This window comes from Elaeis guineensis, chromosome 4 (assembly GCF_000442705.2).
Source record: "Elaeis guineensis isolate ETL-2024a chromosome 4, EG11, whole genome shotgun sequence".
NCBI lineage: Eukaryota > Viridiplantae > Streptophyta > Magnoliopsida > Arecales > Arecaceae > Elaeis > Elaeis guineensis.
In genome coordinates this window covers 6,770,647-6,842,735 of record NC_025996.2, presented here as the reverse complement: position 1 = coordinate 6,842,735, position 72,089 = coordinate 6,770,647, and the positions used below count along the sequence as shown (strand labels likewise).

General features: G+C 40.3%; 1 protein-coding gene and 3 pseudogenes across 1 annotated transcript; 2 read left to right on the top strand and 2 right to left on the bottom strand.

Moving 5' to 3' along the window:
• The window catches only part of LOC105044129 (conserved oligomeric Golgi complex subunit 4-like), an 8,598-nt pseudogene extending 3,926 nt beyond the window's left edge, over positions 1–4,672 (top strand).
• A 19-nt stretch (positions 4,673–4,691) lies between these two features.
• Positions 4,692–6,788, bottom strand: LOC105044128 (transcription termination factor MTERF8, chloroplastic-like; annotated as a pseudogene).
• A 47,751-nt stretch (positions 6,789–54,539) lies between these two features.
• On the top strand, positions 54,540–58,878 carry LOC105044130 (uncharacterized). Its single transcript, XM_010921925.3, has 6 exons — positions 54,540–55,569; positions 55,659–55,818; positions 56,019–56,201; positions 56,295–56,378; positions 57,989–58,070; positions 58,189–58,878. The coding sequence occupies exons 1-6, from the start codon at positions 55,259–55,261 to the stop codon at positions 58,626–58,628; spliced, it is 1,260 nt and encodes a 419-aa protein (XP_010920227.1). The 5' UTR covers positions 54,540–55,258; the 3' UTR covers positions 58,629–58,878.
• Positions 58,879–65,554: 6,676 nt separating this feature from the next.
• On the bottom strand, positions 65,555–68,071 carry LOC114914119 (pyruvate dehydrogenase E1 component subunit alpha-3, chloroplastic-like; annotated as a pseudogene).
• Between the last annotated feature and the right edge of the window lie 4,018 nt (positions 68,072–72,089).

The window sequence follows — 72,089 nt, the reverse complement described above, 5'->3', positions numbered from 1 at the left end:
GCTTAAATGGCTGACCCTGTCAAAATTAGTTAGCTGAGCTGTATGGCACCCTTTTGCTCCTACTTACTTGGTATGGTCATGTTGCTTCTTTTAAGTTTTTGGACCCATGTCACAGCCAACTACTTATAGTAACATTCTTTCTTCGAGTGGATAGCTCCTCATGGTTCACATTTGAGTAATTATTATAGGTCCCTCGTTACTTCATGATAGGATGAAATCAATCATAAAATCGAGCCTCATAGAGATTGGACAAAGCTTGTTTATTATGATAGAAGTTGAAAACTTGATTCTGTAAAATAAAACCATAAATTGCAAAGAGAGATCATCAAATGCTCAATATTTATTATGACTTTGGTTTTCTTGAGAATGTAATTCCATTGCAATGTGTGGGTTTATTGTTACGTGATATAATGTGCATGTGAAGATTCATTGTTCCATAGGCATACCACATATGTGCCAATGCAGTGGAGTGCATGCAATCACTGACTTTTTATCATAAGACATAGGAATAGAGATCTAACAAAGTCAAGGAGCTAATGAAAGAGCTCTTAATTCAAGAATGGGTCTTACACACTGGAAGAAACAAAGTCAGAAAACAACCCTCAAAGGGGACAAATTAAATTTGCCAAACTGAGGAAGCTTTAATTGTCATTTATGGACATGAAAGCATGATGGTGAAACTCTGTTTCTTGTAACTGGACAATTCAAATTATACAATCACAGTTAAACTTGCAATTTCCATTGTCATCATTCAGGACTTTGTCCTGTCAAAATGGAGCCATTGGGAGCACAACTAAATTGGGACGCACCATGAAAGGATTCAGGTGATTTTAGTAAATAGCTATTAATTAACATCAACTCTCTAAGAATTGTTGTTGAACTACTGGCAACACTAATTTAGAAAAACAGTGTACTTGAAAAGCAAAGTTCGGCTCTTTGATTAATGCAGAAAGCCCATAAAGGGCATAAAACATTTCTTAACTGAAATATATCCGAATTTGTAGCATTGGATTTTCAGTAATTCCTGTAATATGGTTGTGTTCTACATGTTATTGTTTCCACTTATTTGGTTCTTTCTTTTTGTCCTTCAATCTTTCATATTTAGTCACATGAGAAACTAGGAAAATTCTGCTAATATTTTGTCAGTGAAAAATTTTCAATGAGAAGTAGGTTAATTTTCTTATCTATTTTTCTTTAGAAAAATCTTTGAGACAAAGATGTTTCTCTTCTTTGTTTGCCAACAGGAGGAAGAAATGTGATGCTCCATACATGTACTTGTAAGGGAGTGGATTTTAATATCACAGAGATTTAAAGGATAAAATAGTGACGTTTCACAACCATAACCAACAAGTTTTGTTCCATTGCTTTATAAATAGAATAGGAATCATCGGGGGCTTTCTGAATGTTAATAGAATGATTCTTAAGATTAAAAAGAAACAGGGCATTAAATGATCAACTGGTACATAGTATCCTTTCTTAAATTTTTACATACTTGTGCTGTGGTTGCTGCATATATCTTAGGGAACAGTTTTATGTGTTTTGTCAACAAAGTTTTGGTAGATCCCAAAGCTAGTAATGGTTAACAAATTCATGGTTGTCAAGTGGAAAGCTTATAATTTGACAGGAAATGTACGACCTCAAAAATTATGCTTTCAACATTGATATGAAAAGGCAGGATTGCTTAGATAAGTAGAATATTTTTTTTTCAGTGTTTGCTGATAGCTTCTCAGCCCTTCACCCTTTTACTTTTAGTGATTGATGAAACATTTTAAGGATTAATGAGGGAGTTGGAATTGGTAAGAATAAGTGACATGACTAATCAATTGCATCAAGCTCTCAAGAAAATCTCAGTGTTTAGTTTTGTCAGGTAAAGAATATGGTAGAGGAGTCTATGCAGGATGGCAGAAAGTAAAAGACTGTCCAGTTTAACAAAACATATTCCTGGAGCATACACAGACACAATGGTTCTGCTTGGGACAATTATAGAACAGAAAATTTCATTTCATTTTACGTTGAAGAATGGGACAAGAAATTGATATTGGTAGATGTCAGATACTTTAGGATAAGAAAATAATGGCAACCTTAGTAGCATTTCTCTTTCCAGACTATCCTTTCGCTAGGTGGGATGCCACATCGACCATAAAAAAGAAGGTGCCACTTAATGAGATTTGGTAAGTTTCTGCATCATTGATGCCTGACATTGATATCATAAAGGATTCAATCACTTCAGGGTTTGAGCTCGCTTTACAAGTTCGTTTTGTGGACCTGGAGATCAGATCACTGGGTCCAACTTTTGTAAAGAATTTTCAAGTGTTATGGGAGTTGAAGACTGTATGGCATGAAAGAATCAATATGAGATAATTTGAAGACTGTATCCTTCCATTTGAAGAGAGAGAGAGAGAGAGAGAGACAGAAAACTGCATCCTATAGTAGCCTTAAGGGTTCTTCTCTCAGAGTCCGTGACCCTCCTTCGCACCGACTGGTGGTAGCAATATGGGTATTCTTAGTTCTAATTTGGTATATATCTTGTTCTGCTCTAATTATCTTATTCAGGTTCGAGGTTCCCAAGCACAAGAATGGATTTCTGTTCTATGTCATTTGAGATATGAACTATTATTTAATGCCAGTATTTAAGGGAGCATAACAACTTAGAGCCTGTTTGGCAACAGCCCTGCTGGATTTGGTGGGACGAGTGGGAAGAGAGTGTGAAAGGGGGTAGAGAAGCAGGGAGTGGGAAAGGGAGAGGGAGATGTGAGGGGGTTACGGGTCTGATCCCAGCTGGACTAAAAAGGACCTCGAGACGTCCCTTTTTTAAAGTCCTGCTGGGATCGGCTCTGCAACCCCCACAGTATCATTTTCTCTTCTTCATCTAACTCCCTCTCACCCCCTTCCGTGCTCTTTTCCTGGCCAATCCTGTTGCATCTGCAGGGATGTTGCCTAACAGGCCCTTAAAGGGAGTATTTACATGCTCATCTAACTATCCATATAATAACTTCTGATGCGATATAAGTGTCAATTGAAACTTTGGGTTTTGCTGTGGAGAGACAGGAAGGGGAATGTAGGAGGGATGAAAGGGGCTGTTGATCGTGTACTGCCAAGGTTTCTTTCAAGTTAATAACCACATGGGTATCCCTCTGACATGCCATTGTGAGTGTATCTTCTCTCCACAAGTCCTGTGTATACCATGGGAGGGCATCCAAACACCTCTTCATATCATTAACCAATGTAAAAAGAACTAGATTAATAGTCAGTTCTGTAGGGAAATGATGAATGGAGTAGAACTATCATTGTAATCTCATACTGCAGTCTTCTTACTGGTATTCATCTTGCAATTAGGCCATAGGTTGTATGTTACTTGGAAATGTAAGCTTTGGACTGCATAAGAACATGCAAATCTCTGTATTTTACTTTTTGTTATTGGTACTTTCCTTTTCATTCAGTTGACAAAAAGAACTCTTTGTGTGCGTACGTGCATATATGCCTGTGCATACATACAATCTGCATGCTTGGGTGCATGAATGCGTTGCTTGGATTTTGCTCATCTTAATAAGAAAAATGATTATGCTGTCAACAACCTTTTCTTGCCAGAATTTCATAGGATTGAACTCGTATTTCTTGTATATGAAAATTTTTCGTGATTCAGAAGATTTAACAATCCTTATCTATTATATGGAAACAAGTCCTGGCTGATGCTTTAACCCTTTACTTGAATGGGCCAACAATACAATTGATCAAGCAAATTTGTCCCCTCTGCTATATCTTTTCAGAAGTTAATTCAAATCTTATATGCTAGCATTCTTCAGACCTAGTTTTTTTCTACGTGCATGTTGATAGCTATAATCTTGGCTTTTTACTCTCAGCTGTTCCCAGCACCAGCTGATAGAGAAAAGGTGAAAACCTGTTTATCAGAGCTAGGTGAGATAAGCAGTGTCTTTAAACAGGTCTTGAATGCTGGAATGGAGCAGCTGGTAGCAACCGTGTCACCCGAATCCGTCCGGTGTTGGATACTGTGGCAATCATCAGCTATGAACTTAATGATGCCGAGTATGAGGAAAATGAGGTCAATGACCCATGGGTGCAAACGCTTCTTCATTCTGTCGAGACCAATATTGTGTGGCTACAACCAGCGATGACATCCAATAACTATGACTCATTTGTGCACCTGATGATTGATTTCATAGTGAAGAGGCTTGAAGTCATCATGATGCGGAAAAGGTTTAGCCAGCTGGGTGGCCTTCAACTTGATAGGGATGTGAGGACATTGGTCAATTATTTCTCTGAGATGTCAAGGCGACCTGTGCGAGACAAATTTTCCCGGCTCTCTCAGATGACAACCATTCTAAACTTCGAAAGAGTGTCTGAGATTTTGGACTTCTGGGGAGAGAATGCAGGACACTTGACATGGTTACTCACTCCCGCCGAGGTAAGAAGGGTGCTGGGCCTTCGAATCGACTTCAGACCTGAGGCAATTGCTGCTCTGCGGTTGTAAATTCATAGTTCCATCTGCATGTTCTTTTAAATTTTCTTTCTTTTAATTTTATGTTCATTTATTTTACTCATTGAAAGAGTACTAGTATAGCAGGACCTCAGAATATTCTTTGAATCTATTTGTTTGATACGAAAAATCTATTTCCAGCTCATCATGTTATGATTTGATGAACAATACGACTATCAAATAAAAAAGATGCGACTCAGACTATAATCTTGATTGCTGAATCAAGATTACAGCAGGGGTCTATTTCTGCAGAGTTTTTGTAAAATCTCTTGGCAGACACACTCAGGAGCTTGTTGATTGACATCCCTTTCACCCTAATCTCTTTCTTCATTTCATACCGATGCTTGATCCGATCATCCAGCTTGTAGCCAAGAAAGGCAGGAACCACCAATAGCTCTCTGATCTCTCTTCCCATCCCCTCGATGAGGAATTTAATTTCTTCTCCACTGACTCATGGCTATACTGCAACAGTTGAGGATGTTTCATGCCCATGGCCAACACATCGCAAGAGAAGACATAGGTGAAGAAGAGATCGATCACCATCTGCAAGTTCTCGCAGCTTGTCCTTGTTACGGCACCCACCGCTAAAGCCATCCTCCCTGGTGCGGTGTCTGTATCCGATCTTCACAGGAAGGCCAACTTCTTTGAGAGGCTGTCTTCAAAGGAAAGACTAACAAAGACGGGCCTTGATCAAAAACTTGAAGATGTCCTCTGCATTCATCTTGCATTGGTCGAGGAACTCTTATCCTGGGCTTCAGCTTCCTCTCCTTGCTTACGCTGAAGATGTGGGGATACACCATGGCAATCCCGAAGACCTCTTCGTCGGCGAGGCCGAACTCCAAGTGGGATCGGAAGTGCTCTACGGTGCAGGATAAGATGGCGGGCCATTTGTTGATCACAACCCTGTGGCCTCCCTGTCTCCGCCGCCGAGCTCAGCAAGGTACTCGACCCTCGGGATGAGCTGGTTTTCGAGATCCAGATTCAGAAGCGAAGGGCGGCGGATGATTAACTCCGGCCAGCCGTATCCTTTCAGGAAAGCAATCATCTCCTCCAGCGCTGCGATGGGTCTCTCGCCGAAGACCTTCAAGATGCTCACATTGCTGAGGATTTGCCCCAGCTTGTCACCGCCGGGCATGCCATAATCCACAAGCAGCCTAACCTTTTGCGCGGAAGGCCGGAAAGAATTGAGGATGGGAGGAGACGAGCAGGCGCTCGAGTTTAGCGGGTTCGAGTCATCTTGAGCTCCTCGTGGAGGAACCGTCCAAGCTCTGGTGAGGTTAGGGTCTCGGGGCGTCGGGTCACGGTCCGATGGAGGGCTATGCCGGTGATTCCAACGGGATTGGAGGGAAGGCAAGCGGCGGTGGAGGGATTCTGAAGAGGCCAATTCCAGCTCTGGATGCTTCTGGAGGAGACATTCGACCTCCCTTTCATCAAGACCAAGTTCTTGCGAGAAAAGTAATGCTGAGAAATATGGTTTAAGAGAGGATAGGAGACAGTGGGAGCTGGGGTTGAGTATATATGTACCGGAGGTGGCGTTGGAGATCGACGGAGAGGTACTTGTCGCGCAGCGGGGGATGCGGGGACTCCGCTGGATTGGGAGGAGAGACGCGTGTTCCAGCCCAGTGATGTAGCCGCGGAGAGAAAGAGAGGCGGTGGGAAGGAGAGAAGGTTGTTTACGGCAGAATGGAGAGAGGAGGGAGTTGGTGAGATTAGGATTAAGCTGGGGGAAAGGGAGCGGGCACTGTGGCCGGTGCCATGGCACGCGGCCTGGCTTCTCGCCTGCGCGGAGGACGGGATCCGCATCCAGGTTTAGGGCCAATCACGAGGGCTTATCCGACCACCGCTAGGGCTTCTTAACGAGAAATTATAGCATGCACCAGGTGCAAGTGAACCGGCGCAAATCGCGGAGCACATGCACGGTGAACAGCGCGCAATTGGAAATCGGTGAAATACAAGGGGTCGCGTGGCGTGTCATCCACGGTGGGATTTGCGCATGCAATACGGAGGCCTTCTCAAGGGCCCTGATAGTTGATTACTGTCCACGTGGGATTAGGACGGGTACAGGATGGCAAGTGCTAATGCTGGTTTTGCCAAGCGCCTACGAACCAGACTCGTGATGGTAAATCCGGGTTCGATATAATGAGGTCTGGGACATAAATGGATGTTCCAATTGGTTTATTACATAAACAGGGTTTAGATTTATAGTTTTCATCCGTTTAACTTATTTACTACGTTTGTAAGTTTGAATTGATCGAGTATAACTCATTGAATAATTAATTGAATCAAATTGATTCAGATCTGTTTAGATTAAAACTTTATAATCTACGTCTCATATCAAAGATCTAAGTCGTTGGATATTATGGTTTACTATCTTAAAATTATTTGCATAAAAATTTTTGATCTATGCATCAAGTAGTTAAAAATTAGATAATTTAAATAAAATTAAATTAAATATATTTTTGATCATTTGATAAATAAATTAAATTTTTAAATCATATATTTTTTAGTATGTAATCGGTTTTGAGATATATATCACATCCAATGATTTGTATCATTGATGTAAGACTCCACATTAGATAATTTTAATCGGATTAATTTTGAGCTCAAGTATGATCAACTTTATCCAAATTATATATATATTATCGTCGTCGTCATCATTATTACAAGGATACTATGCACACAGATACAAAAAATAAGAAAGGGCACAAAATTTCCTCTACCTTCTGTTGTCCCCGATCTCTCAACAAAAAATAGATTTATCATTCTGTATGAAATGTTTATTTGCAATAATTTGTGGCAAGAAATATACATAGATTCATATAGAAGAATTTTTATTTTAGAAGCTACAAATTCCAAAACATTGAGAAACTCATGGGTGTGGGATGGATTAAGAAATACGTTTTAAAATGATGACTAATCAAATAGGATAGGTTCTGTACTGGGAAAGTGGAGGGTGTAGGAGATGGATGAGGAAGCGGTCTTCATATAAAATGATGACTAGTCAAGCAAGATAGCTGCAGCATTAAGAAAGTGGTGGGCATGAGAGATAGAATAAGCAGCAGTCTTTACCAATATTATTTGTAACATGAACTTCTGCCATGTACCTGGCCCAAGCATGTCTGCTATCTGCCTTTTCCACTGCACTTTCTTCCATCTTGCGCTTTTCTTCACCCTCTTCTATGTTATGTTTTTACCGCACCGTGAGAGATTCGAGCTCTTCTTCTAGTGTTTATTTATTATTTATTCATATATTTTTATTAAAAATAAGATAAAAGATCATATTTTTTTAATCTTTTATTATTTGTTATTTTTTATATGACTTCATTTTTTATTCAAAATAAAATAACACATGCATGGTACGTGTCATACTCTACCACAATGATGACTGGTTAAGCAAGAATGCAATTTTTGCATTAGCAACAAAGTACAAGAATAAGATATTAATTTTTTTCTTGTAAGGATGAGTTTAAGATGTTAGTTTTCTCAAAAACTACATGTTTGCCAAGTCTTGCACGATACAAAATTTTAGTTGGGTAGTTATCTAATCTAATATGTATACACACATATGTATGTGTGTGTATATCTATGGATATAAATACATAGACACTAAAATGGAGGCTATGCTTTGGTAGAGCTCTCTCATTTTCCACATATGTACCTATATTAATAACATTATTAATGTTATTAATGGAGTTCGTTATTTTAAATTATAAGCGCGGCCCTTATTTAATATAGTTCTTTTTCAAAATATAGTAATATAATTGAATAATAACTTATTACTTGTTAAACTATATTAAGTAAAAATTTTATTAAATTAATATAGAATTTAATATAGTAAATGGGGTTTAGCTTTATAGTTTTCATCCGTTTAGCTTGTTTAATAAGTTTGTTAAGTTTGAATTGATCCGGATACTACTCGTTGAATAGTTTAGTTGAAATTATTCTGATATATATATATATATATATATATATATATATATATATATATATATATATATATATATATATATATATATAACACTTATTAGTCATCATTATTACAAGGGTTTTATGCACATAGATTCAGTAAATAAGAAAGGTGACAAAATTCCTCTATTTTCTGTTGTTCCTGATCCCTTAACAAAAAATAGATTTATCTTTCTATATAAAATGTTTGTTTGCAATAATTTATGGCAAGAAATATACATAATTTCATATAGAAGAATTTTTCTTTTAGAAGCTACAAGTTCCAAAACATTGAGAAAGTCGTGGGTGTGGGATGGATTAAGAAATAGGTTTTACATAAAATGATGACTAATCAAATAAGATAGTTTCCATACAGGGAAAGTGGGCGGTGGAGAAGATGGATGAAGAAGCGATCTTATATAAAATGATGACCAATCAAGCAACATAGCTGCAGCATTAAGAAAGTGGTGGGGATGAGAGGTAGAATAAGCAGAAATCTTTATTAATGTTATTATGCAACTTGAACTTCTACCGTATATCTGGCCCAAGCACGTCTGGTTAGTCTCTCCTTGCTTTTTCCATTGCACTTTCTTCTATCCTGCGCTTTTGTCCCCCCTCTATTTTATCTTTTGCCACATTCTATTCTTTTTTTTTTTTTATTCATATATTTTATTAAAAATAAGATAAAAGATCATATTTTTTAATACTTTTATTATTATTTTTTTGTATAACTTTATTTTTTTAAAAAATAAAATAACGTATACATGGTATATGTCATATTCTACCCACCAGGGTGATTAGTTAAGCAAGAATGCAATTTTTGCATTAACATCGAAGTACAAGAGTAAAATATTAGTCTTGCAAGGATGAGTTTAAGATGTTAGTTTTCTCAAAAACTACATATTTACCGAGTCTTGCATGATATCAAATTTAGTTGGATGGTTATCTAATCTAATATATATACACATACATATGAATATGTATGTATGTATCTACATATGTGTGTGTATCTATGTATATATCTATAGATACATATACATAGACACTAAAATAGAGGCTATGCTTTGATAGAGCTCTCACATTTTCCATGTGTACCTATATTAATAACATTATTAATATTATTAATAGAGTTCTTTATTTTAATTTATAAGTAGGGCACCTATTTAATATAGTTCTTTTTCAAAACATAGTAATATAATTGAATAATAACTTATTAGCTGTTAAACCATATTAAGTAAAAAATTTTATTAAATTAATATAAATTTTAATGATATTATTAATAACTTTATTTGCTTGATATATGATGATACTAATAAAAAGTATTTTTCATTAGTACTATATATTGTCCATAGATTAAATAATGACCTTATTATTTTATAATAATATATTATTTTACTATAATGGTAGATGTACATATACTATTAATTATAATTTAATGATATTTTAATTATATAATATATCATTATTATAATATTTTAAAATATCTATTTATTTTTTTCTAATAATGATAGTGTGTCATCATATTAATATTAAAATCTATTTTAAAATTAATTAAATTTTGTATCTATTATATTATTTTTGTTATCACTTCCATTACATTTTGTTGGGGCAAATCAATCAATCCCGACTCAAATCAACCGACTCCCGACTTCGACTCAACAAAGGCCGACCGACCGAACATATAACTCCGACTATTATCGACTGACTGGACAAATTACACCAACTCAAGGTCGGCAAACTGATTAATACTCGGCTACTACCGATCAACAGCAGACAACTTGAACAATCTCCGACCTAAGACCATCGATATATCAGAACTACTAGTCGATGGTCACTCGGATATTCTACCGACATATCAATACTACCGACATATAGTTGGCCAATCTGTTCAACATGCTATAACAGCTATGAATGATTATCATTACGTGTCACGATAATTAGTGAGAATTAACGACCCACTAACTCCATAATTATGGTCCGATAATTTAGCATTATAAAAAATAGGACCACGTGCTCGACGTTACATCAAATCATTATAAAAGGAAGATAAGTGAACAATACCGGTAAGACACTTCTGAGCCAGAGCTCTGCTATTCTCGACATTCAAAATCTACTGTTCATCAATTTTCTCTCTGACTTAAGCATTGAAGGGTCCCGTCAATACAACTTCGATATGTGAGGATGTTTTTTGCAGGTACTCATCATCGATGATAGCGACAGGGAGTTGACCGCAATAGATTGACGCACCAAGTAGGGGGGCGATCTGTAGTTAATCATATCAAAAATAGAGCCAACATTCAACCGACTCGACGAGGTACTCTTTCCGTCGGAAAGATGCTTCTCCTCTACCTCGTAGTAGAGTCCATTTTTCGTATCCCGTGATCACCATGGATGCTCAGATCGCTGCACTTGTGCAACAAATGAATGTTCTGACGAAAACGATCAAAAGCCTCCAACAACAGCAAACCTAGCAGCAGCAGTCACCGACGGAGCAACCAGTGGCACAATCGGTGCCTTCTACGCATAGTCACCATCCTCCCGGTGATCACCTTCTTCCTCCCCAAAACGGTCTTGATATTCCCATCGAGACGGACAACCACACTCCGCATTCTCACTATGCCACCCATCACTTGCGGCGTTTCTCCTCTCCTTCCCATCTCCATAATATTAGGAAGGAGAAATAACCGCGGACACCTTCAACTTCTCCTTCAAGTTCGTCGGGAGGTTCCACCCTCAGAGTCTCCCAGCAACGACGGTTGAATGACTACGAATGCAAGTTTCGAAAGATTGACCACCGACTTGCCCAACTTCAGGTGGAAGGTCAGAATCCTCCAGTGACTATGATTTCACACCGTGCAGCCTCTCTCTCAATATATCTTGGACGAACCGATCCCATCTCGATTCAAGATACGCAATAGAGCCATACGACGACTCCACATACCCAATCGACCATCTGGAGAGCTATAAAGCTCTCATGATGATCTAGAAGGCAATCGAAGCCTTCTTATGCATCGACTTTCTGGCAACTCTTTGGAAAGCTGTTCGGGCATGGTACTCAGGCTTTATTCAGAAAGCATCGATTCCTTCGAGCAGCTCAAACATTCTTTCATGGCCACTTTAATACTAGCTGAAGGCCATCAAGAACATTCGACATCTCTTCTCGATCAAATAAAGAGAGACTGAAATATTGAGAGACTTTGTGGACTGCTTCAACATAGCCACACTTGAGATTAGAGACCTCAATGAAGATATGGCCATATCGACCATGAAAAGGATCTGAGGGATCTAGATTCACCTACTCCTTAAATAAAACTCTCCTCCAGATTTATACTGAACTTCTCGAACCCGCATACAAGTACATCTGTGCGGACGAGGCTGCTTTTGACCGATGTCAGACAGAAAGTAAAGGTCAGAAGAAGAAATAGAAGAAAAATAAAGCTCCGATCGAATCAAGTCGGCCACCTTCCAATAAACGAGCTTCACCCCGATGACAGAGTCCAAGGCCGAACTATGATAGGTATGACTCCTATACTCCTCTCTCTGCTCTCCATGCGTAGATTCTCATGAAGATCGAAAGAGCAGAGTACCTATGGCACCCCCCATCGATGAAGTCGCCCTCGAAGAACCATGATCGGAGAAAGTACTGTTACTTCATCATGATCACGATCACAATACCGAACAATGCATCTAGCTCAAGGACGAGATAAAGGCCCTGATCTGACGAGGCTACCTCTAGAATACCGAAGAGATCAGCCGACTCAACCTCCTGCCGACCAACGACCTCAGCCGCAAATGAGGCTATTAATAATCAGTCGACTGCATGGATGATCAACATGATCTTCGGACGATCGAACTGGGGGACAACTTTCGAAGAAGAGTCGGCAAAAGGTGATGACTCAATGATGTAATAATTTTTTCGAAAAAGATGTTTGAAAATTCAAACTCTCCATGATGATGCTACTATTGTTTGAGCAACAATAGCAAATTATGATATAAAAAGAATCTTTGTAGATAATGAAAGTTCGACTGATGTTCTCTTTTACTTGATTTTTTTTCAAATGCGACTACCGATTGATCGACTCAGAAGAGTCTCGACGTCATTAATCGATTTTACTGGAGATATTATTTTGTGGAAGGAAAAATCTCTCTCCTTAACCACAGGAACTGAACCACTACAGAGCACTGTTCTTGTAATTTCATGATTGTTCGGATCCCTTCGACCTATAATGCCATACTCGAATGATCTAGCCTTAATGCACTGAGAGCAGTGGTCTCGACATATCATTTATTAGTTTAATTTTGACAAAAAATAGAGTCAGAGAAATACGTGGAGATCAACAGCTAGTCCGATGCTGTTTTTAGTCTCTACACAAAATAATAAGCCTGAAGACTCTTTGTTCATCGATAAATTGTACCAAAGAGAGAATCAGAAGAGAGGTGAACCAATTGAACAACTGGTTTTCATCTCATTAAAAGAAGAAGATTCGAGAAGACGGTCCAAATTGGATCGCAGCTGTCTGATCCGAAGTGACAGTAGCTAATAAATTTACTAAGTGCAAACATCGATATTTTTGTTTGATTGACTATTGACATGTCGGGCATTCCTTTAAAGATAATAACTCATCGATTCAACGTCAATCCAAATGTCAAGTCGGTGAGACAGAAAAAATGACCTTTTGCCCCGAAAGATAAAAGATCATTAATGAAGAGGTCGACAAGCTCCTCGCGGCAGGCTTCATCAAAGAAGCTACTTATCCCGATTGGCTCGCCAACATAGTAATGGTGAAGAAGGTCAATAGAAAATAAAGAATCTGCATCGATTATATATATTTGAATGAAGCTTGTCCAAAGGATAGCTTTCCATTATCGAAGATTGACCAGTTGGTTGATGTGACTTTAAGCCATCGACTTTTAAGCTTCATGGACGTCTTCGTCGGATATAATCAAATTCGGATGGTGTCTGAAGATGAGGAGCACACAGCCTTCGTAACCAACAAAGATATATACTGTTATAAAGTGATGGCTTTCGGTTTAAAAAATATCGGAGTCACCAACCAACGGCTTATTAATAAGATCTTCAAGACATAGATCGGATGAAATATGAAAGTGTATGTGGATGACATGCTGGTGAAGATCCCTCAAACTTCAGAGCATGTTTAGGATCTACAGGAAGCCTTTAGCACACTTCGACACATCAAATGAAGTTGAACTCGACTAAGTGCGCATTTGGGATGACTTTCAAATTTTTTTTGAATTTTTTGTATCACAATGAAGAATCGAGACCAATCCTAAGAAGATAAAAACTATCATCGACATGAAGCATTCGATCTCGAATAAAGAAATACAGCAACTCAATAGAAGAATTACTGTACTCAATCAATTCATTTCTAGGTTGGTTGAGAGATGCTTGCCATTCTTCAAGACCTTGCGGCAAACAAAGGACTTCTCTTGGTCGGATGAATGCCAACAATCCTTCGAAAACTTGAAAAAGAACCTAACCTCTCTGCCTCTACTCACAAAGTCAAAGGTCAGAGAAATATTGTATCTCTAATTAGCGACTTCTATAGAAGCGGTCAGTTTGGTGCTCGTCCAAGAAAATAAAAATCGAATCCAACGATCGATCTACTACATTAGCAAAGTATTTCATAATGCTGAAATAAGATATTCAAAAGTGAAAAAAATGATCTATGTCCTGATCATATCATCGCAATGGCTTTGCCCATACTTCCAAACACACCCAATTGTGGTCTTGACAGACCAGCCATTGAAGGCAATCTTGCATCGACCTGATACATCAAATTGAATGGAAAAGTGGACAGTAAAGCTTGGTGAATTCGACATACAATACCGCCCACGTCTGTTAATGAAGGCGCAAGTTCTGGCTAACTTGGTCGCCTAATATACAATATCTAGCAATAAACCAAAGGATAAAACTGGTGATACAATAAAACAGACCACAACTCCCGAACCTGACCTAACATCGGCTTGGGTGCTGCATATCAACGGAGCATCCAATGCACAAGGTAGTGGAGCTGGTCTCATTCTTACAAACTTCGAAGGCGTGACTACCGAATATGCCCTTCAATTTAACTTCAAAGCATCAAATAATCAAGCCGAATATGAAGCGCTCTTAGCTGACTTGAAGATTACTAAAAAATTTGACATCGATAGTTTAAAGGTCTTCACTGAGTCACAATTGATTGTCGAACAGATCAAAGGTGAATTTGAAGCCCGAGATCCTATCATGATGAAGTATCTTCAGAAGGTGAAGGATCTTATATCAACCTTGAAGTATTTTGAGATCTTTCATATCCCAAGAACTGAAAATGCTCGGACTGACATATTGTCCCGACTTGCAACTACTTCCTTCAACTCGTTGGGTCGAACATTCATTGAACACCTCGAATAGCTGAGTATCGATAAAGTCGAAAAGATGTTACAACTCACTGTTAAACCAAGCTGGATGGATCCGATCGTCCAGTACTTGACTAATAGGACTCTTCCTACAGATCCTCAGAAGTCAAACGACTGATGAATAGCCTCTCAGTATATCATGATGAATGGTCATCTCTATAAAAAGTCATTCTCTCTTTCCTTACTAAAATATATAGGACCGACGGATGCCGACTATGCACTTAAAAAAGTCCACGAAGAGATTTATGAAAATCACTTGGGAGATAAATCTCTAGCCTATAAAATTCTGCGATAAGGATACTATTGGCCCACCATAAAGAAAGATGCGGCTGAGCTTATCCGAAGGTTTGAACCATGCTAGAAATATACAAATATATAACACCAATCGACCAGCCAGCTACATCGATTATTGCACCATGGCCCTTCGCACAGTGGAGAATTGATATACTTGATCTTTTCTCTCTAGCATCTGGTCAGAGAAAGTTCATAGTCGTCACTAATGATTACTTCACCAAATGGATAGAAGCTGAATATCTGGCATAAATTACTGAGAGTAAGATGGAGGACTTTATTCAGAAATCAATCATATGTAGATTCGATTTATCACACATCATCATCATTGATAATGATCGACAATTCAACAATCAAAACTTCAAAAATTTTGTATGAACTTTCATATTACACACGGACTCACGTCAGTCGGCCATCCACAATCAAATGGAGAGATGGAGGTAACCAACTGAACGATTTTGCATGGACCCAAAATCTGACTGAATGAAGCTAAAGACCTCTGGGTGGAAGAACTATATCCGATCTTATGGGCATACGAACGACCCCTCACATACCGACGGGAGAATCGTCATTTAATTTGACTTACGGGACAGAAGTGATGATCCCACTTGAGATTGAATTACCATCAAAAAGAGTCGAGCAGTGCAGTGAGCCGAGCAATTCTGAATATCAGATAACCGATTTAGATTTACACTCAAAAGTCTGACAGCAAGCTAAAGCTCGAATAACTGCATATCGACAAAAGATAGCCCGGTACTATAATGCAAGAGTCAAGCCAAAGGTTTCTGGTCAGGAGACTTGGTCCTAAGAAAAGTAAAAATCTCAAAATTTTTGGATCAAGGAAAGCTATCTCCAAATTGGGAAGGACCTTACAGAATAGCCGAAATACTCAGATCGAATGCATATCAGCTAAAAATTCTTGAAGGATCGGCTATTCTTCGAACATGGAATGCTAACAATTTAAAGATGTATCATCAATAAAATTATCTATGGATATATTGTTTGGAATGAAATATAAAATTTCAGAATCACAAGTCTCGATCGACTATGAAATAATTTTGAACTAATAAGTGAACGGTCGATTTCTATCAATCATCGACCATACGTCGGTTTTCACTGTAAAAGCCAAACTATTGACTATACTTCAACAAAGAATTTATCTTAATTTTTTACTGTAAAAATCGACGTTAATCATATCGGCTTTCATTATAAAAACCATAGTACCGACTATGTCTCGGTATTAAATATACTTCAGCTTTTCACTGTAAAAATCGATCATAGTCAAAAGACTATTATGCCGACTTAGTCCTAACTAAGCAAAATATTATGCCAATACAATCAAGATTGGATTAGAATTATACTGACTTGACTACAATCAGTTGAAAGATATTCGGCTTGCCATCGATTATTAAATGACTTGACGTACAAACACGACTAAATATCGGATGTAGGGTATTCAACTTATTATCATTTATCCTAATTCTTATAAGTACGTCAAAAGAACTATGCAACTAACGGATGATTCTACAAGTCCTATCGACCAATCTATTCATCGATTGAGGTTCAATAGTTAAACAATTATTTTGCATTGCAGACATGCAAAATCAAACAAGCAAAACAAAGAGTCTTGACTTAGAAAATTTTTTTTTCATTTATTACAAAGAGATTACAAAATTAGTTCGAAGTCTGATTACAAATGTTTGATTACAAAAAAAAAAAAAATACACCGATCATCATTCACCGCCTTCATCTCTTTGCTCTGGAGAAGCTTCGGGGACTTGGATGACTTCTAGTGCTGTCAGTGTCCATCCTTCAGCCGACACTGCATCTTCTTCAGCAGCTCCATCTTCCGACCTTAGAGGGATGATGCTGCTCAAGTTGAGATTCAGATATAACTTTTCGATCACATCTCGATCGTCTTCATACTCGACGCAGTAGGAGGTGAACCCGCCTTCAAGGATCTCTTGCTTGAATTCTTTTGAATTCTTGAAGTCCTCCCTCATCCGGCTCAAGTCCTCGTGCAGAAGATGACTCCTCTTCGACTAGTGCCAACCTTTTCAGACTGGCCTGATATTGTCTGTGTTCGGCTTCAAGTTCAATAATGCATCCGACTCATTCTCGTCGAAGCCGATGGATGGAGTATTTCTTGCTCTTGACTCACGACTCAAGAGTAAAAATATTTTGACGAGCCGACTCAAGCTCGACTCCAAAAAATTTCAGATCGTTAGTCAATCAGGAGACTTTCAACTGAAGCTTGGCCTCCCACTCAGCTGCCGACTAAAGCTGCTCGAGGGCAGCCGTCTTCTCAGCATCAACAGCCACTACTTTATTCACCCATGACCGACGGAAGTCTCGAACTTCACATAGCCAGCTTCTATGGTAGACATATCGTGAACCAACTACAAGCAGAAGATGAGTCGGATCAGATTAAAAAAAAGTGAAAAAGTGAAAGCAGCTTACCCCGAGTATCATCGGGTAAAAGGACAATAACATCTCGACTCCCTTCCGGGTTCTTCTTCGATTCTCCCGATCGGTCGAGAGAATTATGGCTTGGATAAGTTACTTAGCCAATGTCAGATTAGCCAGAGCCGACTCATCTTCGGGCACTATAAGGTTGAAATGACCATATGGCCCTTCGATGCAGCATCGTCTGTCGAGGTCACTGGAGCTTTTTCTCGATCTTCTATCGATGGTCCCACATTTGAAAGTGAGGAAAAACTTGAACTAGATTGCGTTAGAGAAACTCGTATCGAAGGAGCGACCGGTGCAGCTGCTGATTGTTCGATTCGGCCGCACCCTCCACCTTGGCCCAAACCTCCTCGATGGTGGAGCTACCGACGTTGCTGCGGCAGCTCCTTCTCTCGCCGCCCCTTCTTCCGATGATGCAGTGGAAAGCGCTGTCAAGGCTGACAGTGCCAGGACCGACTCAGAAATCGATATAAATGGCACCTCGGGTTCCTCAGCCGACATTGAAGTAGCAGCTCGACTTTGCATCGAAGCAGCCACTCGGCTCTTCTTCGATGGTCGGAAAGGTCCAGCCTCAGATGCTGCCCTCTTCTTGACAGCATGCTGACGAATGTCGACGCTCGACACCCACGTCCTCGACTACATGACTGCAATCAAAACAAAAGTCAACACAATCCAGAAATAAACAAGGGAAGAATAAAATTGGAAGTGACCGACTATCTATACTTAAGTTGGTAACCGAACTGAGGTCAACATCATAGAGAGCCTGTTCGGTCATAAGCTCCCTCTGCAGTGAGACCTCCATATCCTTAAGTCGATGGAAGTCCTTCCGATCGTCGACATCTACCCGACTGTTATCATTGGGGATGGTTCTTGGATCGCCCCAATGAGAAGGAAAGCCCCAAAGAAGGGAGGAAGAAGCAAAAAAGAATTGATTCTTCCATCTATAGATGGACGATGGAAGATCGATAATGAAAGAAAGACCCTTTTGGAGGTTGAAAAATCACTAACCCTTGACCTTTGGATGAGGTCGGAGGATAAGGAAAGCATGTAAGAGGGAAGGATGAGGCTCGATTGGAACTAATTGACACAACAGAGCGAAACTGATTGTGAGCCAGACCGAATTCGGTGCCAGCTGGGTAGGATAGAGACCATAGTAGTCCAAAATATTTCGGACGAACTCCAAAATCAGAAATCGAAGATCTATCCAAAAATTTTCGATATAAAAGACCACCTGACACGAAGGAGGGGCATTCACCCAACCGTCGACACCAGAGGCGAAGAGCTGATTGATGCGGGATAGCTCTAAAGAAGAGAGAAAAAAAAATTAATCTTAATGATCAAGCTCTCTTCTATTCATCAACAATAAATCACGTCCAACCAGGGGCTCATTATTCCCAGGATAGACAGTATAGTTGCTTATACTCTGCTCAGAAGGCGTGATTGATTGATACGAGACTAAAGCGAGATCAATCTAAATGATACAGACGAATGCCATTTGAGAGATCAGTAAACAACTAGCAATAGAGAATTTCATAAACAGATAGCAGAAGTTAAACATACTCATGAGTAAATACAAAAAAAAAATATGAATGGAATGAGAGAAAATAAAATATTAAATCCATGAAAAAAATTCAAAAAGATGATAAAAATTCGGATCATGATAGTTAAAAAATTATTCTGATCAGGACTCTTAATCTTTTAACCAAACAGATCCATCGATAAAGAACTAGATCTTTACAAACATCAGATTAAAAAAAAATTAAATATCAACTGATAAGGAACGAAGGTCCTTGACAGCATATGATCTGTAGAATAAGAAATCACTCCTCTCAGCATGATAGATGAAAATTTTAGAGGAGACATATCTTCTCTTGGTGGAATAGGCTTGCGTGGGTAGATGGTGGAGTCGAATCAAAGTCGCAGGAATACTGGATCTTAGTAGAAAGAGTAGGATAGAAAGTGAGCCTCACACCCTCTCCTTGTGGGATGATTTTGGATCTCACACCCTCTCCCTCTCAGAGTGATTGACACAAGTATTTGTAAAGTTTGTAAAATCATTCATTCTCCTCTTCATGGAAGATACAAGGGTTTATATAGGACTCTAAGGGTCTTATTTCTTTAGGAATCTCTTACCTTTTACAAGAAAAAAATCAGCCCTCCATAAAAAAGTAAAGTATTATATGTGATAAAATAATCTACCATGAGAAAAAAATCAGCCTTCAACAAAATAAGTAAGTAGTCAAGAACTCTTAAGAAATTCTAGGAAAGAAATGAAATTCCATGTGGGTGCTTGATGCTTGACACAACTTGGTATGAACACGGCACACGCTGGCATACATATTTCTTCTCTTGGCATGTGGAGAGTAGTGGCTCCAAAAGTGATGTGGACAAATCCAAGTATAGCCCTATGAACCCAAAGCTAAATGCATTAAAAATTTATTGACTGAAAATAAATAACTGAAGTAGAATCAATCTAATGAGGCTTCTTCGATCCAAATTGAATTTAAATCATGTTATCGATTTTTGATGTCTCTGGTATCTGCACCAATTCTCCCGAGGTAGGAGAAACTCGACCCTATCGAGTGTGGGTCGATTCCACTCTGGTGATACTCAAGTAGATCAAGATCAATGCATTGCAGCTCTTCTCGAGTGATCTAGGTATCTTCAGACTCCGATCGACCTCACCATCTGACCAGATATTGCTGATAGCTTCGACTCTGGGTGGAGAGGATCTGCTCATCTAAATTCTCTCAATCTGATCATGTTTTGCTGACATTTTGGGTGGTGGACATTCAGGGACAGGCTCAAATGGCTCACTAGGTATCCGAGTTAGTTCTTTATAGGCGATAAAATTTATAATATTAAAAGTAGAGCTAATTCCAAAATTAGAAGGTAGATCCACAACATATGTATTTGATCCAATTTTTTTTATAATCTTAAATGGACCTGCTCCTCGGGCATATAACTTCTTCACGATTTTGGGTAGAAATCATTCAGGCCTCAATCAAACCATCACATAGTCTCCTTTTGCAAACTCTTGGACACATCAATGAGAATCTGTATTATGTTTATAAATTTTATTACTCATACTAATTTTTTTACTAATCTCTAAATACAGACTCTTGACATGCTGTGCAAATGACTCTGCAGATTCAGAAATTCTAGCATGCATGGATAGTAGGATGAGGTCTATTGATTTTCTAACTTGATATCCATGAACTACTTCAACAGGACTCATACCAATGGACCTATTAACAGAGCTATTATATGCAAATTTGGCTCGGGGCAGCAAAAGATCCCAGTTATCCATATGTTGCCCAATCAAGCAACACAAAAGATTTTCAAGACTCCTATTAACTACTTCGGTCTGACCGTCTGTTTGCGGATGATAGGCAGAAAAAAATTTTAGTTTTGTGTCTAAAAGGTGTCATAAGATTTTTTAAAAGTAGCTCATAAATCTAACATCCCTATCAGAAATAATGATTTTAGGCAATCTATATAGTCTAACAATCTCCTCAAAGTATATCCTTGCAACTTTTGACGCATCAGATGTTTGGCAATAGGGCAAGAAATAGGTTATTTTTGAAAATCTATCTACAACCACTAGAATAAAATCATGCTTCCTAGCTGTCCTAAGTAATCCCAAAATAAAATCCATACTAACATCCTGCCAAGGACAGTCTGGTATAGGTAAGGATATATATAGGCTGGTATTTTATTTTCTCTGCTTGGCCACGGCACATGTTCTACATTGGGCAATAATTCGGACGACATCTCTTTTCAAGCTTGACCAAAAGAACTGAGCTTCTACCAACTCTATAGTTTTATTCCTACCAAAGTGTCCAGCTAATCCTCCAGCATGTAATTCCCAAACTCAAAATTTTTTAAAGATATACGGGGGATACACAGCCTAGTTTTTCTAAATAGATAACCATCCTGAAGGGTATATTCACTACATTCTCTAGATGGCCCCTTTCGTAAAGCGATAAGTATGTCACCAAAATCTGGACACTCCTCATAATTTTTTTTAATCTTATCAAAGCCAACAACTTCTATACTAACGGTGGACAGCAAAGTATGACGACGACTCAGGACATCAGCAGCACGATTCTCTATACCTGCACGGTATTTCAAAATAAAAGTATAGGCTTGCATAAACTCGACCCACCTACTGTGTCTATGATTCAATTTCTTTTGAAAATTTAGAAATCTAAGGGCCTCATGGTCAGAGTATAAAATAAATTCTTGCGGTAGTAGGTCATGCCTCCAATATCTTAAAGCTTGGATTACTGTATAAAACTCCTTATCGTAGGTAGAATACTTGAGTTTAGAATCGTTAAGTTTCTCACTAAAGTATGCTACCGGACGATCTTCTTGACTAAGGACACCACCAATCCCAACTCCTGACGCATCTCACGCTACTTCAAAAATCTTAAAAAAATCAGGGAGACATAAGATTGAGGCATGGGTCATCTTATCCTTAATGTCTAGAAAGGCTCTATTGGCTGTCCTAGTCCATTCAAATTTTTTTTTTCTAATGCAGTCAGTGATGGGAGCGACTATAGTGCTAAACCCTTTTATGAACCTACGATAAAAAGTTGTTAATCCCTGAAAACTCCGCACGTCATGTACACTCTTGGACACCGACCACTCAACTATTGCTCTAATCTTTTCAGGATCAGCAGATACACTATTGGGGGTAACAACAAAACCTAAAAAGATGATATGGTCTGTCATAAAAGTGCACTTCTTAGGATTAATATACAAGCTTTCTGTTTTAAAAACTTGACACACTCTTTGGAGATGATCTAGATGGTCTTTCCTAATTCGACTATAGATCAAAATGTCATCAAAATATACGACTACAAATACTCCTATAAATGATCGTAGTACTTGGGTCATCAACCTCATGAAGGTACTAAGGGCATTAAATAATCCAAATGGCATCACCATCCACTCATATAAATTATTTTTTATCTTGAAAGCAGTTTTTTACTCATCTCTCGATCTAATCTTTACTTGATAGTAATCACTCTTAAGATCAATCTTAGAAAAGATAGTGGATCCGACCATCATATCTAACATGTCATCTAACCTAGGGATGGGGAAGCAAAATTTAATGATGATCTTATTAATGGCATGGCTATCTATGCACATCTTTCATGTACCATCCTTCATTGGAGTCAGTAGTGCAGGAACCGCGTAAGGACTCAAACTCTCCCTCACAAATCTTTTTTTTATCAGCTCTTTAACTTGTCTTTGTAGCTTGGCATGCTCATTAGGGTTCAATCTATAGTGGGACAAATTAGGTAGGGTGGATCTAGGAACTAAATCAATGACATGTTGAATGTTTCTCATAGACTGTAAGTAATCGAAAGATTCTCAGGAAAGACATCATGAAACTCACTAAAAAGGCTAGCTACTTCCTTAGGATAATCTACCTTAGAATCCTCATGAACTTCTCTAGCAGCAAGCATCCAAACTGGTGATTCTTCACTCATGGTCGTCTCTAATTCTTTAGCATCTATCAGATGGAGGCTTTTTTCTTAAGATTTTTTTTTGGTCCATCGCCTATCTTTCTATTAGTAGCCTTAGGTGGGGAAGATTAATCGTGATCTTCCTATCCTGATGAGTAAAGCTACAGGAGTTGGTTCGATCATAAATCGTAACATCATTGTCGAATAGCCAAGGCCGACCTAATATGATACTTTCGACTTCCATGGGTAAGACATCACACCACATGATCCTGATAGGAATAAAACTGGATGGGCACACGATATCTAAATTTGATGAAAATAGAGGAGGAATCAATCTAAGACACACGGTATGGACTGGGATGATCCACAGAAGTTAATCCTAATCGCTTAACCGTATCGGTGGAGATGGCATTGATACAGCTACCGCTATCAATGATCATCTTACAAATTTTATCATCAAATTTTATGAACGTATGAAAAATAGAGGTCCTACGTCAGTCTTCACTTTTCTTAGTTTGTGCTAGGACATACCTAATGACTCCAAGCTTAAGATCTGACTCGGGTGCGGCATAACTTAGGATATCCTCAGTACTCTCAAATTGCTCGGCTAAATCTGGATCAGCTTCATAAACTTCCTCCTCAATATTTTTTAGAGTTTTTCTTTTAATTCTTCTATGAATAATGATAGATTGGGACATTGTGCAGCAAAATGACCGTAACCATGGCACTTGAAGCAATGGGATCGAGAACTATTTTTTTTTGATAACTCTCCTATAGCTTCTTTTTCTTTATCTTCTTTTCTCCCAATAAGATTTGTAAGTGGAAGTTCGTTACTAGGAGTTTGATTAATATTAGGTCTCGATCCAAAGGGGTTACTCGGTTGGGTTCAGGACGACGGAGAGTCGAATATCTAAAAAATCTCTCAAAATCTAAGGCAAGTTGATAAGCTTGTTCTAACATAATTACCTCTCGCAGAAAGAGCTTACGCTGAATATCTTTTCGTAATCCAGCTCTAAATCTAAATAAGATAATAATCCTATCTTCGGCTACTCCACATCTCATGAGGTATTCATCAAATCTCGTGATATACTCGATGACTGATCTATTCTCTTGAGTAAGCCTCTGTCATTAATCTAAAAGTCTTTGTTGATAAGAGGTGGGGAGGTACTTCTCTCTGAGTTTTTCTTTCATCTCATCCCAGATTTCTATCAGATCTTGTCTTCTCTGATTGAGAAGATGCTCAATACTTTTCCAATAAAGTCAGGCTTTCCCAACCAATTTCATCCTAGCAAACCTAACTCTCCTTGCTTCAGACATTTTGTACCATCCAAAATAGTGGTCTATATCTGATTCTCAATCTAAATACTCTCTCGGATCTAGACAACTATCAAAACTTAGAGCTTCGACCTTTACATTCCTAAGAATATGCTCATCTTGATCGAACTGGTTATGGTGTGGGCGTGCCCCTATAGGTCGATCAAGTTTTAGATTTCTACCTCTTTATCCTATAGATAGTTGGGGAGACTCAGGTTTAGGTTGTTTCTGTCTAGCTTCTTCTAATACCACTATTCTCTCATCCATGACTTTCATAAAATTTTTCATGTCATCAAACTTTTCAGTCAGAGCAGTAATAATGGTTGCTATATTGGGATCCATATTGATATTGGGTGGAAAAGTAGGATGTTGGTACCAGGTACCTGATCTAATGGTCATGCAACTCTAGGATGCAGAAATAAGGTGTAATAAAAATTAAAATGCTTGAATACGAAATTTTGAATGTAAAAATTTGACTTGCAAAAATTTAAATTACTGAATTTAAACTAAAGCCCTGATCAACCAGCTCTGATACCAAATTGATGCGGGACAACCCTAAAGAAGAGAGAAAAAAAAATTAATCCTCATGATCATGCTCTCTTCTGTTCATCAATAATAAATCACATCCAGTCAGGGGCTCATTATTTTCAGGACAGACAGTATAGTTGCCTATACTCTGCTCAGGAGGCATGATTGATTGATACGAGACTAAAGCGAGATCAATCTAAATGACACAGATGAATGCCATTCGAAAGATCAGTAAACAACTAGTAATAGAGAATTTCATAAACAGATAGCAGAAATCAAACATGCTCACGAGTAAATATAAAAAGAAATACGAATGGAACGAGAAAAAATAAAATATTAAATACATGAAAAAAATCCAAGAAGATGATAAGAATTCGGATCGTGATAGCTAAGAAACTACTCAGATTAGGACTCTTAATCTTTTAACCAAATAGATCCATCGATAAAGAACTAGGTCTTTACCAACATCGGATTTAAAAAAATCAAAGATCAATTGATAAGGAACGAAGGTCCTTGCCTTGACAGTATATGATCTATAGAATAAAAAATCACTCCTTCTCTCAGCACGATAGTTGAAAATTCTAGAGGAGACAGATCTTCTCTTGATGGAATAGGATTGCGTGGGTAGATGGTGGAGTCGAATCAGAATCATAGGAATATTAGATCTTAAGTAGAAGGAGTAGGATAGAAAGTGGGCCTCACATCCTCTCCTTGTGGGACAATTTTGGGTCTCACACCCTTTCTCTCTCGGAGCGATTGACACAAGTATTTATGGAGTTTGTAAAATCATTCATTCTCCTCTTCATGGAAGATACAAGGATTTATATAGGACTCTAAGGGTTTTGTTTCTTTAAGAATCTCTTACCATTTACAAGGAAGAAATTAGCCCTCCATAAAAAAGTAAAGCATTGTATGTGATAAAATAATCTATCATGAAAAAGAAATCAGTCTTCAACAAAATAAGTAGCCAAGAACTCTTAAAAAATTTTAGAGAAGAAATGAAACTCCATGTGGGTGCTTGATGCTTGACACAACTTGGCATGAGCACGACACACGCTGGCATGCATATTTCTTTTCTTGGCATGTGGAGAGTGGTGGCTCTAAAGGTGACATGGACAAATCTAAATATGGCCCTATGGACCCAAAGCTAAATGCATTAAAAATTTATGATTAAAAATAAATAACTGAAGTAGAATCAATCTAATGAGGCTTCTTCGATCCAAATCGAATTTAAATCATGTTGTCGATTTTTTATGGCTCTGGTGTCTGCACCACTGATATTGCTTCGGGATGCGATATTGCTCTCGGAGTCGCTCGATGTTCGATTCCAAAAGTGAAGAAGCCTCCGCTTTCGGATCCAACCGAAAGTCATCAGCCAGATTCTCCGACCGATCATCTCGAGAAAAAGGAGCCCGAGCCATTGAAGAGAAGAAAACTAAAGAAGAAAATGACTAAAAAAGATAGGGACTTAACCTGAAACTCAAAAAAGAAGAAGACAAGGAAAAGAAGTCTTTAGATGCTGGAACGATTCTTCGACAGAGCTTCCGCAGCAAAGAAGACAAATGAAAAGTAAAAAGTTGGCTGAAAGTGATCCTATATATATAGGATCCCTCAACGACCAGGATCGAAGCAGTCAAACCAGGATCTCACCAGATGTTGATACATGATGATATCTGAGCCGACCATTGACCGGACGGTTCAACGCATCTACTCCAGATCGAGCCACGTCACCATTATCCGCGTGAATAGCTCCGACCCAGTGACATTTGGACATGTGGTAAAGATCTATTTGTCAGAATCATATCGTCCGGTGTCGAATCATTTTTCGAAACGACGTCTGACACTGACATCCAATATCGAATCGTTCTATCAATATGACAGTCTAATAATGATTCTGTACTCACCGAAATGATAAAATAGTTGAAGCTCATATTTCGAAAAAACTAGCAGCCAAATCGGAGTTCGATATGACACAAAATGACTCCATTCGTCCAACATGACGAACTACGTGGTGGCACACGTCGGATCACCTTGGACTCGGGAGTGGGAGGCAACTATTGAGGCAAGTCAACCGACCCCCGACTTCGACTCAAAAAAGGCCGACTGACCAAATATGCAACTCTGACTATGTATCGGCTGACTGGACAAATCACACCGACTCAAGGTCGGCAAATCGACTGACACTCGCTACTACCGATCAACAGCAGACAACTTGAACAATCTCCGACCTAAGATTGTCGACATATCAGAATTACTAGTCAATGATCACTCGGACATTCCACCGATATATTCATACTACCGACATATAATCGACCAATCTGTTCAATATACTATAACCGCTATGAACAATTATCGACTACGTGTCATGACAATTAGTGAAAATTAACGACCCACTAACTCCATAATTATGATCTGATAATTTAGCGCCATAAAAAATGAGACCATATGTTCGACGATTACATCAGAATCATCTATAAAAAAAAGATAAATGAACAACATCGATAAGACATTTCTGAGTCAGAGCTCTGCTACTCTCGACATTCATAAATTTACTGTTCACCGATTTTCTCTCTGACTTTAGCATCGGAGGATTCCGTCGAATATAACTTTGATATGTGAGGATGCTGTTTTACAGGTGCTCATCACCGATGATAAGTGACAGAGAGTTGACTGTAACATATTTATTTTTATTATATTTTAAAAATAATTAAAAAAAAAAAAAAAAAAACCGGTATCCCATTATATGGGTTATATCCTTGTAAAACTCACTCGCAACGATTCCCTCGAAGCAGACGATGATTTTACTTGATATTATGGGCGTAATAATTTTGGAATCTTCGATTAGACCCAATAATTCATCCCAATCCAGTTGTACCTGAACGATGGCTCTTTCTGTCAACACGACCAATCCGCGTTGAGGACAGCTTACTCCATTACAACTGATTAACCCCACGTGTCAAAAAGTTGTAGCTTCCACGTTTCTTCTCCACGGTTAGATTGGCCGAACCCACTTGGCAACGGCTGCACGCTTTGTGCAACACGGAAGAATCTAAAAGCTTCCGGACAAAGTCGGTCGGTGCCCCCACGCGTGCCGCTTTGCCTGGACGCAATTAATTTAGACTTGGACTTCCGTCTGCTTCCGGGAAGGCAAGGCATAGTAGAACTCGGTCTCCGCCTCTTTCTCTCTCTTTCCAGAATCCTCTCCCTCCCCCATAAAAGCCACCCCTCCACCCTCTGCAAGGTCCCAAGTCCAAAGATCAAACGCAAGTCTTTTCCTCTCTCTCTCTCTGTCTCTCTAGAATCTGTGATCACTTTTAATTCTCTTTGTCACCTCTCTTAAGAGTCCCTGTCCTTCGCTATGGATAAGCTGCTGGCTATGTCTATTCTGAGCTCAGGGCCGGATTTCTTTGGCGATCGGAAGGCCAACGGATGGTTTGACCGCGGTTGGATGGGAAGAAGAATAAAGAAGAGGAGAACAAAGGCGGGAGCGACGAATCCCGCACGTTGCCGGTGCCGGCAAAGAAGCTGGAGCAGCAGCAGAAGAGCAAGTCGGCGGCGCGGTTCGCGGTGGAGTTGGACGGGCTTCACTGCTTTGAGACTATTATTCCTCAATGATCATTCCTTTTCTTGATTCTTTCTTGTTTTCCTCGATGTCTTTGAGATTGTTATATTGATCGATTGCAGTTATACGGGCAACCTGTGAATCCTCCATGTTGTTTTTTTTTTTTTTTTTTGATGGTAAGCGGAGGCTGTAAGTCAGCCACCTGAAAATTTAGAATACCTCCTTGTCATAAAAAATATATTTCTTTAGAATTTCACACTACAATCTTTGTTTCTTTTCTCCATGTTGGACTGGATTTAAGAAATCGAACATATAATTTGTTCAATCATATATTTGGTCACGATTCACTGAAAGAATTAGAAGAAAGATTTTGATGGGATCGAGTTACATATAAACTTAACGTGGTTAGGATGTTAATTGACGAAGGAGAAAAGGAGAAAAATCGTCTGAGAGTTTTTACCGTTAGAGATTTTTTTTTTTTGAAGGAGGAAGTTCAGAAAAGAGTGTCGCTTTGTTTGCCTTTTCTCGATATCTTCTCCCTGTGATGATGGCGCTAATCTCCCTCGTATACTAGAATCTAAATACAGGGCTGAGAACAAAAGTAATTTCGTGAGAGAAGGGGAAACAGATTTCGTACCATCCACTAGGTCAAAAGTTTATTAAGGAACCACTGGGACAAAAGAAAAAAAAAAAAAAAAAAAAAGCACCAAAGGGTATAATTAAAAAAATTATAAAATAATGTAGTCCAGTTGAAACAACCGTGCAATCAGGGTTCGAAGCCGGATGGCATGACCTATTCAGGTGACTTAAATGTGGAGTCCGGAAGCAATTTCTGATCTACTGATTCATGATTGGGGTGACATATTTACTCATTGAATTCATCCATATGGTGGGGAGGAACACGCTTCGTGCTAAATCTGTCTGAATCGAACATAGCTACACCGGGATATCCCCCCGCCCCCCAACCCCCAAACCCTTTTATGTAAATTAAAAAAAAATCACAAAATAAAAAGAAGAAAAAGGAGAGAAGTCACACAAATCCTTTTCCATAGAGTTTAGAAGGAAGCCAGCTCCATTGGAACTACTCTTCTTGTTTGGTTTCGCGATGGGTAAGCCGGCTGAACATGTCAACTCTGAATCCTGTTCCCGTCTTCCTGTAACCGGGCAGGGGATGCTCTGTTTCGCTCCAGAGTTTGACGGGTTTCATTGTTTCTAGGCAATCATCTCCCACTAGAAGTTTTGTTTCATTTCTTTATCCAGTGACAGCAATGTTTTGGAGATTTTTTTCATTTTTTTGGTACATATGGGGATCTTGAAGACCCAAATATGTTTGGAGCTCATTTATTGAACTATTTTGTCTCCAGAGAAACTAGGACAATTTTGCTCCAAAAACAAAGAAAGCAAAGAAAATAGAGCAGTAACAGGACTAGCTGTGTGAGTTCTTCGTCGAGTTACACATCAGCTCTACTGGTTTTAAAGCCAAAAGCTATTATGAATAATTCTATTGCCTTAAGGATGGAAAGAATTCTAGAATTGAAACTATGTTTGTTATGGAGAGAGATGGATGAAAACTTTGTTTCGGGGGTTCAGATGGTGGGCGTCTTTTCTTGGTTCCTAGCGTTGGAACTTGGAACGAGAACAAAGTTGTGATCGCTTCGTGGGGATCAAATTTACCCTCCGGAGTTCTGACGTCGCGTTGATTGCATGCTGACTTCAGACTTCTCTCTGGCGGCCACGAACGGTGAATGGTCAAAATAGCTTCAGTCTAGACTTGGTCAAATGTCGGGCCGCGTCGGATTTTTACCGGGCCCTATATTAGAAATTAAGAATTTAAGCCTGATGTTGACATCCACGTCCGACTGAGCCCGAACACGAGGTTCACGCACGAGGTTGGATGCGGTTGCTTAAAAATTTTTTTTTTTTTCATCAGCTCCGCACAAGAATCAACCAGGCAGGTGGTGCGTATGGTTGCGGTGCACAAAAAATTTCACTTTTATTTTTACTCCAAGCCTAATCCAATCTTGAAAGTGGAAGATCAATAGACTTGCCAAGTAGGTCTAGGATTGATATGGGCCAAATTTGGACCTACAAAATGTCAAATTTTAATGGGCCTGATCTGAAGTATAATTAAAATATTAGAGTTTAGGCCCAAAATCTGCCCCGTGATTTGCTCTAAGAAGATCCGACAATAAAATATTCATTAATATATAAAATGCATAGACATTAAATATATGAGTTGTTGGTGCAAAAATCCGCTTGCGCTGGAGAAGCTGGAGTCGAGGAAGTCGCGGTCGCCGCCGGGACCTGCAAAGGAAGTCTAAACCGGAGGTGGGGTTGCTCCGACAAGACCCTCCGACGCTCAAGTCAGTTCTCTGCCTCAACAAGAATGGAGTGCTCGAACGGAGAATTTAGCAGAGTTTTTAGATGAAAGAGGAGAGCTTATGGAATAACGTATCTGGGGTTTCCCCTTTATAGGCGGAGGGGGCGGAAGCTTGATAGCGACATCTGTAACCGTCTGGCAGCGGGCTGCCCAGGGTCAGACGGAGTTTGTTGCAGAGAGTAGTGGGGTGGACCCATGGCTATCATCGGGGTGTGCCACGTGGGGCCTGCCGCGGGAAGTGGAGCGGCGTCCGTTGTCGCGACTCGCCAGTGGATGGAAGAATCGCGCGGTAACCGTCTCAGGAAGTGGAGCGGGGTTGTGGCCGTTATCGTGGCTTGCCAGGGAGTGATGGAGCTGCGCGGAATCTGCCGCAGGAAGTGGAGCAGTGCTGTGATCGTTACTGTGGCTTGTCAGGGAGTGATAGAGCTGCGCGGAATCTGCCGCAGGAAGTGGAGCAGTGCTGTGATCGTTACTGCGGCTTGTCAGGGAGTGATGGAGCTGCGCGGAATCTGCCGCAGGAAGTGGAGCGGGATCGTGGTGGTTGCGGCGTCGCGCTTATGAATGCGGATCTGTCGGCCGAAGTTCGGCACCGGTCGGAGCCGACGACGGAGTCCGACTCCCATAGGAGTCCGGGCGGAGCCCTCCTGGGATTGATGTTGCGGTCGGAGCCCGATTTCCATAGGAGTCCAGACGGAGTCCTCCTGCAATTAAAGTCAGGTGCGGAGTCCGGCTCCCGTAGGAGCCCGGACGGATCTTACCGGCGGTTGACGTTGGCGACGAAGCCCGGCTCCTGTAGGAGTCCGGGCGGAGTCCCCCTTGAGGTTGGAGTCGTGGGCGGAGCCCGGCTCCCGTAGGAGTCCGGTCGGAGTCCTCCTGGAGTTGATGTTGCGATCGGAGTCCGGTTCCCGTAGGAGTCCGGGCGGAGTCCTCCTGCAATTAAGGTCAGGTGCGGAGTCCGGCTCCCATAGGAGCCCGGACGGATCTTACCGGCGGTTGACGTTGGCGACGAAGCCCGGCTCTCGTAGGAGTCCGGGCGGGGTCCCCCTTGGGGTTGGAGTCGTGGGCGGAGCCCGACTCCCGTAGGAGTTCGGGCGGAGCCCTCCTGGAGTTGATGTTGCGATCGGAGCCCGGTTCCCGTAGGAGTCTGGGCGGAGTCCTCCTGCAATTAAAGTCAGGTGCGGAGCCCGGCTCCCGTAGGAGCCCGGACGGATCTTACCGGCGGTTGACGTTGGCGACGAAGCTCGGCTCCCGTAGGAGTCCGGGCGGAGTCCCTCTTGAGGTTGGAGCTGTGGACAGATCCCATCTCCCGTGGGAGTTCGGGCGGATCTTACCGGCAGTTGAAGTTGGCGATGGAGCTCGGCTCCCGTAGGAGTCCGGGCGGAGTCCCTCTTGAGATTGGAGCTGTGGACAGAGCCCATCTCCCGTGGGAGTTCGGGCGGAGTCCTTCTTCAGTTTAAGTTGGCGACGTAGCCCGGCTCTTGTAGGGGTCCGGGCTGAGCTCGCAAGGGCTAATCCGCTGAGAACTTTGACCGTGGGTATTTTGTACCCAACACTAGTCCCCCTACTTCCGATTTGAATTTCGAATGAAGAAAGTACAGAGAGATGGGCATGACCGAAGTTATCCCCTCGAATCCTGCGCATAACCGCCCTTGGATATGTCGGCATTTAATGTGTGCACATCAGAGCCTTTTTCCGGTTAAGGCGACCTGAAGAGTCTTTTCGGAACTTCCGCCGAAACGTGATCCCAAGCATCGCGCTACGAAAATTTGCGAACAGTCAATCCTCGATAGCGGCAAGTGGGACACGCGGGACACGTGGCATGCACCAGTTGGCCTAGGGACACCCGCCGCCATAACTGCGCTAAGATCCGTTGGCTATTTAAACCCCCTACTCTTCCTTCGGGGCTTCATCCTGTCGAGAGGACGGCACCTTTCTTTCGTCTGAGATCCTAGCTACTCAGCCACTTCCTCCGCACCGGTCCTTGCCGTCTTCAGCCCCTCGATTCTTCTCTAAGGGGTTCCCACGTCATGTCCTCCACCCCGGAGGCCATCCTCGAAGGGATGTCTAGGGCTTGGAGGAAGGCGAGGAGGAGAACAGCGGCCGGTGAGTTCTCCGGTCATCAAGTGGCCGCTGAGGATCCCCGTCGTTTCAAAGGGGGCTCAAAAAAGAATTCCTTCAACAACAGGGGTTTAATAACGGGGGCCGTCGGTAAAGGTATTCTGCCCGAGAATTTCAGAGTAGCAAGGCGGGGTGATACCGGTCAAGAGGGCAGAGCTGTCGTCACAAGCTGTGGCGGGATCCTTGATACCGTCGGGGCCGAGGGATCAGAAGCGGTCGACATCGACGGTGGGGCAGTAAAACTTGTTGCGGGGGCGGTGGAAGTAGCGCATGCCGACCTTGCCGGAGCGTTTTGGACGGTGGCTACCACGGAGTATTCGGTGATGACGCATATCTCTGGTACCACCGTTGCCCCCTGGGTGACTCCGGTTCTTCTTGAAATGGATCTTCGTCGCCGCTGCCGTTGCCCTTACCGCCCTCGGGAATCTATCCCATCATTTTCCCCCTGAGGTTGGGACTTCGGAGGTGGGGCGAAGCAAGGCGGGGCGAAAGCCGATAGGCCCGCCACACGCACCGGACACGAAATGGGAAGAGAAGTTGCAGCTTGAAGCGGCTTCCGGCGTATCCTTTCCAAACCGTATTCTCGATGTCGTCGATGATGTATTTTTTTTTTTTTCTGGCCCACCGGGTCTTGTAACGTACACCTTGTTGGTTGAAAAATGAAAAGGAGATTTTGTTACCTCGTCTGCATCTTGCATCGAATAGTCGTCTGTCGAACTTCTTTATTCTTTTTCTTCTCTCTTCCTCCTTTTCTTCTTTTCTTTTTCACGTCGTCCTAAGGTCATCGACGACCTCTTTTATTCGTGTTGGATTGTTATTTGCCGAGCTCCTTTTCGACTTTTACGCCGTTCGAAGATACCCGGTTGTCATTTTTCCGTCAATGGCTGTAGGCTCGCTTGGGGCCATTCGGGCCTGGGGTCCCTCCTAGGGCTTGAATTCGAGGATCCGAGCTTCTGTCACCCTAAGTAAGTTGTCCTATTTTGTGTCGAAAACTTCTCAAAAGCTGGGACTCCCGATGGGAGCCCCAGTCCTTGCGGTGACAGAGTTTTCTGTACCTTGACCGCTGTCCGTTTTTCAATCGTAGCTGTCATGGTCCGTTGCCTTTCTTTTTCCTTTTCGCTCGGAATTTTTCTCCGCTGAAGTCAAGGCAAAGTTCGGCTCCCGTGGGAGTCCGGACGGAACCCTCCTGTGATTGGAGTCGTAGGCGGAGTCCGGCTCCCATAGGAGTCCGGGTGGAGTCTTCCTTGGCGTCGTGGACGGAGCCCGGCTCCCGTAGGAGTCCAGGTGGAGTCTTCCTTGGTGTCGCGGATGGAGCTCGGCTCCCGTAGGAGTCCGGGTGGAGTCTTCCTTGGTGTCGCGGACGGAGTCCGGCTCCCGTAGGAGTCCGGGTGGAGTCTTCCTTGGGGTCGCGGATGGAGCCCGGCTCCCGTAGGAGTCCGGGTGGAGTCTTCCTTGGCGTCGTGGACGGAGTCCGGCTCCCGTAGGAGTCCGGATGGAGTCTTCCTTGGCGTCGTGGACGGAGCCAGGCTCCCGTAGGAGTCCGGGTGGAGTCTTCCTTGGCATCGTGGATGGAGCCCGGCTCCCGTAGGAGTCCGGGTGGAGTCTTCCTTGGCGTCGTGGACGGAGCCCGGCTCCCGTAGGAGTCCGGGTGGAGTCTTCCTTGGCGTCGTGGATGGAGCCCAACTCCCGTAGGTGTCCGGGCCTTCCACTTTGCTCGAGCCAGGGCGAGGTTCTCCTCCCGTTCCCGGCCCGGCTGTGGGGGCGTGTTAGGGCGCTGTAAGGCCTCTCCCCCCATCCGGTCTAAAAGAACCGGGCCTTTGACTTTGCTCATGTCAGGACGAGGTTCTCCTCCTGTTTCTGACACGGCAGTGGGGGCACATTAGGGCGCTGTAAGGCCTCTCCCCGCATCCGGTCTAAAAGAACCGGGCTTTGACTTTGCTCATGTCAGGACGAGGTTCTCCTCCTATTCCTGACATGGCTGTGGGGGCACGTTAGGGCGCTGTAAGGCCTCTTCCCCCATCCGGTCTAAAAGAACCGGGCCTTTGACTTTGTTCATGTCAGGACGAGGTTCTCCTTCTGTTCCTGACATGGCTGTGGGGGCACGTTAGGGCGCTGTAAGGCCTCTCCCCCCATCCGATCTAAAAGAACCGGGCCTTGACTTTGCTCATGTCAAGACGAGGTTCTCCTCCTGTTCCTGACATGGCTGTGGGGGCACATTAGGGTGCTGTAAGGCCTCTCCCCCCATCCGGTCTAAACGGAACCGAGCCTTCGACCTTGCTCAAGTTAGGGCGAGGTTCTCCTCCTGTCCCTAACAGGGCTGTGGGGGCGCATATGGGCGTTGTAGGGCCTCTCCCCCCATCCGGTCTAAATGGAACCGGGCCTTCGAGGCGTTGAGGGGGGCGTAGTTGCGGAATCTCCCTGGTGGAGAACCCCGCCGAACCCCGGATCCGGGCTTCTCTGCCTGCGCGCTCGGGGTGGAGTATGGGCGCGCTTATGCCCAGGAGGGGATCGAGAACGCAGCCGGGCTTCCTTTGGCCTTTTTTCAATTGCGGGCTTACTCGAGTCTCCCGCTTGCCGCTCCCTCGCCATCTCTTCATCCTTCATTTTGAAGGCTTCTTCCGCTCGGGCGTATCCTTCGGCCCGGGCCAGCAAATCAGCAAAATCCCTAGGATACTTCTTCTCCAGGGAGAACAAAAGATCATTCTTCTGAAGACCACCCTTCAGGGCGGCCATTGCGACTGATTGGTCCAAGTTTCGGACCTCCAGCGCCTCGATGTTGAAGCGGTTGATGTAGGCCCAAATGGACTCCCCTTCCCTTTGCTTGATGTTGATGAGGGACTCCGAACCCTTCCGGGGGCGCCGGCTGCTGACAAAATGGGCCACAAATTGGTGGCTCATTTGATCGAAGGAAAAGATGGTACCCGATTTCAAAGTCGAGTACCAGTTCCTCGCCGCTCCCTTCAAGGTGGATGGGAAGGCCCGGCATAAAATGGCATCAGGAGCACCGTGAAGCAGCATCATCGTCCGGAAGGTCTCCAGATGATCAACCGGGTCTAAAGTCTCGTCGTAGCTTTCGAACTGGGGAATCTTGAAGTTTGACGGGATCGGTTCCTGCATGATCATTTGGGAGAAGGGAGGGTCAGTACAAATATCCTCACCATAAGCGGGGGGCGCATGGCGGAGTTCTTCGATCCGCCGGTTCATCTCCTGGAGCCTCCGGTCCAGGAAATTCTCTCGACTTCGAGTCTCGAGGGTCCTCTAGCAGAACGGGGGCAGGGATCTTCCAGGGGTGGAGTCGTGGTCCGATTGAGGGCTCTCTACCCTCGGGTTCATTTTCCCAGGAAGGACGGGGCGGCTGGCCCAGGTGGCCCGCCCCACCGCCGGATTCTGGTGTTCCGGGGATGCCCTTTCGGGCATACCGATGCCTGTGGCTGCTGCTGCTGCATAGCTTGCACAGCCTCGGTGAGGCCTCTGACCTGCTGCGCCAGCAGGTCAAACTGCTCCGCGCCGATCGCCGCCGCCGGAGGAGGAGGAGGAGGTTGAGAAACAGGAGGGGAGGCCGGAGCCTGAGATCTGGCCGCGGAGGCCGTGGACCGTCGCGTGGACGCCTTGCGAGGAGGCATCAAGTATGGATCCCGTGGGGGGAAACAAGGAGTGGGTGTTGGAGGAGACGATCGGGGGCGGCTCCGTTGAACGCTCCTTCAAGAACAAGGGTACTGCGAAGACACAGGCCCCTTCCTCTAGCGCCAATCCTGTTGGTGCAAAAATCCGCTTGCGCCGGAGAAGCTGGAGTCGAGGAAGTCGCGGTCGCCGCCGGGACCTGCAAAGGAAGTCTAAACCGGAGGTGGGGTTGCTCCGGCAAGACCCTCCGACGTTCAAGTCAGTTCTCTACCTCAACAAGAATGGAGTGCTCGAATGGAGAATTTAGCAGAGTTTTTAGATGAAAGATGAGAGCTTATGGAATAACGTATCTGGGGTTTTCCCTTTATAGGCGGAGGGGGCGGTAGCCTGATAGCAACATCTGTAACCGTCTGGCAGCGGGCTGCCCAGGGTCAGGCGGAGTTTGTTGCAGAGAGTAGTGGGGTGGACCCGTGGCTATCATCGGGGTGTGCCACGTGGGGCCTGCCGCGGGAAGTGGAGCGGCGTCCATTGTCGCGACTCGCCAGTGGATGGAAGAATCGCGCGGTAACCGTCTCAAGAAGTGGAGCGGGGTTGTGGCCGTTATCGTGGCTTGCCAGGGAGTGATGGAGCTGCACGGAATCTGCCGCAGGAAGTGGAGCAGTGCTGTGATCGTTACTGTGGCTTGTCAGGGAGTGATGGAGCTGCGCCGAATCTGCCGCAGGAAGTGGAGCAGTGCTGTGATCGTTACTGCGGCTTGTCAGGGAGTGATGGAGCTGCACGGAATCTGCCGCAAGAAGTGGAGCGGGATCGTGGCGGTTGCAGCGTCGCGCTTGTGAATGCGGATCCGTCGGCCGAAGTTCGGCACCGGTCAGAGCCGACGACGGAGTCCGGCTCCCGTAGGAGTCCGGGCGGAGCCCTCCTGGGGTTGATGTTGCGGTCGGAGCTCGGTTCCCGTAGGAGTCCGGGCGGAGTCCTCCTGCAATTAAAGTCAGGTGCGGAGTCCGGCTCCCGTAGGAGCCCGCACGGATCTTACCGGCGGTTGACGTTGGCGACGAAGCCTGGCTCCCGTAGGAGTCTGGGCGGAGTCCCCCTTGAGGTTGGAGTCGTGGGTGGAGCCCAGCTCCCGTAGGAGTCCGGTCAGAGTCCTCTTGGAGTTGATGTTGCTATCGGAGCCCGATTCCCGTAGGAGTCCGGGCGGAGTCCTCCTGCAATTAAGGTCAGGTGCAGAGTCCGGCTCCCATAGGAGCCCGGACGGATCTTACCGGCGGTTGACGTTGGCGACGAAGCCCGGCTCCCGTAGGAGTCCGGGCGGGGTCCCCTTTGGGGTTGGAGTCGTGGGCGGAGCCCGGCTCCCGTAGGAGTCCGGGCGGAGCCCTCCTGGAGTTGATGTTGCGATCGGAGCCCGGTTCCCGTAGGAGTCCGGGCGGAGTCCTCCTGCAATTAAAGTCAGGTGCGGAGCCCGGCTCCCGTAGGAGCCCGGACGGATCTTACCGGCGGTTGACGTTGGCGACGAAGCTCGGCTCCCGTAGGAGTCCGGGCGGAGTCCCTCTTGAGGTTGGAGCTGTGGACAGAGCCCATCTCCCGTGGGAGTTCGGGCGGATCTTACCGGCAGTTGAAGTTGGCGATAGAGCTCGGCTCCCGTAGGAGTCCGGACGGAGTCTCTCTTGAGGTTGGAGCTGTGGACAGAGCCCATCTCCCGTGGGAGTTCGGGCGGAGTCCTTCTTCAGTTGAAGTTGGCGACGTAGCCCGGCTCCTGTAGGGGTCCGGGCTGAGCTCGCAAGGGCTAATCCCGTTGAGAACTTCGGCCGTGGGTATTTTGTATCCAATATGAGTAATTCTTTGTGTACCGCCTGCAATGTAGAAAATCCAACGTGGAGTGCACCGCTTTATCCGATTAGACCACGTAGCCATCACTTCCCGACACATATTTAATACATGCAAGTTGGTGTTTTCGTTTAAAAATTTGTACGATGAAATTATCTCTATCCAAAATTATGACAATCTTTCATAAAAAGTCTTTTTTGACTTTATGATATCTTGTATGACTTCCTGTGAGTGACTTCCTGTAAATATATATGACTTCTTGTGAATATATATGATTTCTTGTGACTACCTGTAAATATATATGACTTTCTGTAAATATATATATATGTTCACAGGAAGACATATATGTTCACATGAAGTCATGTATCTTGATAGAAAGTCATATATATTCACAAAAAGTCATATATGCTGATAGAAAATCACAAAAAGTTATATATATTCACAAGAAGTCATATAATAGAAAGTCATGTATATTCATACGGAGTCATATGACAGGAAGTCATATATATTCTTAGGAAATCATACAAGGTATCAGAAAGTCATGGAGGATATTTTCATCAGACAAAATTTTTAAACGAAAACACCAACCTACAAACATTAAATGTATATCGGGAAGCAGTGGCTATATTGTTCAATCGAAGGAAGTGATGCACTCCATATCGGATTTTCTACACCGCAGGCGGTGTACAAAGAATTTCTCTAAATATATATAGTTATCTCATGTTGGGTCGGGCCAATTTTTAACTAGGCCCGGTCTTATTCTCAGATTGAGCTCGTTGCTTTTCCTAGGTCTGTCCAACGGGCTATTTTTAGTGTCCCAGCCCACCAAATTTTGGGTTGAATTGTCACCCCCATGATCAGCTCTAGTTCAGCCATATAGACACCATAACTGGTAGGTGAATCTAATTTGGTTTGAAGGCTGCTCAACATAACGGAAGTGAGGAACGGGGTTCTTGTCATGGTGAAGATCCTGCCAATCGCCATTCTAGCAAGCTAGGCATACAAACAGAGGATGTGGAGTGGCCTTCCATCAGCTGGATGTAAAAGGTGCTTCTTTATATAGACATATTGTCACGCTCCGAACCCAACATCCGGATCGGATACGTGATGGCCGCACACTCCTTAGAACAAGCCTTAAAGAATATGTAAGGCCAAAAATAAATATTACAACCTTAACATCCATAACAATTAATTTCAACAATAATTCATAAAATTTTGTATAGGTATAAATTAAATTTCTTCAGTTCTCTGATCAGGTACTATAACACTCTATCTATCCATCTACTCACCCATAAATCTAAGCCATGGCCAATCATGAACATCCTGTATCTCTGAAAAGAAAAAGAAAGATAAAAGGGTGTGAGCTTTACAGCCCAGTAAGAATTTCCATATCACACTGATATAGTAATATAGTCTGAAAATAAGGATAAGCAATAAAATATAAAATCTCATGTTCAATGTCCAGAATAATGCAAATATTCATAAATTTTCTGTCTTGTTAACATAAATGCATCATCATATGTTAACAAGTGAAACACTTTTGTTCAACAATTGTTTCATGCCTTATCTTTCATTTCTCTTTTCATAATCACATGATTTTTAACATTTTCTTTCTGGTTCTGGACTATCCAATTCTATACCTCAGTCATCATCCGGATCGAATCCACTTAAAAAGTCTTTCAAGACTGTCCCAGGATGAGCTCCTGGCCGGCTGTCCCACGTACCAAAGCCCGTGAGAGGCTGTCCCAGGCATAAGCTCCTGGCGGGCTGTCCCAGGCATGAGCTCCTGGCCGGCTGATCCACCTGTAAGCCAGTGGGGGCTGTCCCAGGCATAAGCTCCTGGCGGGCTGTCCCAGGCATAAGTTCCTGGCCGGCTGTTCCACATGACAAGGCTAGTCCATACCATATATCTCTTTCTTTTCAGTTAATCATTATGTGTTGATTTCATCAATCAATTCTGTCTTGCATTATGATCAATTCAGATATGTCATATCCATATAATCATGCCATCAATCTCTGATACATATATATTGACATAACATACTCATGCTCAAAATCAAATAACAGTATCTCAGGTATAATAAATTCATCGATCTCAAATCCAACGATGCAAAACCAACGATGCAAGGCCAACAGCAAAATAGCATATACATAATAGTGATCATGTACAGGGATTCTTACCTTTACCGGTGACTGATCCAAACACAGAAATCAATGTTCTTCTTTGATTTATGAATTTCTTTAACAAAATATTCCACTCGATATCATTTACAGACAATCATCTCTTCGTAACCCTGATCAAATATAAAGATCATATATGGAGAAAATTACCGATAATCGATCTAATAATACAGATCGAGGATCTCTCTTAGGATTAACCAAAATTAGGACTTGTCTATGTATCTGGATCCTCCACTGATCCATAAGACTTCTAGAGAGAGAAAATTCATGAAGAGAGAGAAAATTCTAGAGAGAGAAAGTGGAGAGAGAAACTTCGTATCCTTCCGATGAGGCAATCATGGTCGAGACCATCAGAGGTCCTATCAGGGTGACTTAATATGAATCAAGTGTTACAAATTTCGAATAGGATCGGACTGGGATCAGATCTACCGCACGAATTTCGGAGCAATCTCAAATCATCATATTTTTATTTCAAATTTATCCTAGGATCTGTGATGAAATCAGAGAGAGAGAAAGACTCTAGAGAGACAAAATTCATAAAGAGAGAGAAAAGTCTAGAGAGAGAAAATATAGAGAGAGAAGGTAGAGAGAGGAGAGAGAAAAGAGAGAGAAAGGAGAGAAAAAGGAGAGAGAGAAAAATTCTCTCTCTTCTTCTTCTTTTTTTTTATTTTATTTTTATTTTTTTCTTTCTCTTTTCTTTTCTTTTCTTTTCTTTTTTTTCTTTTTCTTTTTCTTTTCTTTTTCTTTTCCTTTTTCTTTTCTTTTTCTTTTCTTCTTCTTCCTTCTTCTTTTCTTTTCTTCCCGCGGCCTCCCTTGGCTGAAACAGGGGAAGACCGGAAAGGGTTCAGAGGCTTGACTCCGGCGAAGGCGGTGGCTTCGTCGGATGTCTGGCAGCAGGTGGAGGCGGCGGTGGACAATGGACGGCCGGCGGCAAGGTTCGGCCGGCAAAATCAAAGGAAGATTCAGAAAACAGGGGATTCTTTTGCGACTGATTTTCGGCAAAGTCGATGGCCGGCGGCGAGGCTTTGGGCCAGGGGAGAAAGGGAAGAGGGAGAGGAAGAAGGGGAGGGGCTCACCTCGAGCTCCGACAGCCGAGAAGAACTCCGGCAATCTTTTTTTCTTTTCCATCTAAGAACCCGCGGATCCTCTTGAAAAAAAATCCCTCAATTTCTTAAAAATCTCTCAAAATCCCGTGATAAAGACCTAAAGGGAAGGAAAAGGGGGTTTTATAGAGGAGGAATCCATTTTTTACTCGGATTCCTCTCTCCTTTTCACGGTGGGAAGAAGACTCTCAACGGGAGTCTTCTTCCTCCCGATTCCTCTGTTTTCCCTTTTTTTTTTTTTTTTTGTAATGCTTTGGGCTTTTTGGGCTGATTTGGGCGGGGTGTTACATTCTCCCCCCCTTCAAATAATTTCGTCCTCGAAATTAAGTTATGTTGTTTGAGATATATTCTAAAGTATACATCTACATGCATCATGTTATAACAAAAATTATTTAAAATTTCAAATTCATCCTTTTTTATGGATTTCTCAACTTTTTGAAGAACTGTAATATTTTGGACTTGTATTAATATACCATCATTATTTGTCTAATACATTCCACTCAACTTCATAATTATCTCAGACTACCCTTGATAGAAAAATAAATAAACGTCAATCATCGGTCACTCTTCACAATCATCGATTTCTTTCTTCACTTGATCTTCCAATAAATTTTATATGTAGACTCTCATCTTAAGAAAAATCTCAATCTTCTATATCAGTTTGAGTAACAATATTAGATTTAAAAAAAATATGAGATCTAGGTCAGGACATTCTAAGTTTGAACTGATAACAGAACTATCAAGCTGTTAATAAACTTGAGATATCTAGGATTTCTTTGCATTATCTACAATGAAGCAACCTACTAACAAAAATTATCCGACTATGATCAGATTAAAAATCATTCTTTATTTATAACTAATATATTTCATAATATCTTCAGAATCAAAGAATTAATATTTCTAATCAAATTAACCCACCATGCTTTTGCTGCGCACTCTGATATTAATTTATCAAATTATTTAAGTCTATCAAAGATAAAAATATCCTTATATGTTAGATCAATCCAGGATAGATCCAACCTTCAAATTTCATATAGAACTTAGGGCAAAACCTTAAGTTTCTTTATCTTTACTACTTTTGGGTATAGCATATTAAATCTTGATCCACTTTCTATATTTGAAACCATTGCATAAGTTTCATCACTTTTTAAAAATCCGACATGTCTAGAATTAATTGGAGTTAATCTTAAATTTACCTTACAATCATTTAGATAATTTCTAAATCAATCTTTCTTTTTAAAAGAATTAATTCTAACTTGACAACTAAAAGAACTCAAGCCAACATCCTTATGAGTAGAATCAACTTGATTATTTCTTATAGAGCTCTCTTCATCACAACCCTTAATATTAATCAATAAATCCATAGAAAATCTTGTCCCTGGTATAAGTCATTCAAAATTTAACACTAGCAAGATATCTTAATTTAATTTAAAAATCCAAACTTTGACTTGAATGATTAATACACTTCACCATCTTCAATAATCACAAAAAAAATCTAATCCAAAGATAGTAATATGAATTATTAAAAAGATTTCATCATAACCTGTATATCATTCTCTGACACAATAAATTTTCTTCTTTAATTTAACAATAATATCAAAATACTTTTGAACCACTTAGAAGAGTAAGCTTTTGACTTGAAATTTAATGCAACTTGAAAGATCAAGGAATCATATTCAGAATATGATATTTTGAGTGACCAAAGATTTCACCAAGATGTGTATCTTGTATTCTCATAATAAAATTTAAGTATATATATGTATATATATATTTTTTTCATCTAAATTGAGTTTATATGACCTCTTATAGATTCAATGTTCAAAAATATTTCTCTCTCATATGATGTAATTTCTTCTTAGATCATACCCTAATTAACTTTCTTTTGATAAGTCCAAAATTTATAATGCTCAGATAATTATCACCGAAATAATAAAAAAAAATATCATGATCTTCAATCATATAAGTTTTACATTCCAAAATCCTCTAGTATACTCAACATAACTTATCAATACCTCCCACTTCATTCCAAGGATCAACTCTTTTCATACTTAGGTCAACCTTACTAATTGAAATCTAAAATATAACTCATCAATTCTATTATAGATATAATATGCCACTTATACCTAAATTTCATCTTAATATCTATTGATTCGAAATCTAAATATTGAATCTTTTCTTTTATATCTATCATGTTCTCATGATCATAACCTAAGTTCAGATATCACTAGAATTGCAATTCTGAATAATTATAACCTTAAACTCAAATACCACTTAAATCATATTTCCTAGTGATCATAACCTAAACTCTAATATCATTTTATCATACCTTTAATGATCAAAATCTTAAACTCTGATATTATCAATCATACTTTAGTGATTATAATCCCAAATTTTGATATCACTTATATGACAATCCCTAGTGACCTTAAACTTGGCTCTAGTACTATTCTGTCATATCCTAATCACTTATATCATTATCTCCAAATGAACGTAACCTAAGCTCTAATATCACTCTGTAATATTCTAATCACTTATATCATAATCCCTAATGATCATAACCTATGCTCTGATACCATTCTGTCACGCCCCAACCCAACACCCGGGTCGGATACGTGATGGCCGCACACTCCTTAGAGCAAGCCCTAAAGAATATGCAAGGCCAAAAATAAATATTACAACCTTAACATCCATAACAATTAATTTCAACAATAATTCATAAAATTTTGTATAGGTACAAATTAAATTTCTTCAGTTCTCTGATCAGGTACTATAACACTCTATCTATCCATCTACTCACCCATAAATCTAAGCCATGGCCAATCATGAACATCCTGTATCTCTGAAAAGAAAAAGAAAGATAAAAGGGTGTGAGCTTTACAGCCCAGTAAGAATTCTCATATCACACTGATATAGTAATATAGTCTGAAAATAAGGATAAGCAATAAAATATAAAATCTCATGTTCAATTTCCAGAATAATGCAAACATTCATAAATTTTCTGTCTTGTTAACATAAATGCATCATTATATGTTAACAGGTGAAACACTTTTGTTCAACAATTGTTTCATGCCTTATCTTTCATTTCTCTTTTCATAATCACATAATTTTTAACCTTTTCTTTCTGGTTCTGGACTATCCAATTCTATACCTCAGTCATCATCCGGATCGAATCCACTTAAAAAGTCTTTCAAGACTGTCCCAGGATGAGCTCCTGACCGGCTGTCCCACGTACCAAAGCCCGTGAGAGGCTGTCCCAGGCATAAGCTCCTGGCGGGCTGTCCCAGGCATGAGCTCCTGGCCGGCTGATCCACCTGTAAGCCAGTGGGGGCTGTCCCAGGCATAAGCTCCTGGCGGGCTGTCCCAGGCATAAGGTCCTGGCCGGTTGTTCCACATGACAAGGCTAGTCCATACCATATATCTCTTTCTTTTCAGTTAATCATTATGTGTTGATTTCATCAATCAATTCTGTCTTGCATTATGATCAATTCAGATATGTCATATCCATATAATCATGCCATCAATCTCTGATACATATATATTGACATAACATACTCATGCTCAAAATCAAATAACAGTATCCAGGTATAATAAATTCATCGATCTCAAATCCGACGATGCAAAACCAACGATGCAAGACCAACAGCAAAATAGCATATACATAATAGTGATCATGTACAGGGATTCTTACCTTTACCGGTGACCGATCCAAACACAGAAATCAATGTTCTTCTTTGATTTATGAATTTCTTTAACAAAATATTCCACTCGATATCATTTGCAGACAATCATCTCTTCGTAATCCTGATCAAATATAAAGATCATATATGGAGAAAATTACCGATAATCGATCTTAATAATACAGATCGAGGATCTCTCTTAGGATTAACCAAAATTAGGACTTGTCTATGTATCTGGATCTTCACTGATCCATAAGACTTCTAGAGAGAGAAAATTATGAAGAGAGAGAAAATTCTAGAGAGAGAAAGTAGAGAGAGAAAGTGGAGAGAGAAACTTTCGTATCCTTCCGATGAGGCAATCATGGTCGAGACCATCAGAGATCCTATCAGGGTGACTTAATATGAATCAAGTGTTACAAATTTCAAATAGGATCGGACTGGGATCAGATCTACCGCACGAATTTCGGAGCAATTTCAAATCATCATATTTTTATTTCAAATTTATCCTAGGATCTGTGATGAAATCAGAGAGAGAGAAAGACTCTAGAGAGACAAAATTCATAAAGAGAGAGAAAAGTCTAGAGAGAGAAAATATAGAGAGAGAAGGTAGAGAGAGGAGAGAGAAAAAAGAGAGAAAGGAGAGAAAAAGGAGAGAGAAAAAATTCTCTCTCTTCTTCTTCTTTTTATTTTATTTTATTTTTATTTTTTTCTTTCTCTTTTTCTTTTCTTTTCTTTTCTTTTTTTTCTTTTTCTTTTTCCTTTTTCTTTTCTTTTTTTTTTCTTTTTTCTTTTCTTTTTCTTTTCTTCTTCTTCTTCCTTCTTCTTTTCTTTTCTTCCCGCGGCCTCCCTTGGCTGAAACAGGGGAAGACCGGAAAGGGTTCAGAGGCTTGACTCCGGCGAAGGTGGTGGCTTCGTCGGATGTCTGGCAGCAGGTAGAGGCGGCGGTGGGCAATGGACGGCCGACGCAAGGTTCGGCCGACAAAATCAAAGAAGATTCAGAAAATAGGGGATTCTTTTGCGACTGATTTTCGGCAAAGTCGATGGCCGGCGGCGAGCTTTGGGCCAGGGGAGAAAGGGAAGAGGGAGAGGAAGAAGGGGAGGGGCTCACCTCGAGCTCCGGCAGCCGAGAAGAACTCCGGCAATCTTTTTTTCTTTTCCATCTAAGAACCCGCGGATCCTCTTGAAAAAAATCCCTCAATTTCTTAAAAATCTCTCAAAATCCCGTGATAAAGACCTAAAGGGAGGGGAAAGGGGGTTTTATAGAGGAGGAATCCGTTTTTTACTCGGATTCCTCTCTCCTTTTCACGGTGGGAAGAAGACTCTCAACGGGAGTCTTCTTCCTCCCGATTCCTCTGTTTTCTTTTTTTTTTTTTTTTTTTTTTTTTTGTAATGCTTTGGCTTTTTGGGCTGATTTGGGCCGGAGTGTTACACATGTTAAAGAAAAGTGTGCATGGAAGCTCATCTAGGTTTTAGGCGGCAGGAATGGAACGGAAATAAACAAATTATAAAATGGCTATTTATAGGTTAAAGCAGTCGCCCAAGGTTTGGCTCCAGAAGTTTGGTGATGCAGCGAGAATAATTGAATCTAACCAGTGTGAAGCTGACCATACAATTTTTCTCGAAAGGGATCGGTCAAACATTACTGTTCTCCTGGTCTATGTTAGTGATGTTATTACTGTAAATTATCCGAGAGAAGCTTACAAGCTAAAAGCACTTATTCTAAAAGAGTTTGAGATTAAAGATTGGGGCTCCTTAAAATATTTCCTAGATATAGAAGTTTCTCGATCAGAAGGAGAATTTTATATCTCAAAACCTATTTGAGCAAACATGTAGATGAGGCCGTCAAGCTGCTGAAACATCGATCAATCTGAACCAAAAGTAGAATGATCAAGGAGGAAATCCTTTAAAAGTTGTTGGCATATTTCAGAGACCAGTTGGAAAGTTGATCAGTGTCTCTAACTCCCTGATTACCTATCCATTATCTCAAGTCTTTACCCTGTAGAGACTTAACTCCTTGCTAAACTGGGCATTAAAAGTTGAAGCATGTATTAATGCAGATTTGGTAGGATGTGGTATCGAAAGGAAGTCTACATCAGGCGACTGTACATTTGTTGGGGATAATTTGGTGCACCGAGAAGTGAGAAACAATCAATTGTGGCTAGGCCAAGAGTAGAAGCCGAGTGTAGAGCTACAATGCAGGGGGCATGTGAGATTATTTAGAATTGGATTTTCTAGTGCAAAGGCTGATGAACCTTCATAATGACAACAAGGCGGTAATTAATGTCGTACATAATCTTTTGTTTTTTGGTTGGGGGTGGTGTTTAAGTACATAATCTTATTCAACATGGTGGAACAAAACATGCTGAGGTGATTCATATAAAGCCTTTCCTGACGTATTTCCTAGTTTGTCATTGATTTACACCAAGGGAGCGTTTAGTTTACGATCGAAATCAGAATTGAAATGATCAAATCTCTCGAAACACTTGATTCACAATCGAAATCAAAATTGAAATCAAAATAGAAATTTGAATTTATAGAGGAGAGTAGGGATTGAGTTCTATGTAGATCGGATCATTTTTATTCTATCATGAAATCTGAATCAGAATGGGACTCCTTCCAACCAAATGATTGAAATAAAAATTATTCATTTCTATTCCGATTTTAGACCTTTATTTTCTCCAACCAAGCATCTTCTAAAATATTTAGTTTAGACATATATTTATGAGCCCCTATTTACATGTTTTAGTAGTTTAGACCATGATCCAATGGTAGCAGAGCAAGGTGGGATTAACAAACACTTCAACCGACAAAAGTATAGTACAGTGATTGTTTTTTTTTTTTTTTTCTTCTTTTCTTCTGAGATAAATGGTACAGAGGTTGTCACGATCCATGTGGATGCTAGCGGGACCATCAGCAGCAATCCAAACATAGCATTCTTATGGTGTTAAAATGCCTATTTTGAGCATGTTATCCTCAAAGATTTCATACTCAACTCCTTACCATTCTACGAGTACAGAACATTTTCCCTTTTTTTTTTTGGCCATGGATGCTTTTGCTTTTGGTGAGAGAGTGAGGGATGAAAACGTGTCTTGGAGTTCAGATGGAGGGCGGCTTTTCTTAATTCCTAGTGTCGGAACTTGGAAGGAGACCAAGTTTTGATCGTTTCATGGAGGTCAAATTAACCCTTCGAACGTCGCGTTGATTGAATGCTGACTACAAACTTCTCCCTCTGAATGGTGAAGGGTCAAAATAGCTTCAGCCTAGAGCTGGTCAAACATCGGGCCGGCTCAGATTTGGACCAGACTCCACAGTAAAAATTTAGCCTCGCATTTATATCTAAGTCCAACTGAGCCCGGACAGCGGATCTCTATTTTTCATCCAAGCCCGGTTCAAATATCAACTCCAGTCTCGCCCAAGAGACCCAATATTGATATATTAATTAACATATAGAAGGTGCTTGATTCGTTAGTAAAATCAGAATGAAAATTAAAATAGCTTAAAGTCAGAATCGGAATGTCAAATCTTTTAAAATACTTGATTCATGACCAGAATTAAAATTAAAATTAAAATTAAAATGAAAATTTGAATCATAAAGTAGAGTAAAGATTGAATTCTATGTAGATTAGACTATTCCTATTCTATTTTAGAATTGGAATCAGAATGGATTCTTCCCAACCAAACGGTTGAAATGGAAGTCACCCATTCTCATTCCGATTTCAGACCTCCACTCCCCTAATCAAGCACACCCATAATATAAAATATTTATTATTATAAATATATACTCAGTTAATATAATAAACATACAACATTAAATATATATAATTATCATATATCGAGTCAGGCCAATTTTTAATATTCTCAGGCCCACAAGATATTTAATTTGGACATATTATTTTGCCTAGGCCTGTCCCACGCCTATTTTTAGTGTCCAAGTCTGCCAATTTTGGGTCGGCTAGACGGGCTGTATGGGGCGTCAAGGACACGATCAGCTCTGCTTCAGCCATATAGACACCATGACTATTAGGTGAATCTAATTTGATTGGGAGGCTGGTAAACTTGACGGAAATGAGGGAACGGGGGTCTTGTCTTGATGAAGATCCTGCCAATGGCCATGCTAGAAAGCTTGGCATACAAACAGAGGATGTAGAGTAGCCTTCCATCAGCTGGATGTAAAAGGTGCTTCTTTGTATAGACATGTTCCAGAAAAGTGTGCATGGAAGCTCATCTAGGTTTTAGGTGGCAGGATTGGAAGGGAAGGATGCCAATTATAAATTGGCTATTTATATGTTAAAGCAGTCACCCAAGGTTTGGTTTGAGAAGTTTGGTGGTGCAGTCACTGCAATAAGAAGGGTTGAATATAACCAGTGTCAAGCTGATCATACGATTTTTCCAAAAAAGGATGGATCAAACATTACTGTCTTCCTTGGAGATAATATTACTATGACTTATCCAAGTGAGGCTTACAAGCTAAAAGCACTTATTCTAAGAGAGTTTAAGATTAAAATTCTAGGCTCCTTAAAATACTTCCTAGATATAGAAGTTGCTTGATCAGAAGGAGAATTTTATACTTCCAATAATATGCTCGACCTACTTGAGCAAACATGTAGATTAGGTTGTCAAGGGGGAAATCCTTTAAAAGGTTGGCATGCTTTAAGACTAGTTGGGAAGTTGATCAATTTGTCTCTCACTCATCCTGGTTACCTATACAATTATCTTAAGTCTTTACCTTGTAGGGACTTACTCTTTGCTAATCATGGGCATTTAAAAATTGAAGCATATACTAATGCAGACTTGGTAGGATGTGTTATTGAAACAGTCAATTGTGACGTGTAAGAAACAATCAATTATGGCTAGGTCATGCGTAGAACCCAAGTATAGAGCTACAATGCATGGGGCAAGTAAGCTTCTTCGGAATTGGGTTTTCTGTTGCAAAGGCTGATGAACCTTCATAATGATAGCAACATGGTAATTGATGCTATATATAATCTTTCTTTTTTCTTTTCTTTTTTTTTTTTTTTCTTTTTGTGGGGGTTTGGGGTGGGGGAGTATAAAATCTTATTCAACGTGAAAGAACAAAGCATGCTGAGGTGGTTCATGTGAAGTCTTTCCTGGTGTATTTCCTTGTTTATGTGTTTTAGTACTTTAGGGCACAATCCAACAGTAGAAGAGCAAGCTGGGATTGCCAATGCAGCGTAAAATTCCACAAAGGCTGGGGAATAATGACTGGCTATATCAATTGGCAAACAGTTCAACTGACAACTCTATAGTACAGAGATTGTCCCCCCCCCCCCCATTTTTAAAGGTAAAATAGTACAGAGATTATCATGATCTACGTGGACACTAGCCGGCCTATCAGCAACAATCCAAACCGAGCATTCTTAATAGTGTTTAAAATGCCTATTTTGAGCATGTTGAACTCCTGTGCCATTCTGCGCTTGCACAACTTTTTCCATTTGCCAAACCTACTAAGTCGCCAACAGACCACGTTACTTCTCCTCTCCGAACCACTTTGGCAATCCATGGCAACCTTTTCACATCAAATTAACCAAGATTGAGGTCAAATCTCATGACGGGCGACGCGGTGCGCGCCACGCGCAGGTGTTTGGGGGCGTCCGTCCGCGTCCTCGACCCAACGCCCGCGCCCGTGCGTCTCCTTCCATGAAACCGCCCGCTGCTTTGTCTGACCCTCGCTGGACCGCTCCCGCCCGTGATTCCATTTCAAAAACGTTGCACCTCTTCTTCCAAAATTTCTGCTGCCTTTGTAGCTTTGAAGGCCGGGTCCGACCGACCCACGACTTCTCCCGTGGTCCGTACCCTTTGAATGCTGAATAATTTTTAGACCTTCTTGCTGTCTTGCATAAAAGTCACGAGCATGAGAGGGGATGGGATGAGTTCTTGTGTTGCACGATGTTGACACTCTTTGGATTAGCTCAAACTCGCCATTGTCATAGCCTTGTTTTAGTTGGTCACGTTAGCTGTGGGGACCTAGCACTTTGGACCGTTCCAATTCAAAACATTTGACATGGGATGGTGTATGAGTGAATGTGTAAGACATCTACACGTGCATGGGATATGTATCAAAGGTATTTCGGCATAGAATAGCTGAGATAAATAGAGATCATTATGGTACTGTGGGAGGAAGGACATCATTAGTTTCACATTAGTTGTGAGTCAAGAGAAACTTTGACTTATATGGGATGGGACTTTCTCTTCTTCACGAGATATCTTTCAAAGGATAAAACCATGAAGTGCTGTGCCATAGCGGTCAGAGGCTACAGCATAGAATACCTCATGTACATGGGAGAGAAGACTAATTTATCTAAGTCATGAGTCCTTAACTACAGCATTGGTGCAAAAGAAAGGGCCATGTGGGGCTATATTATGATGTAGGAGAGATAGTATCATTAGTCCTCCATCGATTATGAATCAAAAGAAACTTTGGTTGATATAAGATGGAACTTTTTATTCTCCATGAGATATCTTTAAAAGAATAAAACTATGAGTCCTTATGTCATATGTGGAAGTAGAAACTAATCCATCCGAGTTATGAGCCTTTGACCACAACAAAGATGAAAGCTGAATAGAAATATGGATCAATCATTGGTGCTTTGAGAGCATGCACCTTGAATTCAATGTGATTGGTATTGATCACATGTGATGTCTGTATCACTGATTTAGATATGCGAGGATATATGAGACTTCGAGTGAGAGCGATCTGCACGTGCCCACCTCCTTTGCAGAATACAACATTTTGGGAAAAGCAATAAGCTCTGCTTGGAGTGTTCGTGTTTCTTTTGGTTCTTCAATGAGCAAGAGACGTGCTGCAAGATCGAAAAAAACATGTGGATAGGATAATTCCATGCTAAATTTAAGCGATTTTGTACTATATTTGCAAGCCTTTGTTTGTTATCCAACCAAAGATGAATCATTCACATTCTCAATAGAGTAAACGATGCAAAATCAATTCCAGTTGAAGGTTCAAACTCTGATCATATTTTTTAGTATGTGGATTATCTGTGAACTAAAAAATTATTTATTTTAAAATGTCTAATATAAAGTTGGCATTTTCAGTAGTATGATGCCAAAGTAATCATATTTTTTAATATGTGGATTATCTATGAACTAAAAATCTTTTATTTTAAAATGTCTAATATAAAGTTGGCATTTTCCAGTAGTATGATATGAACAAATGTTTAGAAGTGTCTAAATTAATTAAATTTTTATTTACACGTGTTTGAAGATGTTAGACATAATTATGATGATCAACAATTAAAATTTAAGAATCTCTAAAACATATATATTTCTTTTTTATTATTATTATTTCTAGTCACTCTTGTTCTTGTAAGTTTTGACCAATAGTACAGACTTTGGTTTCAATATTCATCATTGATTTTAGAAATATTAACTCAATAATCCAAAATTTTGACACAAAACTACATAATCTGCTTCTGTCCTTAAAAATATTTGAAAAATCATGAGAAATTGGAGCATATTAAGTATTGCTATAAAATGCCTCATTGTGGTCCTTGAACATTTAACATATAAAACTAATGACTTGATTAATTTTTCTACCAAGATATTATATTTAAACATGAGTTCTAAACCTGAATTTGAAACAAATTTAACCCATATACATTTATAATTATATCATCCAATAGCTTCCACTTAATTTCACCTTCTCATGGTGGTGTTTTTTAATTTGAGATTGCACCCTTCCTACGGAGCATTGCTCATCATTTATCGCATTTATAAGCCCCATTTGAAATGAATGCAAAGGAATTACTCCCTTTACTACCAGCATTTCATCCATATATGCAGCCAGTCATAGCCAATTATTTCTATAGACACTACTCATCCAGCATTCATCTCTGTGTATCACTATAGAAATGAGCAATTGTGATATATAGTGTGTATATCTATGTGATGCATGCAGTATATAGAATAATTCTCGTATATACAAGCTTTATCCATTTCTTTCTAGACCAAAGAACCATGCATAATGCCGCTCGAACTTATGACTTTCTTCAAAATAGAGCAAGACTGACCAAAGTTCCAATGGATCCCTATTGTAGTCTAGTTGGTAGTTAAGATAGGGTTTCTCACCCAAGAGACCCGGCTTCAAGCCTAATTTATTAGTTTTCCAAGCCTGTTCAAATACTTGATATCGGAGAGAAAAACTATTAAGTTGCGTGTTCGATTCATGCCAGGTTCAAATCCTGAGCTTTTTAAATTTTCCGTCAACAGAAAAATAAAAAAACCCAAAGCTCCAACTAGTGCAAAGAAATGGTACAACTAAAACAATAAATGGAGTTAGATACTCGAATTCAACCATTCCCTAATGCAAGTGGAAAAGAAGCAACCTTTGTGAAAGAATATAGCTAAACGTGACATTGGTTTTCCGTCCATGAACACGTCCGTAGGTGTCCATACCGTGGATCTCAGTCTCCCTTTAGTTTTGATAAATTTTATTTATTTCCTGTTCACTGCTTTAGTCTACGGCATTAAGCTTCTTTCGTTATCAAAATATCTTAATGATTTTGTGTTAAAGAATCCTGTGTCCAGATCTCCCACAAAGAAGCAACGAATATCACCCAATGCCGACAAGGGATATGCTTTCCAAGGTGACATGGAAACCTCCACCAGAAAAAGGAAAAAAAAAAAAAAAAAATCTAAAGTCATCTGAATCTAATTAATCCCTTCAAAGAATGCATCAGCTCCACGGCTCCATGTCCAATTAATACCATTCCGTTCCATATTTTTCCTCGTTCTCAGTCTACCATTAAACAATCCCTTAGATTTACCTCCGACGTCATTGTTGCAGCCAAAGTCCGTCGGTTACTCAACCGCTTTCATATAGACTATTATACACCGAGGTCCAACTTAGACTTCGTCGCTCCCTCCGTCCACGGTCTCTTCCACCGGCCATCAAAGCGTGTATCTGGTACACACCAATCCACCCCCCGATCAAACCAATCCATGCCGTCCATTTTTATACGAACGGTCAGTACCACATCAATGCGAAAAAGATGGGGGCACGCGCACTCGCACCCCGCCCGCTGCTTCCCCAGTCAGCGAGCGTGAAACACGAGAAAGCGGTAGAAATATATCTCGGAGCCCCTCGATCCCTCCTGTCTAAGATTCTCTTCTTTCCGCTCCTCTTCCATTCCCCTCTTCCAAGCCAAGAACCAGACGTACGTACCCTTCACCGTCTGTTTCGTTCGCATCCAACATATTGAGAGATTTCGTCTGCCAACGCCCTTTCTAAATCCGACAGGTTTTGCTGTTGCTGTGGTGGTGTTTAATTTTATTTTTGATTTCGTTTTAGGGCTCTGTCTCTGATCTTTTTTTATTCTAAGTTGTTACCTGATTATATATCTAGTCTTTTCTCTTCTCTAGGGTTTCTCTTTCTTCTCTCTTATCCTCTCTATTCCTCTGCCAAATATAGTGAGTGAGATAGAGAGAGAGAGGAAGAAGGGGAGAAAGCGTGTCCCTACGGAAATCCAATAAGACGCCTCACCACCTCTTTCTTCAAATCCTTATCCGAACTCTCCACCGCTCTTAGATACTGCCAGCCCACTTTGTCTTCTATCCTCCTCTCGCTTTCTCTATTCCTCCGCCTTCATCCTCCACAACCGTTTTCCTTTTTCCTTGTAATTTATTTTTTGGGATAGTGATATTTTTTTCTCTCTCTGGGTACAAAACGGGCGGATTGAACGGTGGAAACCCTCGAATCGTTCCGAAGCTCTGCTGCCGTGCGATTCCGAACCAGCCGAGGATTGATCTCGTTGGGTTCTTGCAGCTGTTTATTTTCTTGGCTTATCAATTCCTGGTAGATAGATAGATAGATATAGAGACATAGATGGCATTGATTCTGGATGCGCTGATTGAGATCTTGAGGAAGCCCACCATCGGCGACGTGGTCACCGAGCTCGCCTTGTTCGCCGCCCCGCTCTGGATCGCGGTTCTTGTAGGGCTTTTTGTGGGGTGGGCGTGGAGGCCGAGATGGGCGGCGGGTCTCGTAGGCGTGGGGGAGGCTATTCTGGGTGGTCGCCGTGTGCCCCCTTCGGAGACATCGAGAGTCAATTCTTTAGAGGCTCAACCACCAGGTAGCATCAGTTGCTCGGTCTTCGACGAGTGTTCCGGAAAGGTGGACAAGATGGTCGCCGTGAGGTAAGTCGTTTGGTCGAGGGTTTTGATCTAATTCCGTACTCATGGGTTTGGATTCGCTTTAAGTTGTTTGATATTTGTGGATTATCCAGTTCTCCAGACGTGGAAAGTGAGAAATTGGCGGTCACGGGGGAGGATTTGGAGCACCTATCCAAGCTTGTCGAGGAGACTGATGGGGGGCCCGTGTGGCACAAATTGATGGACCGGACCTTGCCGACCATGAGTTACCAAGCATGGCGAAGAGATCCCGAGGTATGCAGCTTCAATTGGGAGTGATAATTGTCTGCTTCTGCTTTAAGTTTGTGTAATCTTACGCTGGTGCAGTTAAGTTGTTTAGATTTTTCTATGGTAGAAGTCGGCATAGGGGTTATGAATTGAATTCTAGATATGCTGTTGTTTCTAGTATGTAAGCATTTGTTCAGTTGGCTCAGCTTAGTGTTTGTTCATGGTAGACGGGTCCTCCGCAGTATCGCAGTAGAACTGTCTTCGAGGATGCAACACCAGAAATTGTGAGGGACTTCTTCTGGGATGATGAGTTCCGGATGAAGAATGGGTGGGACAACATGCTCCTTCACCATGAGACACTAAAGGAATGTCCAACCACAGGGACGATGGTAGTTCAGTGGATTCGAAAGGTGTGAGCTTTTTCATGGGACTTCTTTAAATGTTATGAATCTGGGCTGCTTTTGTGTTTGCTAATGTTTTTTGTTCTTTCTCCTGCTTGGCAGTTTCCCTTTTTCTGCAGTGATAGAGAGTATATCATTGGCCGTCGGATATGGGAATCGGGAAGAACATATTACTGTGTGACAAAGGTGAGGAGGAAAATGGATAGTAGAAGTGTATCTGCTTTAGTTGCTTTCTATAAATTCATCACGTTCAGATGCCTTAGTCTTTTCTTCAGATTTCACCTCTTGAAAGACGATATGAACTATATGTACAACTCCGTGTTCATAAGTCTGACTTATAGGTTCCTCTCTGTTTCTTCCAGCTAGATGAAGATTATGGATAGCCATTGACTGACAATTGAATCTTTTTTACCAACAATACATATTTTCATTCTTACGATTGTGTTGGATTCTGGCTTGTTGCCTAATAGGTTTTGCCTGTAAGATGATTGCTGTTTGCTGGATTAAACGTCTGTTTCTACTCTCTAATACAAACTCATTGTAATGTTGGAAAAGTATTGGAGGGTTGCACACCATAATGTAAAATTAAATTGTGTAACAAATAAAGCAGATTCTAATTTCCATAAGGTTTCTAACTGTGTACCCAGATGAAGGGTGCCTCTTTTTTCTAATAAAAAATCTTCTATAGTCTACAGTTCAACCATTGAATTATTTGCTTACTTTCCTGAAACTTGTTCTATTGAGATTGACTTTTCCTCTAGGGTGCTGAGTGCACTAAAGCAACCGCTTTCACTTCTAGCAGATCCTAGTCAGGTTACCACAAACTGCAAAAATGTGAACTTCAGTGGTTTAATTTATTCGGTACTCAATGGTTGGCTAAATAAACATTGAACGCCAAGAATTTGAATCACTGGGTTCTGTTTGGCTTCCCTGTGCTTATTTCATTGTTTGTATTGACTATGGAGAGAACTAACATTGTCAGAGAAAAGTTTTCTTTTTAGCATGTGTTAGATTTGGGTTGTTATGATTAAAAAAATTATTCCATGATCAAGAATACTTCCAACTGAGCCTTCTCGATCAGCTGTGTTACTCTTTTTTATCAGCATGATCCCTTTTTTTTTTTTTTGGGTTTTTTTGGTGTCAATAATTTCAAATCTTGCTTAAATGGACATAAATCTGCATGCCTTCTGTACATCTTCTTTTCTCTATTACTATAAAATTATCTCTTAATCCTTCATAATCATGTCTGGATTCCCTTCTCACCTTATCCATTTGTTTAACAGGAAATTCAAGTTGCTTTCTGCTCTCTGAGTTACACTGCATTAATCTAGCCTTGTGTTTTTAATCTGCTGCTTAAAACTCTTAAATTTAGGTAGAGACATGTTTCTCAGGCTCACTTCTTGTCTGATAATTAAAGTTAACAGAATCTTTTTATTTAAGTTCTAGTATTGTCTGGCTGGTATACCTTTCGATGCTACTCCAACCATATGCTTTTTTTCTTCCCTCTTATTTTTTTGATGTGTTAGAGGTGGTGCCGAAAATTGCATATTCATTTGCACTGGACGCCGCTAGAGACTATTACCATCATTTTGTCAAAAGTGCTTCATAAGTTCTTTCCTTTTAAATGAAAATAACGACATGATGTAATGCATAAACATGAATCGAGCATGTTTGGCATTTGAATTTGCTTCTAGCGATACTAGATCTCACTTTTATATTCGCATATTCTACATACCTTTGAACTTCTTTATTGTTATTGTCTTTAGAGATATCTAACATCTAGTCTTGTGTATCAGGGAGTGCCATTCCCCTCTGTACCCAGACGCAAAAAACCCAGGCGTGTCGACTTGTACTACTCCAGCTGGTGCATTCGTGCAGGTTTGATGTCCATTCTGTTCCCCTTCTTCCATAAATATATGGAATTGTCATTTGCTTTTCAAAATTTTCTAGAGCCCTTCGAACCCCAGCGTATTCACTCTTTGTTGCTTGTTAACAGTTGAGTCAAGTCGAGGGGATGGTCAGTTGACTGCCTGTGAGGTGCTACTGTTCCATCACGAGGATATGGGCATCCCATGGGAGATAGCGAAACTGGGTGTCCGCCAGGGGATGTGGGGTTGTGTTAAAAGGATCGAACCTGGCTTGCGAGCCTACCAGATCGCCAGGAGGTCTCAGGAGCCACTATCACGGTGCGCCTTCATGGCACAAATCAACACCAAGTTCGATTCCGATGATCTAAGAACATCGGAAGTTAGCACGTGTTCCACCTCAGAAGTGGTAGAAGCAGAGAAACAGAAAAATTGGACAGAGAACATACCCAAGTTCCTTGTAATTGGTGGTGCTGTGGCCCTAGCATGTAGTCTCGACCATGGCCTGTTGACCAAGGCAGTCATTTTTGGAGTTGCCAGGAGGTTTGCAAGACCGGGGAGGAGATTGTGAAAATGGAACAAAGAAAAAATGGCGCAAGCATTAGGGATCCATTCAGGCATCTCTGCCAGCCATGTGTTGGGTGTTATAGGCTTCATCTGCCTGCCTGCCTGCCTGCCTTATACAATGAGATCACAATAAATAGTTTTGTTAATTCTATAAAATTAGTTGCCGACAAAAGCGACGGGATTGTATTATTTCTCATTGGAAAAGAAATCCCGATGTATACGCTTTTTTCTATAATCTAACCATTCTCTACAAACTTCTAGCTGCAACAGGAATACTGGCGCCACAGTTGATATACTTTCATAAAGTAGGCAATGAGAAACTGGTCCATATGAAGGTGATAATGAATGTAGTAGTTGAAGTTAGTAAGATGGGATTTATCAAAACATCGATCATCTAATATAAAGTCAGTTTCTAGTTTTCTAAAATTGTAATCAAAGGACGATGTTGGTTTAATTTAATTATTGACGGCTCCCAAGTACACATGTTAACTAGAATTGATAGGAAATGAAAGGTTTATTAGTGGGTGGGACGATGTATCTTATATATCAATACCAATCAATCTCAATAGGTAAACATATATCTTTATGACTAAATCCTCTCAAATAATTTGTAAGTGAACAAAAATAGAGTTTTTTTTTTTTTTCCTTTATGGGTTGCCTGGGATACAAAGATAGAACTAGTCATATGGAATAGATAATTTTTCTGTTGGATTAGAGCAAAAAGATCCTTTTCAAAATCGTGATTGCATTTTTTGTTGCTTGCAACTTTTCCTATGTATGGTATCAAACTTATGTCTTAGGAAGGAAGTATAATAATTTTGGCTACTCAATTGATTCGACTATTATAATATTTTAATGAGCATTTTAAAATAAAAATATATGATTTATTCTCTCTTGGTCATTTGTAGATCATTTTTATGCTATTCATGAGTCTAATCACATCATTAAATCAGGTATGAATGATTCATCAAGACATTGATACGGATAATATCCAAATATGTTCTCTATGTGATTTATGTAAAGAAAAAGAGGTTGTGTTAGAGAAGATCTAAGAAATAATTTGTTTTTCTTCAGTGAAGAATACTTCTAAAGATCAAAGAAATAATACATTCTCTTTGTAAAAGTACTATTATGTTTATGCGTCAAAGTTTTAGCACACCAAAGTTAAAGTATATATTTTATTCGATATAAACTCTAATTTTTTAAGGATCCACTAAGATAATAAAAAATATTTTTTCATATCTAACTAAATCGATCAATAATATCACAATATAATAAATTGGTCCAAATCAACTTATTAATAAGATGCTTCGTTATGGTATAAAATTTAGCTTTGAACAATGATCCGATAAGGGGAATAATTGAGACTTTGATGTCATTTTTTTTTGTTCGATTAGTATCAATTTTTTTTTAATAATAATATCTATTAGAAATGAATTCTCTATTATTTGGTTCCTTATTGCCAAAGAATTTATTAATATATTTGAAAGATGACCTAGAAAAAAAAAATTGATATTTGATTTATTTGGATCTTGTATAGTTGAGACCAAGAATGAAAATAATATCATTAGAAATTGATAAGATGATATTTTTTTTTTTTTTTCATAAAAGATTAGTCTCCTATGAAACTAGAATTGCTTTTCCTTGGTGTTGAATATAATGCATAAAGGGATTCTTGAAGAACCATAGGATCCTCTAAAAATAGGTACGATGCACTACTATAAGATATTCCATTTTTTCACAAAAATGTGTTCACTCAAAAAAAAAAAATACTCTAGAAGATATTAATCGTAAATAAGAAGATTGTTTATGGAGAAAAATAATATAAATTTACATTAAGATACATAAGAATTATTTAAGAAGCGGATAGCTTTTTATTTTCTAGAGCTTATTATCATAGGTCGGAATAAGTTAATTGATATGTCTCCTTTTTTTACATCCCCATGCCATCACGTGGAAAGGACACGAGGGTTAAGAACTGAAAGGAAAGGCCGCAATATGATTTTTCTCAATTTTGTCATAACAAGCCTTCAAGTGGGAGGTCCATATGACATGCTATTAGCTCAATCTTAAAGCACGCCCTAATAGTTGCATTATTGGACATAGATTTTGAGAGTTTGCAGCCAAATGAATAGTTCAATGTACTTATCATAGATTGCAAGCTGCAATTTGCTTGTATGAAGTCAAAATCGCTAGAAATCACCGGTTAGTCATATAATAGTGAATTCATTTCCAAGCTTTGTATACACCATCCATTATACCATGGGAGTTGGCCATGCTCGAAATCATTAGTTGATTACAGGGAGGAGGATGTAGATGATGGAGTTAGTGCTTAAAGTCATAACAAGATGTCATATTAGATGGTGCTGCTAAATCATCTCCCTTTTCAAGAATAGTGAATGCTTATGTTTGTAAGGAAATTTTTCTGGTGCCACGTCGACCCAAAAAGAAACAAGCTATATCTGAACTATGTTTGAACATATAAGTATTCTTTGAAACCAAAATCATGAGCTTATTATTCTGGATCAGATTGTTACATCCCTACACCATCGCAGAGGGACGTACACGAGGGTACAAAATAAAAAGGAAAAAGAGGGATAGGTTTTTTCACCATTTTGGCATAATAGACTTCCACCCGCAACAGATTATTAACTTAAACGGTGGAGCGCCTCTTGTTAATTGAGTCGTCGTGCTCACAGCTAGCCACATCGATAGTATTTTTCCTGTGACTTATTTTGTCCCTTGCATGGAAAGGAAACCACGTCAGGGATCGTTTACGGTTGGCCTTCCTGCTAAAAAACAGAAATTTGACGTGCTTTGTGATCTGTGGAGCCCTGCAATCCGTATGGCTTTGTAAACGGAGAGATCCAGATCTGCACCAGCTGTTGCTACTTGAAGCTTGTACGGCAGTTGTTATTAGATGTAGCTTTCTCTTATTCTCCGGACAAATTTGTCCTGACGAGTAGGTTTCCCGTGGGGTATTTAACTCCTAGTTAATAAGCATTCTTTGTTTGCGTACGTTAAACAAACTGCGTCAGGTTCTAGTCTTGAAGACATCTTCCATTCTCTATTTTATGCGCCCCTGGTTTGCCCTGTGCAATTGTATTGATGAAAAGCGAATCTTAATGCAGTCTAGAGAGCTTGCCAGTCTATGAATTGTTACGAGTCAAAAGTAGCAGCTCGGAATCTTCGTAACCTGTCTGGAGAGTTCAACTCGACCACCCATCATCCGTGCTGTGCATCAATATTTTGTGCGCGGATCATTCAGGGATGACAGCGCAATTGAGCTGGACCTCAACATTTCGGAATTTCTTCATTGGTTGCGAGATATGAGACTTTATTGACTAAATATGTTTCTTTATGAAAGCAAAGTACGTAGTTTAGTCTTTCCTACCTTATCCAGTACGGATTTAATATAGTTCCTATACTTGGCCGAAGTTACGTTCTTTGGCTCCATTGATATTATCTAAACTTAAGTGATCTGTTGGTTATGAGGTCTCCATTGATGTTATTTAGGATCTATGGATATTTTATATTTCATAGAGGAAGGTAAACAAAAATGGAATATGTTCTTATGCAATATTTTTTTTTATGATGTGGTAGATAGAATGTTATTTATGTCGATTCCTGATGGTGACACTGTGGACAGATCAGGATAGGGTCTTTCTTCAGTTTTGTCTATTAAAGTTGCTGTTTTTATAAGCTTGTGGTGCTAGAAGCTTCATCTATTCATAGTTGAATATGAAAGATTTCTGTCCATTCTGAAGTTGCTTTATTTTTATAAAAAATTACTTGGAATTGACATTCACGTTATAGTTTTTTACATCAACATGGTCTACAAATTCCAAATCATTGTGATATTTGCCAAGGTGCAGAAGAATTGATTTCCCATGTCGTTTGGAGTACATGATTGTCTTCTTAGATTTGAAGATAGGCCTCTGTTACTAATGCTCACGTTATCCTTGTGTTATCCATGAATAAGTTTCTTCAGAAGATTAAACAAAAATATGTGACAGGTAACAAAAGGCATGAGACGGTGTTGATGTCTATATTTATATGAAATCTAATCGGCGAGAAATGAGCATGTCTTTCAAAATATTTTTTTATAGGCTCAATTTGATTTTGATTCACCCATCCACCTTAGCTCAACAATTCACTCATATATCTACTGGGGTTTTTTGATGGTAGAAAAAAATTATGATTTTCTCCCGCAGTTTCTATATTTTGTTAGATGATTTTTTTTTTTTTTTAGAAGCCATCATCTTCTTTTTTCTCAAAATGAATTTTTAATAATAATTTTTGAATAAAATTCAATATTAGCTTGCTTATGGCCGCAGGAGGAATTCATCTATTAGAGATGATAATATCAATAATTGAGTTATGTACTTTTTGGGAAGGATAAAAGTTTGCATCAGGATTTGAAGATGAGTTCCCACAGACCGGACGAGCCGCCCGGCATTTGAACATGCCTATTACTTGGTAGTGCCTGAGGAGTAACATACAAGCTGCAGGACTTCTGTCTTCATATGTCGAGCAAATGTACGACCCTAATATTATCCGTAGGACATTGCAAGGATTAATGTCCTCCAACAACGTAGCTGTACTATTATCAAAATGAAAATTCAAGGACTAGCATCTAACAACTCTACTATTATATATATATATATATATATATATAATATATATTATATATATATATATATATATATATATAATATATATATATATGACATTGTAAGGGTTAGTACCCTAATAAGGGTTCTTTTAAGTAATCCAGTAGAACATTTAAATTGAATTTTTTGTTGGATTTATGGATTGAGCGGTCCATTATAGAATGAGCTATAACAAATCAACATACTCCTAGCTAGTACGAACCCTGTGGAGGGAAAAAATCTCCATTGAGAAGTGGTGGGGGATATTGGCATCTTGGGTTGGTAGCCCACCCACAAAAGACACATCAACGTACCTAAAGAACTGTGGAAAAAATGGATTGGTATAAAGCACAAAAGATTAGGTCTTGCATGGAAAATGCTTCCATAGTTCATGATTGAGTGGGGAAGACCATGTCCACGTACACGGGAGATGTGGTGGAGGTACTTCCACGGAGGTGAATAGAGAAGTGGTCGATATCATTGCAGCTGTACTGGAAGCCACAGCTCAGTGTGATTGGTGTTGATCACATGTGATATCCGTGTCAACGATTTAGATATGTGAGGATATACGAGACTTTAGGGTGACAGCTCCGGTTGTATTTCTTGGTTCTTCAACCATCAATGAGCAAGATATCCGGGCCTTCTTCCATAAAATACAAAATCCTGCACTGTACCAATGTTTTAGCATATGAATTAGATCATAGTTGTGATAATGATAAAATAAATATGGCTAATTTTAAGGTTATTCCATCTAAATTCTTGCATCAAATTTGCCAACCTGCTATGAAGCTTCTTAATTGCTAGCCATATCACATCCATGAAATAAATGTGCCTTTTTTTCCTTTGAGATCAGGAGTAATTAAGCCCCACCATTTACCCATATCCATCCCTCTCCACTTAGACCGGAGCATTCACCCCGACAAATTGAAGTAAAGCTCACGGAACAAGACTTTGTTTATTAAGACTGAATTGAGGGCCATCACCATTTAGAATCGAATTCCCATCCTTAGCGCATGGTGCAAGACATAATTATATCATCCAATTAGAAAGTGCTTATTTTTTTAAGATCGAGCTGAATTTTTGTTGTGCACCGATGATGTGGTGCACAACACGATGGATGGTGTGTGCGGATCGTGGTGGCTGTCATCATGTGATAGATGGGCGTGCTGTACATCGCACGGTGTGCGGTGCACAGTAGAGGATCCGTAGGTATTAAGGGGAAGAGATCCCATATTGTGTAGCACGAAGTTATCTCCAAACCTTCGAGAAAAATTTTTTCCATTTTATAATTTTCTCGATGGAACTGCTAGCAAAACTGACCATTAGGGTTGGCAGATGCTAAACTAAGTAAAGGCCGAAAATACATGATAACTTCTTTGAAATTAAATCACATGGAAGCTATGGCATAAAATATATTTGACAGACTAATAAGGCACCTCCACTTGAATCTAGGCAAAGAGTCGATGGCAGATTTAAGATCGAAAAAATTGGTCGAGCACCACCAAGTAGATGATATACAATTATTAGACAAGATTTCATCTATATACATAATCGTTATTAGAAGATAAAATTTCTATAATTGATCAATCTGATTCACCTTAATAACCCTATATCTCAGTTTAATAAAAGTGCCATCACACTCTCCGATGTCTAAAATCGAACTGATCATTTGTTATGAAAATAGAAATATGGATAGATGGATGCATCGGAGCTCAAGTAAAACTCAGATAAATGAAATACTAAATTTTTATAAGATGGATTTCATTGGTCATGTATTAATTTTTTATTTTGATTTATTATGAAATACAAACTAAGTTGTCATATGAATGAATGATTAAGAAGTCCATCGTTATCGGTTATCATATTATTATTTTGACTCTATTGTCTTAGTCATGTAATATATATAGTGAATATTGGTGCAGGACTGATTTGATTAATGGATCTATAGCGTGTAAACCATTAACATTACTAGCTACACTAGATTTCCACTCTATTTTATATATATCCACCTATGAAAGCCTGGGATATTATGGTTCTATATTTCTAAGACACACAGCCATTAAAAAATAAGTATAACGTGAAGATGGAGAGAAAGATTATCCCATCATTATTTTTATCTCCGCAAGCTGCTGCTACAGTAACCATTCTTGCAATGGGGATCGATTGTCTCCAAGATAAATAATGTGTTGGCTATCAACGATACATCACTATATGTGCAAACTAGAGGATCCAAACTCAAAAACAAATGGAAGAATATCAGAAAACCAAAGCAGGAAAATCATCAGAGCGTACTCACGGTGCAAATCAAAAGAAGCAAATAAGAAAGAAACATGAATTGAAAAATGAAGAAATGTGTAACATTATTAACTCACAATGGTCCCTTGATCATCCTCATCCTTATCGTACATGGAGTGTGATCCCTTGAGCGGTACGTCTCGCACTGCACAATCGTGGGCCCTTCACCCCTCCTGGCCCTGCCAATGGCCTCCTTCGCCACCCCCTCACCTTGAGCACGTCCATCCCATCCACATGCCCCCCGGCATCCCGAAAGCCCGGCCTTTCTTCCAGATCTCCGGCTCCGGTGCTGCTCGGAGGTGCGACATCTTGAGGGACCACCGATTGTTTTCAACGACAAAAATAATGGGGCAGCTTCCTGTTTTGTTTTCAATTCTTATCACTCTTCAACCATTACCTATACTGTGACTTATAATCTAATAAATATAATGAAGGGAGCAGCGTACTCCCCTCATTCTACCTCAAAAAAAAATAATGGGCAGCTTCCAGAGTTGAGCCATGTTCAAGCACTTGAAGAACTGGCCGATGTTGCTGTCCCATCGCCAAAGAAGACGATGGCCACGTCGAGGTCCTCGGGGCTCGATTCCTTGAGTACCTCACGGCGATACTTGGCATTAAACCGGCGCCGGTGGTGATGGGAATGCCCTCTCCGATGAAGCCGAAGCCGCCGAGGAAGTTGCAGGGACGGTAGAACATGTGCATGGAGCCGCCCTGGCCGTGGCAAAGGCCGGTGGTCCAGCCGAAGAGCTCGGCCATCAAGGGCCGGGGGGACGCCCTTGCGGAGGGCGTGGACGTGGTCGCGGTAGGTGCTGACCACGGCGTCCCGCCGCGTGAGAAGCTTGATGAAGCCGGCGGCCACGGCCTCCTCGCCGATGTAGAGGTGGACATAGCCGAACATCTTGCCGAGGTTGTACATCTCGGCGTCTCGGTTCCTGGCGCGAGAAAGTGGAGAGGAGAGGGGGAGGAGAGAAAAGGAGGGGAGAGCGGAGAGAATGAGTGAGAGGGGGTGTCGTGGACTGCCAGCCCGTTGGCTGCTGCTGCAGATGCCTGCAAGGCACGGAAGGGAAGTGCGACGGCGATTGTGTCCCTTTTTTTTTTTTTTTGTTAAAAAAAAAAAAAAAAAAGAGTGACGTGGGGTTGGAGGTGGGAAGGCGACTAACCATGAGGCCTCTATTTTGCTGGAGAATATTCGATATATGGAGCCAATGACGCACTAAATCTATTTCCGATCACATTTGGGCTATGGCCACGTCAGATGAGTACGTCAACCCAGTAAAAATCAAGCATCAAAGATCCAATCATCATCTTATACCCTAGATATTTAGGATCGACGTGAGAGCATGGGATTTAAAGCTTGTACCAATTGAGCTACCACTCCGTGGTACGGGATTGTGTCTTTCACACAAAAGATTGTCCTCTTCCTTCGTGAAAATTCTTGATAGACTTGGTCTATTGTATGTACCGTAGACAAAGCTAATAAAAAAATATCATAATAGCATATAATGATATATTGAGTAATTAAACAATGATGTATGGAAATGATTACTAAACTAAATAGTGACTATTAAATGATTATATAATTTTTAAATTCAAAATACCGATGTGGTATTTTTTTATGAGCTTTGTATATAGTACACATGATAGATTAAGGCTATTCAAGAATTTCTCATTCCTTCGAGTGATTCCATCATTGAATCGAGCAATGATCAGTTGAAGATCTATGCAGATGGATAAATAAAATAGTTCATAATCTATGCACAAAGGATACAATCCAAATGTAAGAAAGTATCATTGAAAGTGGGGCCATTGTCCATTTGGATTGCTTTGAAATCTTTGGGGTGGATGATCACAATACAGGAGTAGAAGATCCAATGATCATTTGCATGAAAGAAGGCGAATCTTCTTTCGCACGAAAGATGTGGCCCCAGATCCCACCACAATGTTGCGATGAGGGAGCGATGATATCGACCAATAGAGGGAACAGGATACATGATGCAGGACGGGCCATATATAGATGTTGGAGAAATTATTGATTAGAACTTCACATATATCTTAATAGACCATCCAATAAGAGTCATCGCATCATCCAAAAAAATAATTTTTTCTCATTCAAAATAATAAAAATTATTACTAGCTAATCATAATTAATAAAAAAAATATTAAAAATATTCAACCAAGTTTGGATAACAATGCACTTATTCTCCTAACAGATGAAATGATGGCTTCTTATTGAATGATGAAGATACATATGATAAAATTGTTCTAACCAATAATTTCTTGATTATAGTATATTTTGCTTAAGAAAACCGATGCATCTTTTTTTTCCCACGTATCCACCGTTGGGTTGTGTAATTATTTCAAGATCTATCCAGTAGTAGATGTCTCAAAAAATTCAAATTACTTTGAGAGCTGTACGGAGCACTCTATTTGGTGGAAGAAGATCAATCATTCTTTTGCGCCAAAGGCACATCCCAAACCCAACAGCTCGCATGCAGAGCATGGCAGCTATTTGACTTTCCATACTTAAGGAAACAGTGATGCTAGAAAACATTTTGAAATTTTGTGAGAGACATAATGAGATCTTCATGGATATCTTGACATCTAATGCTAGTTCTTATACAGTAAGTATTTAATATCTTATCCTGTACAAATAGAACATATTATGCAGACGTGTATATTTATTTTTAGATAATTACATATGTTTCGTGTTTTCTATGTAATTATAATTATTATGTATAGAACCAATGACTGGATATTAAATGGCCACAAGGTGGGAAATGGGGAATAAAATTTCACCGGATCATTTGAGTGGGAACCATTTTATATTATATCCTTGTACAATTAATATTTTATATTTAGTCATGCACATAGATAAATTATCTGCATATACGTTTTTTTATTTATGTACTCAGTTACATCTATTTTGTCTAGATTAATAAGCTACTAAATGAGGTTTGTAGAAATGAATTTGGATTGTTTGGACTACTTTAATTCACCTATTATATCATATGAGGTGTGTGTGTGTGTGTGTGTGTGTGTTACAACTAAATGATAACAAAATATGTTTCCATTTATTATTTACAAGCAACTCAACGAGAGCAATTTCTATTTGCAATTACAAATTCTTTTGCATTCAAGTTGATTCTCAAACAAACAAACAAACCCAATTTTGTATTTTGGTAAATATATTAAATATATTCCTCAATTTTAAAATTCTATACATGTGGTCGATACAGCCACGTAAGGGCCAGAAGCGATTTGAGAGAAATTAATTCAAACATATAATGTTAATGCTAGAAGTAAGTCTAGGAGATGCGAATTCTCAAATCATTACTTTCAGTTTTGCATGGCTAATCAGATAAAAGTGAGGTTTTGATTTTTTTTTTTTTTTAAGTGTATGTTTAACTTTGGTGAAACATGTACTAAGCCGCTGCTATCGTATTCCATAAGTGATGATGGTTAAAATCATGATTGATTATGATTTTAACATATTGACAAGATGCTAAACATACTTTAGTTCAACTTGTAAGAAGTGAGTGTAAATATAGCTTTTGGTAGAGAAAGGTAAATTGAGGATACCATTGGTTAATTTATGGATATCTTCAGACTCCTAAACTTGGACTAATTACACAACCTACACAATTTTCATATCTATTCACATGCTAAAAAAATTCATAAGCTCATCATCAATTTTATTATTCTAGCATACAACAATTATTTTTCAATTTTTTTTTTTTTACGCATACCATAGCTTCAACTAGTATTGATGCATGGGAAAAAGGAAATCTAAAGGTTTTAGTATTTTCTTATTAAATTGATCTATTTAAAAGTATGATGGAGAGATATTGCACATTGCTTGGTGACTAGTCTAATATAGAAACAAGCTAGATACAAGTGTGTCAAATTGAATTATTTTTTAATTATGTGTACCAATATTTCAATTGGTGAATTAATTAATTGGAGCTCAGATACTAATAAATTACTATAAGAAAAAAAAAATTTTGCGATGAAACTATTTGCAACGGTTGATTTACTATCGCAAAAAATTTATTTGCGATGGCAAGAAACCTTTCGAATAAGATGTCAATTTTAATTGCTATTTGCAATGGCAATCAAATTTCGTAGTAAAAAATAGAATTTTTACGATGGTAGTGGATCATGATAAATAATCTATGATTTTTACGATGATAATAGATCATGGTAAATAATCCATAATTTTTACGATGACAACGCATCGTAGGAATATGTTTAAATTTTTTTTCTTTTGCGACGACATTTTACCATAGTAAAAAATCAGTTAAAACATCTCGCCTAAGTCTTTTTTTTTTTTTTGCGATGGTATTTTGCTATGGTAAAAAATTAGTTAAAATATCCCGCTTAAGCTTTTTTTTTTTTACGATAGTATTTTATCGTGGTAAAAAAATTACTTAAAACATCTTCCCCCCACCCCGCGCTCAATCTCCCCGGCTTCCCCTCTCCCACTGCCCCCTTCGCTCCAAAATCCTCCGCTCCAAACCCCCCCTCCTTCGCTCCAAAATCCTATGCCGATCTATCTCCCTAGTGTGTCGATCTCCCCGGCGTGCCCCTCCCCCCTCGTCCACTCCAAAACCCCCTCCCCTCGTCCACTCCAAAACCCTACACTGATCCATCTCCCCGACGTGCTCCCCTCCCCCCTCCTCCACTCCAAAAACCCCGATCTATCTCCCCGGTGTGCCCTCCCCCCCTCCTCCACTCCAAAACCCTAGTTGGCACCTAAGTTTCCCTCCCCCATCTCCCTAGTATGCCCCTCCTGCGACGTGCCCCCCAATCTCCCCATCATGCCCTCCGATCTCCTCAGCGTGCCCCAGCCGGTGTCTAAGCTTCCTCCTTAGTGCTTCCCACCCTCACCCCCCCTCCACCCTTGGCGGCGGTCTGGCCTCCCCTCTTCGACGCAAAAGACATTAGGAAGCGGGATCTCTCCTCCACATCCGTCAGACTCCTCTATCGCCGATCAGGTATGATCCCTCCCTCTTCTTCTCAATCTTTCTCTTCATTTTGGTCCCTCTCTCTTCTTCCCGATCTCTCTCTGATCTCCGACCCTCTTCTTCTCGTTGGATCTTAGTTGGATTTTGGAGTATGACACAGAATCTTGTTTAAATTTTTGTAGAAGTATAATAGATAAACATTCATACATATGCAGACATATTCCTCTGACTTCTAGCATCCTTAAACATGGTTTCCTGAGATTTTAATTGTTTGAAGCGTTGATTGTGGTGATTAAATACCAGGATGTCCCATAATGATAGAAAGTTGGACTTCGAGAATGGGCGAATTGGCCATTTTATTGTGGATTATTCTTCACAAGTTCCCAAGTCTTTCTCCCATCATCCAAATTCTCAACCATAATCTTAGACTTGAGAATGGCATCCGACTTGGTCTGAGCAAGAGAAACTACCAAACAAGCACTCCCCACCCAATTATTCTTTTTTAAAAAGATAACCACGGACTAATAGCCCACAAATTAAATAGTGTAGTGGGTCCACTTTAGCTACAATGGAGAATCTGGCCATATAAATGGGAGAGTTCAATCACATTATTGGCAGAAAATGTAATGCTGTACATAATGGATCATACTGTCCTCACCTGGGGGTACCTTTGTCCTCCTCTCAGTTGATTTGGATGTTACAAGCTTAGGGTCCACTCAAGGGATGGACAATGATCTGTGACTAGTCGAATGGCTACAGCACATATTATATTGTTTATTTGACTGTTAAACTATTATTCTTAAAGAGTACCTAGAGAATCCGATTCTAACTACTATTAGCTCATAAAAAATCCAGTGCGATTGTCCTTCTTATGTCCTTCATATGGGTTTCTACCAACCAAACATCCCTTGAGACAATGATCCTATAAATGGGGTAATGCAGCAACACGAGCATAATAATTTGATAATTATTAAAAGGATAGAGTCATTGGGCTCTATCCAATTATGATTGTTGTGCAATCATAAGCATATGTAATTGGAAGATAAACCCTCTCCAATCCAAGTGAGGAATGAAGATGATTTTTTAGTAATAGCTTCCAAGTCAAGCAGGACATGTACTGTCAATATAAAATATGGATGTGCATGACTTATAAAGACTTAATATATCCTTAGTAGTGTATATAAAAAAAATGCATATACCAAGATTTAATATATCTTGCTTAAGATTTACTTAGTGTTTTACTCTTCTTTTATTTTAGGAGACCATCTTCACATTACTAAGAAGTTTATATCTTTTTCGATATTTATCCTCATAAATTTTATTCTTTTATAAATTTTATTTTTTTTGATATTTATAAAAAAATTATTGTATATGATTTTCAGAGAATACATAAGATAATAGTATCAGTGGATAGTAGTTATGGATAAAAGTTTGATTGATTTACGAGAAAAAAATTTACCTACGTACATTGAGGGGTCAATAAATTTTGGACTTTACATATGCTAATCAGACAGATGATGTAAAGATTTATTGTCCGTGTAAGAAGTGTAAAAA

What these genes read in the sequence shown, in the direction of transcription:
- LOC105044130 (XM_010921925.3), top strand. Translation starts at nt 55,259, where the DNA reads ATGGCATTGATTCTGGATGCGCTGATTGAGATCTTGAGGAAGCCCACC. An exon ending in GACAAGATGGTCGCCGTGAG is followed by an intron (nt 55,570 to 55,658) that starts GTAAGTCGTTTG and finishes TGGATTATCCAG; the next exon opens with TTCTCCAGACGTGGAAAGTG. An exon ending in TAGTTCAGTGGATTCGAAAG is followed by an intron (nt 56,202 to 56,294) that starts GTGTGAGCTTTT and finishes CCTGCTTGGCAG; the next exon opens with TTTCCCTTTTTCTGCAGTGA.